Source organism: Acipenser ruthenus, chromosome 33 (assembly GCF_902713425.1).
Source record: "Acipenser ruthenus chromosome 33, fAciRut3.2 maternal haplotype, whole genome shotgun sequence".
Lineage (NCBI taxonomy): Eukaryota > Metazoa > Chordata > Actinopteri > Acipenseriformes > Acipenseridae > Acipenser > Acipenser ruthenus.
The window spans coordinates 1,341,523-1,413,611 of NC_081221.1; the positions used below are offsets into that span (position 1 = coordinate 1,341,523).

At 39.5% G+C, this 72,089-nt stretch overlaps 3 protein-coding genes across 4 annotated transcripts; 1 reads left to right on the top strand and 2 right to left on the bottom strand.

The window, feature by feature from the left end:
- Positions 1 to 8,778: 8,778 nt before the first annotated feature.
- Positions 8,779 to 23,297, top strand: LOC117433477 (polycomb group RING finger protein 2-like). 2 transcript variants are annotated; one of them, XM_034055771.3, is made up of 11 exons: positions 8,779 to 8,969; positions 15,985 to 16,068; positions 16,890 to 17,020; positions 17,346 to 17,442; positions 17,855 to 17,910; positions 18,397 to 18,447; positions 18,541 to 18,649; positions 18,856 to 18,904; positions 19,008 to 19,106; positions 20,231 to 20,311; positions 21,758 to 23,297. In XM_034055771.3, the coding sequence occupies exons 2-11, from the start codon at positions 16,025 to 16,027 to the stop codon at positions 22,130 to 22,132; spliced, it is 1,092 nt and encodes a 363-aa protein (XP_033911662.2). In that variant the 5' UTR covers positions 8,779 to 8,969; positions 15,985 to 16,024; the 3' UTR covers positions 22,133 to 23,297. The 2 variants fall into 2 exon arrangements, with proteins under 2 accessions (XP_033911662.2, XP_033911664.2); XM_034055773.3 differs by lacking the exon at positions 15,985 to 16,068 and having other exon boundaries at positions 8,780 to 8,969.
- Positions 23,298 to 24,867: 1,570 nt separating this feature from the next.
- On the bottom strand, positions 24,868 to 28,341 carry LOC117433478 (CDGSH iron-sulfur domain-containing protein 3, mitochondrial-like). Its single transcript, XM_034909396.2, has 3 exons — positions 28,109 to 28,341; positions 26,049 to 26,171; positions 24,868 to 25,480 (listed from the first exon to the last, which is right to left on the bottom strand). The coding sequence occupies exons 1-3, from the start codon at positions 28,184 to 28,186 to the stop codon at positions 25,301 to 25,303; spliced, it is 381 nt and encodes a 126-aa protein (XP_034765287.2). The 5' UTR covers positions 28,187 to 28,341; the 3' UTR covers positions 24,868 to 25,300.
- Positions 28,342 to 31,503: 3,162 nt separating this feature from the next.
- Positions 31,504 to 59,254, bottom strand: LOC117433264 (protein AF-17-like). Its single transcript, XM_034055379.3, has 20 exons — positions 58,792 to 59,254; positions 56,702 to 56,781; positions 55,755 to 55,809; positions 55,343 to 55,452; positions 54,886 to 54,989; positions 53,821 to 53,914; positions 53,418 to 53,543; positions 50,122 to 50,217; positions 47,439 to 47,586; positions 46,483 to 47,079; positions 43,059 to 43,243; positions 42,236 to 42,347; positions 41,814 to 41,877; positions 41,190 to 41,323; positions 40,558 to 40,752; positions 39,560 to 39,648; positions 38,746 to 39,074; positions 37,562 to 37,685; positions 36,193 to 36,456; positions 31,504 to 34,315 (listed from the first exon to the last, which is right to left on the bottom strand). The coding sequence occupies exons 1-20, from the start codon at positions 58,898 to 58,900 to the stop codon at positions 34,304 to 34,306; spliced, it is 3,027 nt and encodes a 1,008-aa protein (XP_033911270.3). The 5' UTR covers positions 58,901 to 59,254; the 3' UTR covers positions 31,504 to 34,303.
- Positions 59,255 to 72,089: the final 12,835 nt, after the last annotated feature.

Sequence of the window (72,089 nt, forward strand, 5' to 3'; positions counted from 1 at the left end):
TTCATAAACCAACTTGTCCCGTATTGAAACGTGTATGTCTCATGTAGGTGCACATGTGAAAACAAATGAATTAATTAAAAATGACTGAAATCACTTGAAAATATCACACAGCTTAGCCCTATTAAAAAGTACCCAAATGACATTAGCTGATAAGATCGACTTGAGGTTATTGAAGATACGCCCACTTCAAAAGAGTTCATTTCAAGTAGACTGATCCATGCAGTAGAATCAAAATAATAATAATAATAATAATAATAATAATAATAATAATAATAATAATAATAATAATAATAATAATAATAAATACCAAAAATAGAGCACTATTCTGAAGTTCAAACAGATAATATGGAATGTGCGTAAAAATGAATTTATTTGCAAAGAGACGAGAGATAACAGTTTCTAAAATATTATACCAACCAACTCTTATATTGTTTATAAACCGAATTTCTGGCCTAACCATCTGTAACACGGGACGGTTGTAACACCTTGAATTCCTCCAATCAGATGCAAGCTAGACCGTCACTCACTCTGCACATGCTCAGTTCAAGTCTCTGTCTGACTGGAAGAGGAGGGGTCTGTGCCAAAGCCCTGAGATTTTATCTACAAAAATGGATTTTTGACCTAGTAGAGGATATTTTCTCCCCAGTTTTCTTCTTGTGATATATCCCTGTGTTATCCAGTTTATGGATCCAGGCTTCTCATCCCTGATCTCTGTATTTATAATTGACACAATTGATTGCTCTTAGTTTTGTCGTTTCTTGCAGGGACATGAGGTTTAGTAATGGCTCCCTGGGTTGGGTCCAGTTGTAACACGTGCTACAATTGACCCCTTTCACCATTAGCTGAACTATATTTGGGCACGAATCTTGCACAATTGTGACTCAGAGTGACATATATTCTTGCTTGATAAGGCCTATAATTTTAGGGATGTTAAAAAGTTTTAAAAGTAGGACAACAACAAAAAAAATGGCCTTATGTGAACATTTTTATTTTTCAATAAAGATACCCAGTCTTTGAGTTAAATAAAAAACAAACATATTTGCTTCATGTGAAAATTGATCGTATTCAATAAAACATTCAATTCTCGAGTTAAATGTGTTGTTATTTATTTAATTATTCTTCACAGAATGTTACATCTGACCCCACCCCCGTTACAACTGACCCAGGCCATGGGTTCAATTGTAACATCGGACACCTTACATTTCAAGCCCTCTTGCTGTATGTATATCAGCTCTTAAAACAGGATAACCATGGGGATTGGTAGAGGACAGATGTAAGTTGTTTGTATCAAAGTCTGGTCAGACTAGTTCAAATCATTTGTGCGTGATGGAGAGAATGGCAAAAAAAATGTTACAACTGTCCCTGGTCTCCCCTACAAAAGTTAAGCAACTTTGTTTCATAGAGAGAGAGAGAGAGAGAGAGAGAGAGAGAGAGAGAGAGAGAGAGAGAGAGAGAGAGAGAGAGAGAGAGAGAGAGAGAGAGAGAGAGAGAGAGAGACCTCAACTTAGAATAATATTTTTGTCATGTCAGTTTAATGTCTATTTGTTCTACAAAGACCTGGCTATACACACGTAATATTCAGAGATAAGGGCTGATTGCTTTATGCTGGCTTACCTGTTCCATACATTAAAGCAAAGTTTAACAGAATGTCGCCAAACCTTTTAAGCTACTGCACCACTTTTTATTCTCAAGTGAATGATGTTAAGATGTTTGGTATAGTTTCTTAACTTTATCTGTCAAATGTAACCTATATGCACCTGAGCAAATATAGGTCAATATACTGTATCTTGCAAGCTATCGATCCTGAAAACACGAATGTTTTTTTTTTTTATATAGATCAACTGAATTCATCGGTAATTGCTGTTATGTTTTATAATACAACACATAACATTTACTGTTACATTCGATAGTAAATTAAAGTTCAGAAATCCAGTGCTTTTAATACATTCACATACAGGATTAAAAATAGAGATCTTCTGCCATATTCTTTATCTTTCAGATACACCGTTAGGAGGAGTCTACATTGTGTTGGTTACCAACATTAACGCTGCATATCTTGGGTACGTGGTGGTATATATTTAGCGTACAGTACTTGGTTTTTCAAAAAAGCTCTATGGGGTTTCTCATAACTTGGCATTGTTTTGCACTGCACAGGATGGCGACTACAAATCTCGCGAGTATAAAGTTGAAGAGAACACAGACTCTAGCTGGGGGAAAAAAACGCACCAAGAAGTAAGCTAAGGATTTCAGACCCCGGGAAAAGCGCATCATGACATTTTTAGGTACTGATGATTGTGTTATTATAATCAATAAGACAATAAAGAGTTTAGAGGGCAGTGCTAGAGAGAATATTTATTTATTTAGAGAATGATACATGCTGTAAGACTGATGTGTAGTATAATAATAATAATAATAATAATAATAATAATAATAATAATAATAATAATAATAATAATAATAATAATAATAATATGGAAGTCATTTTTAGTATAATATTGAAGATAGTTACGTTCTCAAGATGTCATTTTGCACAGATTCAGACAGAAATTCTTTATGAGCAAGATATTTTAACATTTTTCTATTAATAGTGTGGATCATGTTACATACCCTAATTCTAATTAAAGAATCTACCTAACATATTCTGAAACCATGCACATTTCTATAAATAAATGAAAACTGTCATCTATATGTATGCGCTGAAGTTTGTAACAATGAGGGTTTTTTTTTTTTTTTTATTTGACGCTCACTAAAACCTTTGAAGGTGTTTCTGTGACGATGTCTCTCCAGTTTGTCAAAAAAAAGACCCAAGCGTTTCTTTCGCTGAGTCGACCTGTTGGTGCCTTTAGAATTGGCTCACAAGAAATCACGCATTCCCTGGGTCTTGGGACCTATAAATAGGCTCTGTTCTCGCCCAGTGCTGACAACACTGCTCGTTTTATATTTCTCCGCAGAGACGAGTTTGTTGACCTCGCGGACTGAACCGCCAGCAAACACCATGAGTAGCCTAATCAAAGCTATTGCGTGTGGCATAAAGAAAGACCCCATGGTGCAGACATTTTTTTGCAAGTAAAAACGTTTACAAGTTGCGAATGTAAAATAGGTATATATATATATTTTTCATCCGCAACTTCGTAACCACATAGAATATAAACTGTTATCATTTTAAATGAACATTTTAAACCAGTCGGAATCCGTATCCGAAGGAGCTGAAAAGTTGGTCTACCTAAGCACGGTTTCCTAATAGTTTGTATGTATGTATGCATGTATGCATGCATGTATGTATGTATGTATGCATGTATGTATGTATGTATGTATGTATGTATGTATGTATGTATGTATGTATGTATGTATTTGTTTATTGGTTGAATTATTTATTAGTTAACGTATTTTGCGTTGACAATAACGGCTCGTCTTGTGTTCCGTTCAAGTAATGTTGCAAAACTCTGCACACGGAGCGAACGAGATACATTTCGAGTGTTTGTAAGTAGCACGGACTATGAGACGGGTTGCGGACAGATAACACGAGAAAATGCATTACCTTCTCCGGAAACCGGATGCTTAGTACAAAGACATACGCAGTATTTGGCACTTGCACTCCCACGCATGTTTTTATTTTAAATACTATTGTATAAAACACAAAGCGCTGTTTAGCACGTTGATTAGAAAGTGTAAAGGTATCAACAGACACCATCACACAACGATGACTAGAACAAATTTAGATTAAACGGGGCGGAGAGGGGTCGTGGAAAAAATAATACCTCACAGCATCAGATGCAGTCCACTTTATGAACATTCAAAACGATATTTTTGAAAATAAAATTAAAAAAAAAACTTGAAGGACAAATTCTAGAACCCACAAACATTTCAGCTTTAAAAAAAATGGATTTGGTTGCAAAGAGAGCATGCAAATGAAGTTATCAAGTTTGTACAGGAGGAGACTCTGGGGTTCTCTGGGGTTTTTGTATTTCACCAGACAGCTTACACAATGCAAGGCATTTGAAAAAGCATTAAAGTACTAGCAAGAGGTTTTTGCACGTGCACGTTGTTGCTTGCTGTCTTGAATGCTGACCAAAGACTATACAAATGACTGCCCAGACTGTGAATGTATACAAAATAGAGAAAGAAGACCACTGGCTAAAAACAGAGGCCTTGTACTACTTCTCGTTCATCATTTGCAGGGTTATGTAAATCCAGGAAAATATCCAAATGCTACTTGGAATAGATTATTATTATTTATTTCTTAGCAGACGCCCTTATCCAGGGCGACTTACAATTGTTACAAGATATCACATTATTTTTTTTACATACAATCACATTATTTTTTTTACATACAATTACCCATTTATACAGTTGGGTTTTTACTGGAGCAATCTAGGTAAAGTACCTTGCTCAAGGGTAGAGCAGCAGTGTCTCCCTACCTGGGATTGAACCCACGACCTTCCAGTCAAGAGTCCAGAGCCCTAACCGCTACTCCACTCTGCTGCCCAAATGTTTTTTTTTTTTGTTGTTTTTTTTTTATAAATGGCACTCTGCAATGCTATCTAATACAATTATTTGACTCACGGTTCGTCTATGGTCGTTCTTGATTTTTCTCATTTGATCTAAAAACCTGGGAAAATACCAGACATTTCAACAGGAGTAAAAAGCTAAGGGTTTTTTTTGTAATGATGTATTTGAAAACAGTTTATACGGGAGTACAACTTTAACTGGAATTATATTTTGTTTTGAAAATGCTACTATGTGGGACAAGTCAAAACAGTAACTTAAAAAACAAACATAAAACTGTGAGCATGTTAGGTTTTAGGTTCTGACCTTCAGGGCTTATAGTATATAGACACTATGGACGATTCTCCATCAAATGTTTGTTTTAATTGTATAGACTACATCCGAATTATCGGTGCTTTCACCATGGCCTATCAAATACAAACAGAAACAGTTTGTAGGAATTGGCGACCTTAGCAAAACTGTAAAGAGTTAGTTTATCAATGAGTTAAAAACTTGTAAGAAACTAAGTCAAGTAGACAAACGATTCGGCCATGTTAGTATTCATTTGAGTCTGTGCATACCACTACTAATATATATATATATATATATATATATATATATATATATATATATATATATATATATAGTTAATTGAGATAGACCTAACCTTTACATGGCAATAGGCTTCATGCTTATAATGCATTTTGAATAACAGCTTGATTGCTCAAGCAAGCACGTTTAAATTGCATTTTGTAAAAGTCCAAATAATGAACAACTCAGATTAATGTATATACTCAACAGTGCAGAAAATGAAGAATATAGTTTTATAATTAACAACATAAGCCAAACTCAGACTAGTTGTAAACTCTAAGTTGGCACAAACAATCATAAATATTCAGTTTGTGTTTTCACATCAGTTCACTAAAGACCAGATTGAACGTATAAAAGACTGTGTCAGAGTAATTATTTGGGGAAATGTATTTTACAGCTTTAAATACACAAATTAATACAGTATTAATATATAAAGGAAATACGCCTCTAAATATATATTCTGCACATATTTTTTATGAAAGTCAACTTCAGTGGAGAGTAGGCTGATGGATATTTATACATTTACAGTAAATGACTGATCAGCAAATTCAATGATATACAGTCATTTTCAGCACTTGTTGGTGATAGTGAACTAACTGCCTTATTACATTACAGAGCGAATAAGATCGTGTTGTTTGATCTTTGCCTCTCACAAATACATCAAATCTGTGAAATATGCGCTGCAGATTAATATACAAACACCATTACATGTATGTATTTATTGCTGCAATGGATTTGCTGTTGAACCGAGAGTCAACACACTGATTTGAAAGCCTATTTGCGTTTATTATATAAGGTGTTCTCTTTTATGACGGAGTGGTTGATTGATTGATTGATTGATTGATTGGCGGATTGTCAGCAGTGATCGATAGCTTGTCAGATAGAACTTACTCAAAACATTAAGCTGATTGTAAAATCAAGGCAAACTTTGAGAACGGCGACTGGACTGCGGAAGAATTTTCAACATTTACTGTCAATAAGCGTGCATGAATTGTCCCGACTTCACAGTCCTGAAAATGATTATTTTTGAAACTATTTATCCGAGAACCGTTTATGTACATCTCCCAGTCAAGCGACGCCTGATGTGTAAGTCTACCAACCTAATTCACTGAAAAGTGCTGACTAAAGAGAGCGCCACACAAACGAGTCGAATGTGCCTCTGACTGAATAGTCATTTCGCTGTCGATGAAGACTATGAGAAGGAAGCTTTTTATGGGGTTTTATTAACAATGCAAATATGTTTGATGTATATTATATACATATTAACAAATAACTAACACACATGTTCTGTATATTACAAAGTGAAAAGTGATTTATTTATGTATTTATTAAGTGCTACAATTAATTGGTGAGACCAGTCCTTTCTCTTCTGTTGTATACTTGTGTTTAGTAGTTCAGGTCTTTTAAGAACGCGCATGATTATAACACAACGAAAGTACTTCCAGTCTCCACAGACATTTCGAGGAAAATATAAAATCGTAGCCCACGTGTGCTTGAGAAAGCTGTTATTTCTTGTTTTGCTTTACCTGCCCGATAGCCTTGAAGTACCGTCTCGCATTTTAAAAGCGCATTGCAGAGCCGGAGGAACTGCAACGCGTTCGGAAGCCTCTTCATCATACCCCGTTACGTGCACATTCGGGCAAGTCTTTGTGTCGCGCACAGAAACGTTTTGCACTGTCAATTAAAAGAACAAAGGCGATGTAAAAACCCGGCGAATTATTTTCGCTCTAGCCCGGGGAGGCATACGAAAGTGCCGCTGCAAAAAAAAAAAAAAAAAAAAAAACATCGTATTTGCTCTTTACGCAAATGGAGATTCGGTGCATGAGAAAAACGTCAGATGCCTTCCTCCATGAATGCATTAAACTAATTTGGCATGGCTAATAATATTAGGTGATACCTTGAGCACAGTGTATAGCGACCAAGAAGCTATCGGGTGGGTATTTTCTGGAAAATATATATATAATTTGCCTATAATGCCAGAAATCTATGCAATAGAATATCATTGAGAATCTTGTTTACTATGAACTAAACGCCTAACAAAAACGCCCCCAATATCAAGGCGAATGGATGAATGAGATATTTGTTAAAAGTCGCATGCGACAGTGAATCGATAACGTATAGATATTGATACAATAGCCCAATTTATTAAAAAGTTCAACAGAACCGGCGCTCTTGTTGTGGTTTGACTAATCGACGGTATTATTACACACAAGCGAGGCTGAAAGGGAAATGTATTACTATAAGCACAGACACTTATAAGATACAAACCCTGCTGCCTGGCATCCAACTTTTACCAAGTTCTGAACTGCGTGCTTTAGAACAAATCCCGCATTGGGTAACATTGCTTTTTATTAAATGCTGCTGTGGCTTGCGTTTGAGGCTACTACAGTACAGGTCGAGGAAGCACGGAGACCCCATAAATATGATAGAGCAGTCAGAGTATTTGACATTAAAATTTAGACGCTTTACTTTTTCACTGTCCTGCATTGCGCTTATCCTGTTTTTAGTCGGAGTGTAGATTCAGACCCGTCTTAAAAAAGAAATAGGCTATAATGATAAGCGTAGGGGGTTACCGAATTGACGTAACCTAGATGTGAAACCAAGGTTACGTCCCACTTCGCTTATCGTTTCTGTTAAATACTGTTCCAAAGCCATCTTATCCGAACTTCACATGAAGACGTTTGTGACGGCTGTAATAAAGCTGAGAGAGATCGGATTGCTTCATTTTAACTACACACGTCAATAAATCCAGTACATTCAAGTATATGTAGGTCCTATAAATGAATTAAAAAAAATTGGAGAGAAAAAAGATATGACGGTACTTCATACCGAACTCCGTTTTAATTTATATATTTGTATATCTAAAAAAAAATGTTTTTTATAACTGTACTTGTATTTCATTGCAATGTCTAATGACTAACTTTGGTCTTTTTTCTCTTTTCAATTTCTGAACGTAAAAATAAACACATTTCCAGTTTGAATAGACTAGTACACATATTATACGTGGCAAAATGTGTGTGTGTATATATATATATATATATATATATATATATATATATATATATATATATATATATATATATATATATATATATAGTTCACCTGTTTCTTATAAATCCGTAGTCAGTTTTCTTTCTGAATGCCTCATGAGTAGTATTGACACTCATAATATGCATACAGCAGTATGAATTTCATGCAAAACCATTTTCACGCTTTTGACACGCGATTACAAACCTAAAGTGCGCACATTTGCGGGTTTCTGGTAATACATGCGCCTCATTATACAGTCATTGGTAAAATGTATAATTCTTTACCCGATGCGGCGAGGCTTTTTTTTTTTAAAAGGTTGTATGTTGAGCAAGCACAGATTGTTGAAGTTAGTGCGAAGAATATGGAGGGTATTTTATTGCGGGTCGAGATTAGAATTAGAATAGAATTCTTAATAAAACAATAACCCTTATCTGGCTGTGAGAAACGTTGTTGTTACGTTACATGGGAAAGCACTAGTCAATTTTGGTGCAAGTTTTTTTCTTGTGTCAGTACAATGCGTAAAGGTCTTAAAGGTCTTATTTTTGGACACTATCGATGTATTAAATTTGCGTTGGTAATAGAATCGTTATAAGTGTGAGTTGACGCACACAGACGCGTTTAAGTTATCCAGGGGTATTGGCAAAATGTTTTTAGAAGGGGTTCCTGTCTTTCATTTACGATCTTTAGTTTAGGGAGCGAGAAGGAACTGAACCACGTGACTAAAAGGGGCAGTCCATCTTCTGCTTCAGAAAAAAAAAGCCATTTTGTGTCGACTCTACTAGTACTATTCAACCTATAGCAAAAACACTCTTTATTTTCCGGATTTTCTTACGCGCAAACGGGAGTTTTTCCTGGAGAAACAGGTGGGTGTACCTTTACAAATATTTGACCTTGTCGGTTGCCGAGACTTTTACACTTCGCCATGTACGCAATTTGGATATTTTAAACGAAAATAGCTCTCCCGAGCCCCGTCTGCCAGCAATTGACCATTTGCTTTCAAGATGGCCGCTTCGGATTCAGTTTTTCTTTTCTGCGCCGGTCTTTCAGGTTTCTTTGTTTTCTCTTCATGTGTTGGCTCATCCAGTCCCCTTGTGCTTTAAAATGGTCGAAATAGCGTTTGAGTTGGGTGGCAGTGTAATATCCTTGCAGATCATAACGACCGTGCGCGCTAATTTGCTCCGAAGTAAGCGGCGGGCATCGGTTTGTTTAAACTGTGTAAGTCACTGCTGTTTAATTGTCGGGCTTTCGGTCGCATCCCAGTTTTGGTTCTGTTTTCCGAATCGTTTGGACCCAAGCCTTTAAGCCTGCCCGTTATGAAATGTATAAAATCTGGAGTTTCTGTCTTTGTCAATGTGATCTGGGTAACCTTATCAGAATTTTGACTATAACGTTTTGAAGTGTCGGGTAGCGGGTCGAGTGAGCACCGCGCAATGACTTTAGCCAGACCGAACAAAAACCAATTAAATTCAAAAGGTAATTCGTGTGCCCATAGGGTCAAATTATAGATTTCGAAACTAGAGCTAGCGTATGAGGTGTCATTAACCGCGTTTAGGACAGGTAGCCACGTATGCTTATTTTTTGAACTTATTTTGAAGCTGTACCTCCAGAACAGAGTGATACACCGAACTCCTTCTCCGGAACAGATCGCGTCTAATGAAAAAGCCGACAAATCAATATATGGATAGCACCTCGTGAAGCTTATTTATAAAAAAGGTTTTCAAATGTATTTATTTATTTAAATTAGTAGCAAAATAATTTGTTACAAATCCACGGACACATTTTGCATAGCAGGCTGCGGACGAGTGTTGTTCATAGAAATTAATTGAAACAAAACACATACGTAAATAGGCCCTTAATAAAATAGCGTATTGAATGTGGCACGAGAGTAACAAAACATGCCGGGATTTTTAATTGAAAATAATATTGCCATGCCGAAGGTAACCGCCCATATTGAAGAAGTTAAAATCGCTGTATTCTTAAACGCATGGTGTATGCTTGTTCATACATCGCAGGTCAGTAGCCTATGTATTGCGCTGTTATACCTGCAATCGTCTTGGATAAAGGCGTCTGCCAAATACATAATAATAACAGTAATGTACATAACTATTTACACTAAACGTGGCCTCATTGCTATTGTTGAACAGTGTTCACTGCGAAGTTACCCACATACCTTTATTTTTTTTATTATTTTTTTTAGTTTAAGTTTAATTATGAAAACGACCTTGTGGATTTTCTGTGTGGAGTTAATTTATGCAGTGTATTTTTTTTTTTTTGACACGTGTGGGTTTGTGTATTTGGTTTACGTGCACGACTTCAATGAGAAAGTTGCTGTAGCGCCCCCTCTGTTTATTTTTCCGTATCCCGGCATCAATGTAGATTTGTGAGCGCTGTCCTTTTTTTAAAAGAAATAAAAAATAAAGTACTGAACAGCTTTTTTTGATGTGGTGACGTTTAATGCGAACTGAAATCGTATAGACTCCGAGTTTTGGTAATGCATCATTCATGTGTGTGTGTTTTTCAGAGCGAAATAATATAGTACATAGTACGGACTGTCACGATGTTTATAATATACCTTTACTTAGAAGTCGACAGTGACTAATTGTCACATATTGGTTGGCTAATCTCCTTCATAAATATTTTTGGACCGTTTACAATCTTATGCCCATCTTGCAGTTGTGTGACGTCAATACTGTACCGTCGCGTGTACGTATTCAGAAAAGTAATCTATAAACAAAACGAGGAGCGACAACTTGTAAAAAAGCTACAGAATCGCATTCGTGGTTGGTGGAGTCAAAGGAAATTAGCAGAAGATGGGCGTCCGTGGAGGTCGACGGTTTTCAGTTCGTTTCTGTGCCTCAATAAAATAATATTTTCAGACCATAAACGGGAATGCGTGCACGGTACTCGATCCATTGATTTTTAATTCCAATATGTTTTGTTATCAGTTAAACTGGTGTGAATTCAATCTCAGAAAGAACGCTCTGAAAAGTGCTCCCATGTATACCGGCATTAAAAGCGTCCTAACTTGATGCTTTGTATTCAATAGCTTCGTTCTAATGTTGTAACATGTTTGTGCTCCACGCTTGCGCGCCGACGCTAAATTCTGCTGGTTTATATGTTTAAATCTTTAAACCCCCCCCCCCCAAATCCAGCTGCGAGCTGTTTGTGTTTCTATTTTTTGCATGGATACAGTTGCAGAGATGGGACGTGCTTTACGCAGATTGAGCAACTGTTTTAATAATGCATCACGTCGCAATCAGCCGTACTGCCACGGGTGCGTGTCTGCTCTCTCAAATGTGCACGAAATGTCTTGGATACAGACACCAGACATGTTCTGTTAAATGTCCACCAATACTGCTTGTGCTAAACGTGTTCCTTAAGATATTTAACCCCGACGCCCTTAAACACATGTGTTTATATATGTGTACAAGTCATAATATTGCATAATAGATGCATTGCTTGTCTCAGATGAATGCTATGTCGTGGTGTAATAATAAATACACCATGTTGCCATACATTCAGTTTTATAAACATGAAAAAAATAAAAAATTTTTTTTTTTTTTTTGAATGTGTAAGATCGATCCTGTGTAGAAGTCATCTGCCTAACCCTTCAATAATTGTGTAATATATTGTCCCCATTCACAGTCCAGACCTGTACGGGCTTACTTTCAACATTCAAAAGGTGTGTGCTGAAGATTTAAATGCAAAATATAATTCTGTTTAGAGACTTTTAAACGTTGACTGTTAGTGTCATAATGAATTACGCCAAAAGGGGGCGTTCGAAAACCTGTTAAAGCAACTCACCGACAGGGCCCTACAGAATATAACAAAAACGGGGTTTTAGTGTGTAAGTAAACTCATCTAATCCCATTATCCAGACAAATACTAACTTGCATCAGCTGTTGAGAACATTGTCTTTGGAACAGGATGTAAAATACTGCACGCCGCCACTTTTTCCCGATTGATCCCGAACTGCACTGCCGTTGAACCACGTCCAAGAAAGTGCCTCAATGTACAGCCTGTGTGTTGGTATGGCTTTACGCATTTGTATAACAGCGCACAACAACAGACCCCGACACCCTTGTTCTTCAAAATGCAAGATAATTATCTAGCAATGCGCCAGCCATTTAATTACGAGGGGATGCGTACAATCGGCCTACACTAATTATGAAAGAGAAAAAAAAACTATGTGTCACTATAGAATTATGCCAGTGGTCTGATTCCAATTCTAAACAAGCGAGCCCATTTGTGCAACCGGAGTTCTACAATGGTGTTCTCTCTAGATGTAGTTTATTATGAAGTTGAATACACTCCCTTATCTGTGACATAACAAAAGCAAGTTGGCCTTGGGTGTACTGAGCATGCGCCAGCTTTGGAGCGCACTCGTCTTTTGATACAGGGACAAGTGAATGCAGAAAATAATTCGTGCTGCATGGATTTGCAGCTGCTTTCCTGCAAAAAAATAAGGTCCTAGAAAAACATAATATGATCTCGTTGCACATTATTTAGTCAAACACTATTCTTCAAATAGTGTGATTTTTTAAACCATAACTAACTAGCCAGGGTCATTCATTTAGACAAGATCTCAATTTGCCTGTGATTACAAGCTGATATATTGCGTTTCATAAAGTACACGCCTACAGTTTCATTTTATTGCCGCGTGTTTTCTGACTCTTGGACCTTAATTTATAATGTTTGGTTAAGAAACCAAACACCCCGAAAGTGGAAATGGCAGAAGCAGGGGGAATATAACATTATAACACGGTCTTTCTTTATTGTAGAAGGTATTTTACCTATAATTCATTCCATATAATTACAGGAATTGCTAATTTATATATATATATATATATATAGAGAGAGAGAGAGAGAGAGAGAGAGAGAGAGAGAGAGAGAGAGAGAGAGAGAGAGAGAGAGAGAGAGAGAGAGAGAGAGAGAGAGAGAGAGAGAGAGAATAAATATGTAGATATCTATATATATAAGCTGTAACTGACGAAACATTCACGTTTGTAATAATAAAGCTTGCTGTTGAACTGCTAACAGTTACAAATGAGTCTCCGTTTTTCTTTCTTTGCTGTATCACAGAGAAGGCAGCAATTCTAAAAAACCTCTAGGCTGCCCTGAAAGACTGAGAAGTGGGTTTCTGGGTCACAAAGAGGCAAGAGCTGAGGCCACACTGCAGTCTGGTAGAGAGTAGATTTATATACTCCAGTAAAACACCCACAGACGAAGAAAGAAAAGATAGCGCTAATTATAACCGTTGCATAATACTAGAATCAATTTTTTTTTCAGCATGAATTCTATCAATTTATGGATCAATGCAGCAATGCTTTTAAAATGTTTCTGGGGCATGGACTCTAAATATCGATCTATCAATCTATCTATTTCTATCTATATCAACTGAATGGAACCATAGCTCCACTGGGACTTCCAATCCAGACCGCAGTGGCAGAAGTCAATTCAGAATACTGATTTCTGTAGCTTAGGGATACACTGTGAAAATATGTTCTAAAAACGAGTATACTTAATAGATGATCGGTGTTAATCCTATTTTTGTTTAGAGAATAAGGAATAGTGCTCTCTTTTTTTACTGTAAAAGTTACAGTTATAATTCTGTACTAAAGACTTCAGCGAAGCTTGAGTCTGCCAGTTGCTATTGTCTTTGATTAGGCAATGCTCTAATTGCTTCGCTTTGTTATGCAAATGTGCTTGTTATTAATTACTCCAGAATACATTTTTATAAGTATCCCGGATTTAACGTCAATCCACGCGTTGAAAGCGCGTTTTTGTTTTGTTTTGTTGTTGATGTTGTTTTAAATCATTTAGACATCGATTTCCACTTTAGCGTGTTTGCTAAATGGGTGTTAATTCTAAATTGGGCTGCACGGATGCTATAACCGTGATATTAATATGTGCAGTTGCTCATTTTGGTTTGTAGGGCTGTCAGATGTTCCACGGTTTATTTATTTATTAATAGCTGCTTTAGAAACATCTGTCTGGATTCAGTTGTACGTTTTAAGTGTTTCAAATCCACTCCAGTTTAATGCTGTGAAAAACGGATACGGTTACAATATCGCCCTAATCCTGGTTTTGGATTTTACATAACTCCTGTACATTTTGAAATCGGTCTGCAGTTTCGAACTTCTGGTTTTGGACAAAACGACATGCTTAAATTGTTTACAGTCCTGTGTCGTTTCTGAGAACTAGCGCTAGTATATTTTGCAGAATGCCACCCCCATAAGCCATGCAAAATTGTGTGGCCCTGTAACACTCAAAAAGGCGCCTGTTAACCTTGATATTAGCAAAACGAGTCGGCGCCCTTCTTAGAAAGTATGCTGTTGGATTGATGGCGATTCACAGGCATAAGGGTTGCATATATGTCACAGTGAACCCGAAACGAAACCCAGACCCGGGCTCCCCTTCGTGTTATGTACAGCACACTCCTGTGAGGCGCACGCAAGCGCTATCCTGCGTTGTATAGGCGAAGTTGAATAATAACAGACAGCAGTGTCTTACCTTAACAGGAAAAGTACAATTTGACCCACTGTACCGTCCCCATTTAAAAGTGACATCCTATACTATTTCAACCAGTTCCATAATGGAATCTCTATCTGTGTTTATGTATTATTTTTTTTTTTTGAATGAATGAATGAATGAACAATAGCACAATAACACATTTTTGTAATCTGTTTGGCAGAGTGCCAAATATTACTCCCGTGTCGTTATGGAAACCAGACTACGTTGAGCACGTTCATTGCGAATCTGTCGCCAGTGTTACTAGTTTTAGACTGTTGTCTGTTTTCAATCTCTGAACCGCTTTCTTTGTCTGTGGTACATATCCCGTTATTGCTTCATACCATTTTTTGTATAATTTCCATTCCCGTAGTCCTGTTTTATTCACTTACATTTTACAGGATTTACAGTAAATATAGTATGCTAATAATGCATATCATTTATAGGTCGCATAAAATATAGCCTATATAGCATATATTAACTATACTGAATGTGAAGGAGAATCGGCTCCGCGGTTGCGTACGTCAATGGATAATAACGCATATGTAAATCTAAAGTAAATAATTTAACATACCCTGCGTGTGGATTTTTAAAGGAGATTGTATATAGTCGGCATGTGATGTAGCCAGTTGTTTTAGTGTGATGTAGATTTGATGTATATAGTATTTCCATTGAGCTTCCCATACGCCTATATATGCACGCGAGTATCCTTGACTCGTGATGTTTTTGTTTGTGTGTTTATCGCATGTTTAATCCTGGAAAAATACATTTTTAGAGCAGCGGGCACCTCTCTTTCTTTCTCTCCTTTCTCTCTCTCTCTCTCTCTCTCTCTCTCTCTGACACACACACACACACAAAGAGCCGACAGCTGCCTTTGAAGCGGGCCCTATGAGTCCACGACATCAGCGCAAGTCTGCAGCCTGCGTTTAATGAATTGCATTGTAATCTCCAATTAGACCGTTTATCTGATTTGGCACGGCCCACTGCGTTTCTTTACACAGGGTGTGCGTATATATAAAAATACTCTCATTAGCCGTATATTGGGTAAAGCAGAGATACTGTACCAACACCATGCGCCGCGTTTTTTTTTTTTTTTTCATTTTAAAAAAGACACTTGTGAAAGACCCACAACCAAACGTGTCCTGCTGTTTCGCGCGAGGAGAAATAAACAGAAACCGTGCTTCAGCCTTACACGGGTTTGCCATTGCTGCTAATTTTATGTCCGTTCTGTTGTACCTTCCCCATTTTGATTGATTGTGTCATGTCTTCTCGTTAAAGCCTTTTATTTTTCGATATCTGCGTTGTGCTGTCCACCCCCCCCCCCCCCCCCCCCAGCGCACATTTCCAGAGTGTTCATTTATATTACAGGTAAAGGTTACAAGATAGAGGGTTCGTAATAATAGATGAAATGTGGGCAAATACAGGAACGGAAAACGTGGCAAATGACTTCAGGTAGATAACATTTAACTATATATTTTAAAGTGTTTCATTGTTTTTTTTTTCTTATTTTTTTTAGCACGTGTACGATTTTGTTGTGTGTGTTTTATCTGTGTTTGTGCGAGTTGATTTCTTTTATTTAAAGATGTTCATTGCTTAAATGAGTTTCTTTTGCAGGTGGGTCGGTAGATCCTAATTTATACATAAGAAATCGAATTCTCTTTGTTCGCCACGCATGAATACGCCACGCATGAATACGCCACGCTTCTCGTTTGTGCACGCGGGTGGGAGATATATTCGAAATTATTAGAGGGTGTGCCGCGAGTTAAGGCGCTCTTGCATACTTGGGTGGGTTTGTTGCCGGTTCGTCCCCTCCAATTCACACACCAACACAACAAAGCATGCTTACTAAACATATTGCAGTGCATTTTTTTGTTGAAACATTTGATTAATTTTGACATATCTTCAATCCTTATTTGTTTAGCTTCTATAAAGAAACCTATTGTATCCTGAAGAGCAAAGCTTCTGTAGTATGGGCTTCTATAATACCGTCGTGTGTGTGATGCATCGCATTATACAAACCCAGAAGAGCTACACTGTGTCGTTCAGGAGTTTTTTTATAAACCATGGAGAATAAGCACGTGTTAAGTTGTCTTGCGCAAGGGAGTTAGCCGCTTGTAAATGAATGTGTTTTTATTTATTTATTCATTTATTTATGTTTTATCCAATATTATTCCTGTCTGTAAAGCAATGCCAATTGCATACAACTAACGTATGTATATATTGTCGTGTGTGTGTGTGTGTGTTTTTGTGTTTTTTTTTTTACTTGTGTTTAGATCCGCCAAACTGGATAAAATGCACAGAACCACCCGGATTAAAATCACGGAGTTGAACCCGCATCTCATGTGTGCCCTGTGCGGAGGATACTTCATCGACGCCACGACCATCGTGGAGTGTCTTCACTCGTGTACGTGTCCGTCATATTTCTACATATGCACAGCATCGTATTTTTTCTTAGACTTGCACATAACAATGTATACATAAAAAAAAAAAAAAAAACACATGAAAACAGTGATTAGTTTAAGGCCCATACCAGTGGCGTATGTTGTAGTCGTTTTTCATATTATTATTTTTAAGGGCACCGTCAACTGTGACTGATGTGAAATTAGCGCATTGTTCTCTCAGAAGAGAAAGCAGGGGGTAGGCTTTGAATCGTTCGCTCTTATCTCGGAATGCGGGCGTCGTGTATATATATTTTTGATACTGAATTGACGCTTCCTGTTTCTTCACAGTTTGTAAAACGTGCATTGTCGGTTACCTGGAGACCAACAAATACTGCCCGATGTGCGACGTTCAACTGCACAAAACAAGACCGCTTCTCAGTATCAGGCAAGTTTAATCTGCAGCAGCAACTGGGCTTGTAAACGCTACTCCAGATGGAGACAGAACTTGTTTATTTGACCGTATGTTACTGCGCAATTTAATATAACACCTCACGCTTTTAATGCAATAATTAGCCACAATGCAAGTCCCCTAGTCCCGTGTGAGCTTTAACATGAGTGCACACTGGGTGCCTCTCTTAAGACAACCACACATTGGCAATTCATTCTATCCTAGAGGTATTTTTAGAACTGAAAACCTTATGAGATTGGCATTTCTACACGTGGATTCTGATTAGCGTTTTATGAATGCCTGTGTGCGTTTTTGTCTTTGTAAACTGCAATACTTGAACCCTTTTTTAAAATGAAAATAAAATGTCTTTTTTTTTTTTTAATTTCATTATTTTTTTTTTTTTTGACAGAGCCGATAAAACCTTGCAGGACATAGTGTACAAGCTTGTTCCAGGGCTTTTCAAAGGTAGGGTCTCTGCTATTGTTCTGTTCTGTATATGCATGCATGCATGTACGTATGCATTCATACACATACATTTCAGTGAACGTTGCACGGATATGCTCGCATTGAAATCACAATGCGCATTCAGATTCCTGGCATGTGATCTCACAGATCTGCAAACCATCTCTTTTTTAAGGAGGGGCATCCTTATCAGCCTGGTTACTGTGGTTTCAGTCGGTGTGCATCATCAGTCTATATTGCAAAAAAAAAAAAAAAAAAAAGTTCTACTCAACCAATCAGATTGGATGCAGATCTAAATAATTGTAGCACCCTAGCATGCTAAAGACCGGGTCCTATTGTATTTAGACAGCAGTGTTATTTTTAGACCAACTGGATAGTGACCCTTTAAAGGCGCTAGAAATCCAGGTTAAAATGACATCCTTAACACTGGCACACTGAGCAGAGAGCAGATCTCTGACTGTTTTCTCTCTTCAACTCCCTTGTCTGCAGATGAGATGAAGAGGAGGAGAGACTTCTATGCAGCTAACCCCACAGCAGATAGTAGGTGGCATGTTGTTGTTTCCTTTTTCCTTCTCTCTTTCTCTGAACTCGTATCTAATCTCTCGCTCCTCTCCTCTTTTTTTTTCCCCTCAGCTGCCAACGGTTCGAATGAAGACCGAGGGGAAGTCCAGGAGGAAGAGAAGAGAATCATCACGGACGACGAGATCATCAGCCTGTCCATAGAGTTTCATGAAGGCAAAACGTAAGTCAAAGCAGAATTAATACAAGTCTGTTGTGATGACACTTGGTACGGGCACTCCCTTGCAGGGGATGTAAATAAGACTCCCATGGCGCAGCAGTTTGATCCACCAGGGGGTTTTACTATAAGAAATGATTTGATATAATATCCAGAAAGCGTTAATTTTCGAAACACCTTTTTTTATATATATATTTTTTCTTTCTTTTAAGAAATGAAAAGAAGGTTGTGATGGAAACACGAGAGGCAGAAAAAGAAAAGGTAAGACTGACGGGCCATCCTGACACACATGCATGCCGTTTTTATAAAGAAAGGTATTTCGGTGTTACAATGACGTTTTCGATTCCGGTCTCGATCCCTCCAGGCGAACAGCAAGCGATTTCTGTGCTGCCCGGCTGCCATGACAGTGATGCACCTCTCCAAGTTCCTGCGCAGCAAGATGGATATTCCCAGCAATTACAGAGTAAGACTAATACCAGGGGCTAGAACACGAACCTATCGTCCGTGCCATATTCCAGCACAATAGGCATAGTTTTATTGCAGACCTTGGTTCGCATTCTATCTTTTTCGGTCGTCATTAAAAAAAATTCTGTTATAGGAACGAATGTGCACATCGTCACTTTTGCACAATATATTTCCACCTTTGTTTAGATATTAGTAATAACACATACTAATAATACCAGGGATGGGTTTTACCATGATTTTGATTAGTGATAGTTAACAAGCTCAGGTGTGTGTTGTTGAACTCATAATGAAACGAGGAATGGGAGTCTTATTTTATTATTATTATTTGTTTATTTAGCAGACGCCTTTATCCAAGGCGACTTACAGAGACTAGGGTGTGTGAGCTATGCATCAGCTGCAGAGTCACTTACAACATCTCACCTGAAAGACGGAGCACAAGGAGGTTAAGTGACTTGCTCAGGGTCACACAGTGAGTCAGTGAGTGAGCTGGGATTTGAACCGGGGACCTCCTGGTAACAAGCCCTTTTCTTTAACCACTGGACCACACAGCCTCCCTGTTGCATAGAAACAAATACTGTAAAGAACGATTTTACTGTACCCTGACTAAAGGGATTATTATTAAATTACCAGTATATAAAAAAAAAAAAGCCAACTTTCAAGTTAGAAAAATTAACCTGAAAAAAATAAAATAAAGGGTATCTCAATAGCACTCGAAGATATCAACTTGAATTTTTTTTTTTTTTTACTGGGCATAAACAAATAAGAAAATAATACATATACAAAATAAATTCAGTTTATTAATTATTTAAAAACTTGCCAACCTGGACTTTATTTTTTTCTTTTAACAATCAAAGGGTGACGGTCTTTAGATCTGTCGTTCTTCAGAACATTCCAATAGTTTCCCGTCTTGAGTTCTCTTTTTCCTTCAGATGCCCAGGCAGTGTGGGCAGGTGGCACCTCTCCTCACTGCTTCCCTGGGCTTCACACCTGATGCTCAGTCACTGTGGGACCACACGCTGTCTCTTAGTGTCAGATCTGCTTTGGCATCAGCGAATGCATTTCTATTGCACAGGATACCATGTGGAATAGGATTGTGCTCATGTGAATGTTTTCCTCTTGCAGATCGAGGTATTGTATGAAGACGAGCCTTTGAAAGACTACTACACCCTTATGGACATTGCATATATTTACACATGGAGACGGGTAAGGGAGCCTGATGCAGCTAATAATAAGACAAACAGGACCTGGCTTGGAGTAGAATGCAGCAAGTCAAACAGGAATCCCACTGCTATGTGGTTGCTTCTGCAATGGTGATAAGGTGCACTTGCAGTTCAACACAGCCACCCTGTGCCATGTGCACAAGTACATTGAACACTTGGTTGTAGCAAAGTCCGTGCCAATGCTGTTTCTGTTTATTCATCACAGCGGTTAAATGCATTCCACATTGGCGTGTTTAATCGCACGGAGCTGTCGAGCTGTTTATGGTGCAAAATAGTTTCACTGGCTTATGTTATGAAATGGCGAGGATTGGGGAAAACAGTAAAATTATACTTCAAACAAATGCCTCCAGCAATAGCGTATTGTATCTGTGAAATATTATTGTAGCCGTCCACTTCACGGGATTGCTTTCATTCATCTTAGAGGTTGTTGGAAAAGGATTTTAATTGGAAACACATGTGCAGCAGCTCAGACTGCACTGAGGGAAGGGGGGGATGGGAGGCTGGCTCACTTTCCCTTTTAATGAATGGGACGGTGCTTTTCCCAGTATCATATTTATATACTGTGCGTTGTGAGTGATTAGCAGAGACCAGCCCCAGACAGGCCAGAGCGAGACTCCCACCTTTTAACTCGTTTTCAATTCCTCATCATTTCTGCTTTTCATTAATCTGAATTCTCTATATCCTAGAAAAAACAAACTAACCACATTTACTGTGCAATTATCATTTTCCATACATTTTTTTTTAAACTAGAATGAAATGAAGGAGGTCCCCAGTTTTGCAATAAGTGTGTCCAAAAGCTCCAAGCTTGGGAATAAGACTGCTATTGCAAAGAGTATAAGCCAATTCTGTCTAATTAACTACATTTTATACATGAATTACCCAAGGGTCTGCAAATGTGTTCCATTAGCTGGTGTCAAATGTGCAGTTTCGAAAGATATTTATACAGTACTTGAAAAGGCAATGTTTTATTACATTTATGAATTGATACCATCTATACTTAATTTTAATATCGCTGGATTGATTGGGGTATGTGCTGCCCTGAATATTTGGGAATCATTTTGAAAGTAGAATTTTAAGTAAGGTAACATTTAAAATGTGTGTGTATATGTATATGTATATGTAGTATGCATGTTTTCATATATTTGTATAGTATTTTAACAGCATTGTTTGCATCCATTATGATGAAAATATGAATTGCTTATTTTCAATGATCTTATCGTTAACTAATTGAGATCGGGTGTAAATGTGTTTAAGGGGGGGGGGGGGGGGTGGCTGTGTCTATTCACTACAGCCTTTGCTTTGTTTTTTTTTTAAATAATCAATAATAAAGAATAGTGCATCTCCTGTTATTGATTTTGTGATCAGTTTTGAGAGAAACACTTTGTCATGAAGCCTGCTCCTCACTGCTCTCCTCTTGTCTTGTGTGCAGAACGGCCCTCTTCCTCTCAAGTACAGAGTGCAGCCCACCTGCAAGAGGATAAAGCTGTCCCAGCAGCAGCCGGCCAGCAACTCTGACGGCATGAACACCAGCGGCAACTCGGAGAGCGACTCCGTCAGCGACAAAGCCAACAGCCCGGCCACCGTGCCCTCCACCTCCTCTCCTCTGCCCAGCCCCGGGGCGCACAGCAACCGGACCTCCCCCAGCCCCTCCGGAGCCACCCCCACGCCCCCCGCCAGCAGCTCCGCCCCTCCCACGCTCCTCAACGGAACCTCCAACTGCCGGCAGCTCTCTCCCTCGGCAGAGCACGGCCGCAAAGTGACTGTCAACGGGGTGGGAACAGAAACAACGTCGCCCCTAACCTAAAACTCCATCGTCGCCATCAACGACAACCAACCACAAAGAGAGGACCGAGGGACTGGACTCTGGATATTGTTCTGATTTTATTTTGTTGCCCCCATTTCTTCTCCTCCACCTCCTTCTGCTTTTTTTTTAAATTTAACGGCACTGTGATAAAGAGCAGAAGAAACATGCTGTGTTTTGTTGTTTTTTTTTGTATTTCTTGGTAAGAGGAGGGTTGGTAGTGATGACTTCTTTTTGTAATTTTGCATGCAGTCCAATCCTCTGTAATTTTAAAGGCTGCACATCTATCATTGTTTTTTTTAAATGCTGCAACCTAGTTTAATTCCAGTTCAGAAGGTGTTGTATCTCTTTTACACATATCCCCCCCCCACCCCCAACAGATGCACAAAAACTTGATTTTTTTTTTTTTTTTAGTGCTTATGTACGTAAGCCGCCAATTTTTTATTTTTGTTTGAACAATTGGGAGGTTTCCTTGTGCTGCGATCTCAATTCCTGGTGGAGGAAAATTGAGCTGTTAAGGCAACACTTCTCAATGGACAGTTCTAGTTTTGACACTAATAACAGCAGTTTGAGCCAGTCCAGGCGGTGTGGATAATTACTCTCTTGCCCTGGAGATCACATGTAGCTCATAGTGTGTATGTATGTATGTATGTATGTATGTATATATATTTTTTAAACATCCGTTATATTTGTTGCCCCTGTGCAGTGGTAATACCACGGTAACAAATTGGTAATAACCTTTCGTAACCTATTACCTGAATCCAGCTCACGTCAAACATCAATTTCTCTTCTGTTTCTGAATAGTAGAAAACAAAACAAACAAACAAACAAAAAAAAAACAGTTTTTGGCAATACTCTAGAATTTAATACAGTATTTAAAGGGTACACGAGGACCTTTTTATTTTATGTTCCCATGTGTTGCTAGAACTGTTTACGTAAGGTGTGCGTGTTTATTTTATTTTTACATTTTGACCACTTTTTTTAAACTTTGAAATTGCATTCCCTGCCTCACGATGGCTTCCCATGTACCTGCATGGCCCGCTCAGAACCACCCTTCTGCTAACTGACCTCTCAGAACTACATTTCCCATCATGATATGGGAAATGTAATTCTGAGCGGGCCATGCAAATTTAAAAAGTAGTAAAAAAAAAAAAAAACATTAAAACAATACACACACCTTACATAAACAGTTCTAGCAACACATAGGAACATGTAACACAATAAAATAAAAAGGTCCTTATATACCCTTTAACATTTCATTTTGGTTACTGGGAAGCACAAAAAAATGTAATTTATTGTTGTACTTGTGCTGACAGCTATTGGTATTGTTCAATGTTTCGTCTTTGCTCCAGTCTTTTTGGATAAACACACCAGTTAAGGCACACTTCTTTACTATTTAGTTTTGCTCTTTTTTTTAAGTTTCAGAACTTAACACACAGGGTTCCGTTTTGTACTGCAGCTGAAACTTGTGTTATGTACACCGAGGGTAGACGCCTTGCTGTAAACTGGAAATGTGCTTATTAAGTTTGAAAAAGATATGATCAGGCAAACTGTAGCATGGAGGGGGGTGGATGTAAACCAATGGGACTCTGCCACAACATTGAAGTAGAACTGATTTATGGAATTGGCCTCATCTTTCAGTGGTAATCCACCCGACTTCCTTTTAACCCGTATGTAGCTTTAATATTTACATATTCCTTCCTTGGGTACTTGGTGTGCCTTTTTAAATAAATAAAAAAAAAGAAATCCCAAAAAAATCCCCCAAAAAGTTTAAAAGTATTTTTGTAGTTGCGTCACGTCGTTTACAAAACTATCCAAACAATATCAGACTAAATATTTTAGGACCTTTTACCAGATTAACTTGTAAATGTGTTTTATTTTTGTTTGCTTGGGAAGGACAGCCGTTTTCAGCTGTGTATAGCGTTTTTAACAAGTTGGTATGAAAAAAAACTGGGAGTCCCACAGTGTTGGTAAAGTCCTGACAGCTGTATGGTAGCATTTGATATTTCAGCATCATTTTGCTGTGGCTATCCTGTTACTTTAGATCACAGGTTCAAAACCGTGCAATTGAAATCCATGTGATCAAATGCATCTGCAAGAGGCTTTCAGCGATCAAATTCTTAAACGAATCACACTAAAAATGAGCAGGCGAATAACCTGTTTGAAAAGACTGCTTTTTTATATATATATATATATATATACAGGTACAAACTGTACAAACAAAAGGTACAAACAAAATATTTGTTGCTGCATCCTGTATGATGTTAAATGTAGTGTAATATTATGTTTAGCTTATATTCATTATTGTAAAAAAATATATACTGATTTGTAAATGTAATAAAAGATGATTTTTTTTTTCTTGTGATGAAAGTATGAAATACTTTTTTTTTTTTTTTTTTTTTTGTATACCTAAAATAAAAACATCATTGTGGGTTTTTCTTTTGATCTGTGCTTCAAATCTGTAAAATATTTGAAAGGAAATATTACAAAAATTCCTCCAGCCTCTTTTTTTAAGCTAATAGGCGTATTTATTTTAAAGAACAAGTCATGTCAGACGCAGGGTGTTCAGGCATCGCTGGCAATAATATATGTTATGCCAATTTGAATATTAACTGTTGCTAGGGCAGCTGCGTCACACACCAAATTGGTTAAAGGCTTTTCACACCTGAGAGATTTAGAGGCAAACAATATTACCAAGGATGCCAAAAATTCCTTAACAATGGCACACACCGATAGGGAACTATGTTCTTAGTGTTTTATTTGAATTTTGGCATTATTTTTATTTATTTTTGTATTTTTACCAAACCACTGTTACCAGTAATACATTCACACAATGAAAAAAAAAAAAAAAAGAGTTTGATAAAGGTCACCAATAACATCTGAACAAAACCAGACAACTTTTAGAAACGTTTGGCACCATTCAACTTGATTGGGAGGGAAACACTCACAAGTTATTAAAACTAAATAAAAAAAATAATAATCAAACCGACAATACATGACGTTATATTTAATCTCTTTTTACAGATCCTGTTGTGCTTCAAACGCTTTGTCATGGAGTGTGACATCTACACTCTCAGCGATACTGTTAGTGTAGTTGCTGCTAACAGGTTCCAATAAGGGATATGACTTACAATTCAATATATATAATATGTTCAATTGTTTAGGTGCTTGTTATTGCTGTGCTGGGACCTCTGCTTCCTGTACAAAGTCCTGCTTGTGTGTGCCGTCACAGTACGGAGGGTTAAGAGTCTGCTTGCACCCACACAGCCAGACAGTCTTGGCTTCTTCAAGTGTGAACCTGAGCGGAGACAAACCTGGAGCGCTCTTCTTGTGTGAACCATCGCAGAACGGCTCGGAAAACAAGACAGAAGAAGATACTTGTTTATTTACCCCCCTCATCAAATACCAAATTCATTTTTCTTTGGATGAAAATCAGGACAGGAGCTGTATTTCTGTAATTTGAAACCTCCAAAATCAACATGCTACCGTTGTGAAAGTTTTCAGCGGTTGAGAAGTGTAAAATGAAAGACGAATCTATACACAAACCCCCAGTTAGAAGTTAGACGCGCTTGTAATCACAGCAGTGAAATTTCATGCCGGCTATGAAGCGCAACACATAGAAAATGGAGTTAATCGTCACCAAGAAATGGATCATTTTTAGGCTTCATTTTCTTATTTTATATTGAGACGTCATAAAAGGATCTGAAGGGCTGTATTTGCAAAATTAATAAGTTACATTTAGACTTGTGCGGTTAACAAAATTAGAGTAACTTCTGATAACAATATAGTTAAAAGACGATATTTAAATAACAGCTAGATGCCAGTTAAAATGCTCCACAAATGTTTATAAAATAGCCTGTCCTCAAATTAGGTTAAACACACTTTTTATTTAAACAGTCCTTTAGGGTGTAACTAGTACCTGTTTTTTGCTGTATCCACAAGCGCACCACGGGTATCGCTTTCCACCCTCCAGGTCCACTTTGAAAGGGTGTTTTGCTGCGATCTTGGGCTCAGTGGTGGAACTGCTGTAGCAACTCTGTACCTGAAACAAGGAAAAAAGGAAAATCTTAAAATTTAAAATGCCTGTATCAGAGCGGAATTCCTATATTAAAACATTAAAAAGGGATGGGTCTGAATGGAATGCTGGTCTTGTAAATAAAATGTAAAGGAGAGTCCAGCACCTTTCTACATCAGCAAAACATTTGCTCCTGTTTTTAAACTATTTTACTAGTGTGTTTTTTTCTGTGAAATTAAAAAGGTACCCCCCGGGCACCAGTGTAAAAAAAGACGAAAGCGGGTGGCTTTTTTGGGAAGGTAGTGTATCTGTAAGTTAAAGAGTAAGTAGTGGGGTTCCGAAAAATATACCGTGATACGTCCCCACGTGTTGCTACAACTGTTTAAATAATGTACCTGTCATTTTTCTTTTCATTCTTAACATCCTGACAACTTTTTACACTTATAACTTTAAAGTCTGTTTCAAAGCTCTTTTCAAAATGGCCACTCTAGTGCACTGGGTTGTGAGATCTTTCCTCTAAATCACTGGAGAGTGATTTTTAAAAAGAATACAACAAGTGTTCTGGCTTTTGTGTTCCGTACCACATCATGGCTCATTATTGCTGTGTTACCTGTTTGACAATGTGGGCAATAATCCTTACACTATCAGTGCACTAGAGCGGACATTTTGAAAAGAGCTTTGAAACAGACTTTAAAGTTATAAGTGTAAAAGGCTGTCAGGAAGTCAACAATGAAAAGAACAATGACAGGTACATTATTTAAACAGTTGTAGCAACACGCAGGGGATGTGGAATGCGATATTTTTCAGAACCCCCCTACTTACTCTTAAAGTCTGTTCTTTAAATTATTTTGTGAGGGCACTGGGTGTGCGTGTAGCATATGCAGAACTGTGGAAATCATAACAAAGCTGTTTTGACAGGCTGTTATGGCGATGCCAGTTTACTAAGTATTAAGGAAGGGTTACGTGCATGTGGTTAGATTGTGTTGTGACATCCTGAGGACGTTTTGAAGTGGTTGTGGATTGCCACACAGTGCCAGTACAACACAGTATAGTACAGTAGTGCCAACTTTAAAAACTGGAAACAGAGTAGTGTTAGAAAGTGGTGCATCCACAGAATGTGGTACGCAGACCAAATCTTCACCTGTGTAACATCAGGAAGTGGTATGCTGTCAGATTTTGGTACAGGTGCCATCAATTGCGATCTGATGGGTTTTTTTTCTCTATTGTCAAAAAGAGGTACACTTACCATTATACTTTTTTTTTTTTGCAAACAAACTGGAAATTATTCTAAAAAACAAAACACATGCACAAGACCCAATGTATTGCATACGATAAATATTTGTATATTATTTTCTTAATCGTGGAAAATATGATAAATTTAATTTAAAAGATGTAAGAGACCCAAAACAGCATAATGTACCAGATTTGAGTTGCTAGCGGAAGTTATTTTAGGGATACGCAGTGCGCTGTGTAGCACTTTTTTGACCACATATCTGAAAATGACACTGCACGGACAGGTAGGTCGTGACCTGTAAGCGTGTACAGGTAATGTTAAGAACGCACACGGTGTGGTTTAGGTGTGTTTAGGTAACGAAAAATAAATAAATAAATAAATATACACACACACACAAAATGCAAACATTTTTAGTTTTTTTTTTTTTATATATAATTTCTAAATTTCCAAAGCAGACATTGTATTTGTGGGTGTACGACAATCGCTACACAACGCTCGTGTTTTAGTTCAGGTATTATATTTGCAAATTTGTGTTTAAAAACGTCGTTTTAAATATAAAAAAAATATTAGCCAACTACAATGCAATACTGTTTTTCTTTTCTTTAACCAACAGCCTATTTAAAACCACTAATATATATATATATATATATATATATATATATATATATATATATATATATATTACCTACTACAGAATGTTTAGGGGTGCAGATTTGAATTATCGATTTACCCGAAAAGCTCTCGCTAGGATGCAGCTGTTTCGCTTCAAGACCGCAGTTCCGGCTCTGTATAACAGTTGTGTAATCATTTCTAGTTATTAAAAATATATTATAATAATAATAATAATAATACAACAACACTGCGACGGGTCAACCTTCAAAAAGTCCCTGTCTAGCAACTGGAGCTGAATTATGTGTTACAGAGTAGCAGCTTCTGGGAGAAACGAGACTCGCGATTTAAGGTTCCTCCTAGACGCAGTGCACGTATCATTCAAATAAAAGACTGTCACGACGGAATTCGATTCAAAGAATGATAATTCTGTGAAAGCAATTAGATTTAGCAATTAATTAATTAAAGCAATTAATTTACGGCAATGAAAGATACGCGATTCTGAGAAGGACAAGGTCGATATATAGTGATTTTTTTTTTTGCACCCAGAAACGTCAGCTACGTACGCTAACCTTTATTAAAACGGTGCTTCAAAAACACAATCTTTGTTTCACGTTTAATTATCTCTTCCCGACCCCCTATGCGCTTTGTGTTTGTCAATTTTCCATTTCAAATAAAATCATAATTAACGGTTATACTGTATAATTTCAGTACAGTTATTATGGCAAATATATTTGTTAAAATGAGTTATAAGTGGAAAGGCAGCTGCCCACTAACATGACAGAGGTAAGAAGGGATGTATAGAGCTTCAACGTACCAAAAAAGAAAAAAAAAAAACACAATACACGCCATCGAGAGAGACCCCGCCCCTTTACAGGTACAACAGGTAAACGTGAGAAGATGGCGGCAAATCGACTTTGTTCCAGACTTTTGTTTTTTGTTTATTTTATTTTATCTATTTTTTTTTTGTTACACTCTTAAAAAACATGCATGTCGTCTGTTCTCCCACCGGATATTAATTCCTCTGTCAGAAACGTAAGTTTGGTTTAATTAAAAAAAATACATAAATCAATTTTCTGTATGTTATTAATTGTTTTTTGTATATGAAAACGCGAGAATGACCGTTTATTGGTTGTAATTTTGCTTTTTTTGGGAGGCTAAAAGTCTATATTATTATTATTATTATTATTATTATTATTATTATTATTACTATTATTATTATTATTATCATATATTTTGTTTTAGGTTTACACTGTAGTAATTTGAATATGTGAAACGCGTATGCTATCTGAATACGCAAAGCGAATAAGCCTTTAAAATCTATTGCAAGGTTTTGATTGTGTTCAATATACATTTTGCAAATGTAGTGTAGTGACCAATAGACACCAGCAGACGTCACTGTTGATCTACTCAGCATTCGGTCAAGTTGTTCGATAAAAATGGCTTTGTTTATTAAGGTTACCCCCTCAAAAAACTATAAATAAATAATTGAATAAATAATAAAATAACACGCTGAAAATTATGCTGTCAAAATCTTATTATAATGCAGCATTCTTCGGAGTAGTTTCCAGACTTTTCACTTCCGCTGTAAATGTATTTCTCCGGGGATCTCACCACTTTTGTAAACGTCTGAATAATGTTTGAATATTTCAAAATATCCTAATAGAAAAAGGGATCTACACAATGTTATCTCATTCAACGACTCCCCTTTCTCTAAAAATAAAAAAAAACTGGCAAATGATCTGCCAATCATCGTAAAGTTATTAAATATAAGTATACTCTTCCCATTTTCTAAGTTTAAATGGGATATATTTAACGTATGACCAATCACTAGAGTTCCGGGGAAGGAAATAAGACTCCCATTGCAGATGTTGGTTTTACTATGAGTTTAATAATCAGACACGCTTGAGCTTGTAACCGTACCTACACACTGTGGCTGATCACGCTCATAGTAAAACCTGGAATGGGTGAAGCTGCTATGCAACAGGAGTCTTATTCCCATCCCTGAAATATCTTCCCAAATGTTTTCTCTGTACTTCTTAGGTACTAAGAGTACTTTGTACTCTTCAAAAGGTACTCTTATTTATTTATTTATTTATAAAATTAATAATAGATTTTAATCTTCTAATTAAAATTTTAATTAAAAAGGTCTAATTAAGCAAATTATTATGTCAATTAAGGGTCTAGTTAAGTAATTGAGAGCTCTTTTGGAATGAAAACCAGCAGGCACACAGGGGTTAGGAAGCGCTGGTCTAAATTTAAAAGTAGGCTAGGTTAATCGTTTTAATATAACCCGCTTAGAAAGGCGTTGCTGTGACGAACACAAAACACGGTTATCGATTCACGCAGTTCGATTGTTTTGTGAAAACCAGTACGTACCTTTCTGTTAGAATCGTGTTATTTATTTAAACATTTGTTGGTTAACAATTTTAATTGAGTGTCGCAGGTTTTTTTTTTTTTTTTTTTTTAATGATGATGATTATTATTATTAATTTAAGGGATTATCAAGAAAATTACTTCCCAGAAAAAAAAAAATCCCGGTAAAAATTATCCTATAAATAGTAACAGTGAATATTTGAATACTTGCTTCATAGATTATTGTTATTATATAAAATATTTATTCAGGCTATAGAATTGAGATTACAACAGAAATCTGCAAACAAACGATATACATTTCTTAAACAAATTAATAATAATAATAATAATAATAATAATAATAATAATACATTATTGTAACCAATACTGCTAAAAATCAACAGAAAACCAATTGCCGCAGTTTATCTGGGATTTCTGGAATGCAATAATTCGATTTTAGTCTTCTGTCCCTTTAAATCAACAATCCCCCCTGGCCCCGCCCCCGTGTCAACTCCTCTTCAGAGAGATGGGATCGTAGGTCATGACGTCACCGTCCCGAATCCACGCCAAAGGCATTCACACATGACTGAAACGCTGAATTAGGCGCGCTCTTTGCCCTTTGGTCTTTAAAGGGAGTTTTTGTTTTGAAAATATGGGGCGTACTTTCTTAACCCTTGAAGTGCTAGAATTGTTTCTACAGCACAGGAACTATTGATCCGCTAGCACTCTGTTTGTTACTGGTAATAAACACTCTATACTGTACAGAACAGTATTGCCGTGCTCTTAGTAGTTCATTTGATTCGGGACTGGATTTATTTTGAGTGTCATTTGGAATTACACTTGTTCTCCAGCTAATTCGTGGATGGATATACAGCTCTTGTTGCATAGCAGTTTCACCCCTTCCATGCTTGATTAGCTACAGTGTGTAGGTTAACAAGCTCAGGTGTGTCTTAAACTCGCAGTAAAACCAGGCATGGATCAGACTGCAATGCAATAGGAGTCTTATTAACATTCCCACATTTACTGACAAGACCATTAATTTGTACTTGAAGATCTTTGATCGCAAGTATGTGTGATATATATATATATATATATATATATATTATAATTTTAAACAAAATGATTGATCAAATAATATACAATAATAAAAAGAAATCCAACTAAATGTAAAAATTCTGCAAAATACATTTATTGACAATAAAAGACGTTACGATACTAAGTATCATCTGGACAGTTTTTTTTCTTTCATAAAAATATTAAAATACTTTACAGATGTTTTTTTTTTTTTTCTCAGCAAATTTGGAGAAGATAATTTGTTTTAAACAATAAATCATATAATAGCAAGAGCTACAGGCTGTTTTGAACAGGAGTGATTGTGGACTTTAATTCTCCAAGCTGCTAAAGTACACAACAAAGTTACATTATGCATAGTCTAAACTTGGTATACTGAGCAACTGATATTTATAAAATAATCTTTAATAGGTTAGCATCCTATACAATATACACAACAGCTTAGTTGTACCTAAAGAAACTCAATTTAAAAGCATTTGTTATTACAAAGTTGTTTTAACAGTAGGACGACATATATTATTAGCTATGTTCGCTTAATAACAGCAATAAAACATACAAAAATGTAAAAAAAAAAACCAAAATAAATAAGACCATTTAAATATCATTATCAGCATTAACAAACCACTTCCATTAAAACAGGCAAAGTGCCCAAGTGCATCGTAACAAAGTCAATTCATTCCTTCAATGCGATGTTCATTTCTTCAAACAGTACCACTCCACTATGCAAAGTCAGCTTGATAGATCTCTGTGATTATTATTATTATTAGTTTATTTAGCAGATGCCTTTATCCAAGGCGACTTACAGAGACTAGGGTGTGTGAACTATGCATCAGCTGCAGAGACACTTACAACAACATCTCACCCGAAAGACGGAGCACAAGGAGGTGAAGTGACTTGCTCAGGGTCACACAGTGAGTCAGAGCCGGGATTTGAAGCGGAGACCTTCTGGTTCCAAGCCCTTTTCATTAACCTCTGATGCATTAGTTCTATTAACCTTCTGCTGTTGTACATATAAACAGTTCCTAAAAATACTATGGTACTGATGTCAATCTCCAGCATACTGCAGTGCCTGAAGAATCTGTTCTTGAATATCTGAATATTTGTACACCCGGAAACAAATCTTCAGTGAATATTTGTACCCCTAGGGGAACCAATATTTATTCCCACCAGTGAACATTTGTTCTTCAATACTTGCGTGTTTGTTATTTTTCCTATTTGTTTGTAAATGATGCGAGTGAATGGGAGCTATGTTTGCAGGCTGTTCTCATGTATTATTGTAGGTGAGACTGATATGCAAAGAAAGATGACTGTTACTAAAAAATAAGGTGGTACAAATATTCGGAAGGGGAACCAATATTCCCGAATATGGGGGGGGGGGGGGGCAAGATTTGTCCAGATTTGTGAATCCCTATCCTAAACGGTGACACTAGGAGAAAAAAAATAAAAAACAAAGAGAGAGAGGAGATCCATTAAAACTGACCTTCAAGAGTCACAATGGAAATTCAAGACGAAAAGGCGCCTTTTAACTTTTTACTGAACCAATCCAATCAAAAAGCCACTGATCTACACACTGTACCAATTTAAACTGATGCAGCAACTTTCCAGCATCAGTGCGCACACGACTTCTTAAGTGCTCCAATAAAAAAAAAAAAAATCAAATAAATAAAACACAAACATGACAAATAAATTGGACAGATCCGATATGATCCTGTTACCCTCCAGGAGGTAAAGGGTTAACACAAACAAGCTGAGAATTCATGAATGAATGGATGATGGTAATTCTAGTTAGCAAATGCAGTCAGGTTTAATTAGTATCACACTTGGTTGCTGTATTTGCCATCTGTTTCAAGGCAGGCAGATCTGCATCAATACAACATTGACCCTTCTCTTCCCTTTGATATTGCAGGTTATTTGCAATTGTGTTGAGTATGTGCGTGTGTGGCAAAGGCAGTAAAGAAAATGGACTCGATTTGTGCTAGGAAGCATTGGTGGTCAAAATACAGAAGAGCAACAGCCCTCAGTAACTGAAATGCAAATCCAACATACTTCATAAATGAATGGCGGCACGCTAAATCAAATGCCAATTCAAGAGGAATTAAAGGCCCACAAGCATTGAATGCTCTAGAGAAGATGCTGGATCGCAACCTAGCTGCCTTGCAATTGATGACATGTAAAAATGTGGCCAGACAGTTGGGATCCTATTCACAAAGCTAAGGAGGTATTTCAAAGAATGTTTTAAGATTGCGAAACGTTATTAATGTCCTCAGCTGTGGGGGAATTTGATACAGGTGTTTGTATCTACAGTAGTTTGTCCAATAGTGGTTAAAATGTCTTTAACACAAGCTACTAAGTGCACAAATGTTATACTTTCATTTTTGAAGATGCACACTCTAGATGCAGGTTATCTAACTTTGTGTTTACATTCGTGGCTGTCCTCAACTTTGTTAAATAATAAAAAATAAAAAAAATAAAAACTCCAAAAAGCTTTGTGAATGAGGCCCTGCATTCCAGATAATTCCAGAAAAATAATATTGAACCCAAAGCGGCAGCCCTAGTGAATTCATACAGAGCATTTTGAAGTCCTTACTTTTTATTATCTGTCTATATTACTAACATCAGACCTTCATGTCATCACAAACTCCCATCTTAACCTCTTTGGGGATGCACCACAGCCTACAGTATTTAATCCCGCTGGTTTGAGAGCAGTCCCAGCACAACTGGACATACTGGTGACAGCATCCCAAAGACTGTTCATGTCACACACACACACACACACACACACACACACTTGTTTAGTCTCTTTTAAAGCCTTTTTCAGGGCTACTGATCTTCACGTGGCGCTCCAGCCTGTAAACTTTCACCCCTGGCCTATGACCTCTTGACGTCCATGTCAGCCCTTCTCCTGAAAGACAAAAATAAATTAAAATCCGGTCTGCGGTTGCACCCAAAACAGGGTTTCAGTTCCACCTAAACCAGGGGTGTCCAATCAATCCCGATCCTGGAGGGCTATTCCACTCCAGGTTTAACAGATGATGAACAACTTCAGGGTCTGGATGGAGGTATAATTGGTTCAGTTAAACAATTTAGAACAGGGTTGGAACGAAGACCAGGAGTGGAGGAGTCAGCTTTGGTCACCCCTGCACTAAACTGTGTACCTGTGGGTCAGACATCCATCCCTGTGAAAGAGAGATACAGCATCTCAATCCAGCTTGCTGGACTAAACTCAAACCAGCAGGAGAGATTGTACTCTTAATGCCTGGTCACAGGGGCGACTTTTGTTGACGGCAACAGGGGGACAACAGAAGATAATAATAATAATAATAATAATAATAATAATAACAACAACTTTATTTTCATATTAGCGCCTTTCATAGTGGACCATCATCACAAAGCGCTTTACAGAGGCAGGCTGTGAACTGTGCGTTATAAGCAGAGTCACTTACAATAGGACATTGATTTAACATCTCATCCGCAGGACGGAGCACAAGGAGGTGAAGTGACTTGCTCAGGGTCACACACAGTGAGTCAGTCAGTGGTAGGAGGTGGGATTTGAACCGGTGACCTTCTGCTTACAAGCCCTGGACTTTAACCACTGGACCGCACTGCCTCCTTAATATTGCCAGCTTCTCCTCATGTGATTCCTACGTTAACCCCCAATCATAACACCTTTCATTTTAACATTAAACAAAGTGAAAAAAAATAAAATCCTTGCTCTCGAAAGCCTAGAATTAAAAGTATTGAAAACATTGTTTAGGACAATGAGTACTGATATATTTGGCATATTAAATATGTAGACCTACTAACTAAATAAATCTGCTAATGTACACCTTTATTTAAATTAAGAAGGAACTACAGGTTTGCAAGGCAACAGGCAACAAATGTGCTGCTCTTGTTGCCATCGACACCAGAGAGACGCCCGCATAGAAAAGCCCATTGTCAGTACTATACAAGCTCAACTGAAATATCCTTCACATTGACGTGAAGATTAACCTGTCAAAAATACTTTAAAAAGGTCCTGGCGATTAAGCTTCATTTCAGTAACCTGTGCCTACAGGGCTTCTTCAAGCTGGTTTGTGATACGGTAGAGCACTGCACCAGCACAAGGTCTCCTTTCAGACTTTTTGGTTACCCGAAACCCAGCAGGGTATGAGAAAGCCACTAATTGATGTCCGTCTGAGTGTAATACACTTTGTTCTGGTGGCGGGGTACACAGAGGAAAGCATTGCAATTTCCTCCCCATTGTTCCTGAACAAAAGGGAGTTATACAAAGTTACAGCTGGGTGTAACTTCAGACTGGTCTGTCTTCTTGCTGCTGTGCAGCCTGAGAGACTCGGGTGTCAGGCTCAGTTATCATGGATTACTCCATGCCCTTGGGAGTCATGCCTCTTAATGCATGCAAGCCCCAGGCTCTGCCCAGTCTAAATCCTTGAGTGTCGAACAAACAGATCCACATAGGGTTTGGTGTTTATCTAACAGGTTGGCCATGCCTAATCTAAGCTGTAGATGTAGTTGGTGACATGTCAGGTCAGTGTGCTCTAGCGTAAAGTGTTTGAACTTCTTTTGAAATTCTGCATTCTCAGGAGATGGGACAGGTGAACAAATTTTCACTGAAAGCAACGTTGGCCAGCACTGCTGTGCATTTGGGGGGGTGGGGAGGGGGCTGACCAAGGGTGGGGTAAATTCCTGGTTTTCAATTCACATTTTTTTTCAATTCCAATACGAATTCCTACTGTTTTTAAAAACAGAAAGGAAGCCCGGTCATTTCCAGCGCTTTCTCACCCCACTTTTCTGCAGGCTCCCATCTTGGTGCAGGCCCAGGAAGGGGTTTCCCTGGCCGCTGTGCAGGGGTGAGGCCGTCGCCGGGGTCAGCAGGCTGTTGGGTGATGATGTCACTAGCCTGCCGCCGAGCGGGGAGTTCCCTGCCAGAAGGGGGGGCGGGGCTGGGGATGATGTCATCACGGCAGTGCTGAGGGGGAGGTGCAGTCTGTGGAGCTCCCGTTGGCGCTGCTGCTGCAGCATCTGAAACACAACTACCTGCTGCTCCTGGAGAGAGAGGAGAGAGGAGAGAACGCATCAGCACACTGCACTCCACTCACATGGAGCTCTATACACTCATTGATCACCTAATACAGGGAGGGCAACAAGACTTCCATTGTGTAGCAGTTCAATCCATTCCATGCTTTACTGTGGGGATATTTATACACAGCTTGTAACCTAAACAACGTGTCTTGAGCTATGGCCAAAAGTTTTGCATCACCTAGAAAAAACTATACCAACAAAAATAGGTAAATCAAAGAAACTACAAAATGATTTCGCAAAAGTCTACCGGAAGCCACAACAGTAGTACAGTATTTCATGTTAGATTCTGAAATGTCGCTACAGAGCGTTATGTAATTCAATATGTGAATGTAACATTATTCAGCAGGTTTCATTCGTCTTTATGAAGCAAAATGAGTTCATTCTATTCGGTGATGCAAAACTTTTGGCCATAGCTGCAATTAGTATCTAATAATTATAATAATTACATTAAAATCTGGAATGGATTATACTGCTATGCAATGGGAGTCTTATTCCATGCCGCATGCATAGCAGTTTGACCCATTCCAGGTTTGACAAACCTGAGCTTGTTGCCTGTACATGGGACTGATCAAGCCCACAATGGGCGTCTCACTGCCTTCCCTGTAATATCAGGCTGGCCCACCTTTTGCCACAACAACAACAGCTATGTAAAGGTGTGCAGTACGGCTCTGGACATGTGGTATACAAGAATTTAAAAGTATTATTGTAATGAAACACATTGTGTTTGCGCTTTCAAACCAAGACCAGTAAGACACTGAAGAGGTGACACTGTTTACTGTTCATCAGTTATTTGACATTTCAAATAAAAATACTTTGTTTTGGGGGATGGAAACAAGACTCCCATTACAGAGCTGTTTGATTCATTCCCAGTTGTACTATGCCTTTAATAAGACGCACCTGAGCTTGTTACCTATACACTGCGGCTATTCAAGTATGTATTATGAAACCTGGAATGGGTGAAGCTGCTGTGCAATAGGAGTCTTATTTCCACCACCTGGGTTTACTTGGTGTCCTCGAAGCCTATTCCTCTCGGTGCTTTGACGGCACAGTTTAGAGTGGAAGGGTTTACCGGAGTGAAGTTCTGGGAGGCGAGGAGCTGGTGTAGCTGCTGCTGCTGCTGCTGCTGCTGCTGCTGCTGCTGCTGGAGGAGGAACTGTCTCTGCTGGTCTGTGAGAAGGCTGGCCCCCTGGACACTGCAACACACATAGCACTCACAATCAGAGACCCCTTCACTGAGAAGCACCGCACCCAATCAGAACCCCCCCTTCACTGAGACACACCGCACCCAATCAGAGCCCCGTCCCCTTCACTGAGACACACCGCACCCAATCAGAGCCCCGCCCCCTTCACGGAAACACACCGCACCCAATCAGAGCCCCGCCCCCTTCACGGAAACACACCGCACCCAATCAGAGCCCCGCCCCCTTCACGGAAACACACCGCACCCAATCAGAGCCCCGCCCCCTTCACTGAGACACACCGCACCCAATCAGAGCCCCGCCCCCTTCACGGAAACACACCGCACCCAATCAGAGCCCCGCCCCCTTCACGGAAACACACCGCACCCAATCAGAGCCCCGCCCCCTTCACGGAAACACACCGCACCCAATCAGAGCCCCGCCCCCTTCACTGAGACACACCGCACCCAATCAGAGCCCCGCCCCCTTCACTGAGACACACCGCACCCAATCAGAGCCCCGCCCCCTTCACGGAAACACACCGCACACCCCGTCAGAGCCCCGCAGCATGTGATAACGCAAGTGGCACATTAACCCTTTCATGCATGGTAACCTCATATAAGGGATGGAGAACAAAAAAAACACTTCTAAAACTTTATATGGGAACGCAAATGCCCAATTATTTTATCCTGGATTTTCTCCCCAATTTAGAATGCCCAATTATTTTTTTCTCCTGAGCACGGCAATTCCCCCACACAGCTGCTCAGGAGATCTGAATGTTCAGCGGGCGTCTTCTGATCCCACGACTACACCCAGGAACACCCAGGAACTCGAGAGTGGATGTCAGCGAGCTACAAGCCTCTGGAGGACAAAAGCCAGCCCTGCAGGTGTCCGCTCTGAGCTCTCTAGGAACCTGGCCAGTAGGGTCCACTGTAGCGTGATGAGGAAAAACATCCCCAGCAAAAGTTGTATTAATTTTGCAGTTACAATTCCATTATTCAAACTGGTCCCAATCATTCTGGATAAGAGATTTTACTGTACACAGTTACCCCGCACTGTACCCCAGTCCCCTGACCTGTTAAGGCTGTTGGCTAGCTGCATGCCCTGCTGTGCCAGGCTGTGGGTCTGTGGCACGGTGGCTGACGTCTGGATGACCCCGTTCAGATTTCCCATAATCCCGTTCATGGACATCTGCGGACTGCCGCTCAGGTTCCCCATCAGCCCCCCCACCATGGACAGGGCGGGGTTAGCTGACTGAGCCCCTCCCCCCAGAGCCCCACTCATCACCCTCCCCATGCCGTTGAGCAATGGCTGCGACAGGGAGGCGGGGCTCTGCTGAGGGGGCGGGGTGCTCTGGAATGAGAGGGAGGAGCTACTGCGACTGGGGCAGCCGGAATGCATCTCCTGCAAAAGGGGAGGTTAAAAAAAAAACACACCCCCACTATTAAAACAGAGAGGACAGGAATTGCAAAAATAAAAAAAAATGCTGAACAAACAGGTTTCTAGTCTACGAATAGATCTGAATGCATTCTAAAGAACAGGCTGCATTCACACAGAGACTAGGGTGTGTGAGCTATGCATATAAATCATATATCTCTTTGTTCCACCATGCTAAAAACAAACCAATAAATAACTCATTTTAGATCCCCGACACTTCGCGGTTTCTTGCTAGTTCTGTTTAACCCTACCAGTTTTTAATTTTACAAAGAACGGCTGCAAACCTAGCGGTAGACGGCAGATGCTTTATGTTTATGGCCCATTAACTTTTCAGTCAGCAAGACTTCCTCAGGCGGTGGCCATACTTTGGGTGGGAGAATATATTAAACCAAAGGCAAACAATAACACCAGGAAGTGGAGAGTGATTTAAACTACAGTCTTGTGTTATTCACCTCAGAGGAGCCAGACAGGGAGTTCTCCATCAGGAAGTTTGTCTTGGTGGGGGGGCTTTTACTGATGTTGAAGGGGTCCGGGCTGCAGGCTATCAGAAACACAAGACAGATAAGGTGCTGAACCGTGACTGTTTCAATAAAGCATTAAGGATGCATGAGTTAGTAAAGAAAAAAACAAAAAAACAAAACACAAATCAAGATATAATTAATATAATTACGATGCATCTACAGTACCAGGCAGCTTAACCCTTTCAATCCTGAATAAATGGGAATTATTATATATTTGAGCTCAAAGAGCCAGCTGCCCAGCGTTTCGATATGTTGTACATATCTTTCTCAAGGGAACCTGTGTTTGAATCAAAACATTGGAGGTATTTATAGGTTTTTGACGGCATGACGACTTGTTATTGTTTATATTCAAATCCATGATTTATTCTTGCATGATGTAATGGTGTTCTATATATTGTGACATCATTTTTACTTCTATCTTTGAATCTGTATTAATTCTGATTAACATTATTTTACATAAACTTCTATTTATATTATCATGCAATGCTGGCTCTGAAGATCAGCAGTGATTTGACCTCCCCAGCGCAATTAAATAATAATAATAATAATAATAATAATAATAATAATAATAATAACAGCAATAACAACAACAACTGTGTCTGCTAAGAAATAAATAATAATAATAATAATAATAAATAATAACTGGGTGAAAACGTGCTTAATGCTGGTAGGATATCAATAAACCACTCGGCTCAGAATATAGATTTTGTAACAAAAATGTACACCGATTTTAATTTTTAAAAAATATACAAAAAGAAAACACATTCGCGGCCCCCCACTTAAAACGTCGTCTGAAAGAACAGCCGTTAACAGCCTCGCTTCGGAATTAAGAGCGAGAGAACCGTCCCTCTCACTGCGGACTGGTGCGGTCTCCAGTGCTTCACACTCCTGCCGCTCTTCAAAAGCAACGCAAGAGCTTGTGCTCTTACCACTGTGCCCGTGCAGGAAGTGCAGCTGGGAGGAGGGCAGGGGGCGCAGGCTGGAGGGCACGGGAGGGAAGGGCACAGCCAGCTGCACATTCAGGACCTGCAGACTCTCCTTCTTCGCAGTCAGGTTGACAATCTGGTCTTGCAGCCGCTGGTTCTCCTGCTGCAAGGAGTGCAGGGACTTGAGCATCTCCACAACTGCAAGGAGAGAGTGAATTGAGATTACACAGACACCAGGGATGGAATTCAGGCTCCTGTTGCATAGCAGTTTCACCCATTCCAGGTTTTACTGCAAGCTTGATTAGCCACAGTGTGTATAGGCAACAGGCTTAAAGTGTGTCTTATTAAACTTGTAGTAAAACCAGGAATGGATCAACCTGCTATGCAATGGGAGTCTTATTTCCACCTTTGGAGTAGAGAAATCGTGCAATTCCCTTTAATGTGTTATACCCAAACCATTTATTTTAAACTTTTTTGGTATGAGAAATTCTCTTTAGGGATCCATCATATAATAGTTATTTGGTGAAGTTTAAGGAAAAAAAAAAACCTAAAAACTGATTATTTTCAGGATAGCCAATCTGAAAATTTCTGCTCCACCTGATGGTCAAACGAATCCACGGCCACGAAATACTCACTGTTGACCCCCGTCTGGCCGCTGCTGTGCTTGTGGAGCAGCTGCTCGATTTGGGAGCTGGCGGGGGGTACATTCCCCCGACACCCCGCATCTTCCCGTTGATCAAACAGGAGGGGCAGGCTGCTCATGGGAGACCTGCACCCACAAACAAGCAAATGTATTACAAACATCCATGCATGCCTGGAAAGCACTTTCACCCATTCCAGGTTTCACTACAACCTTGATTAGCCACAGCTTTAGGTGTGTTCTATTAAACTCATAGCAAAACCAGGAATGGATGAAACTGCTATGCAACAGGATTCTTTCCATCTCTAGATTACATTTTTAAAAATCTGAAAAGCTGGGATTTTTTTTTTATTTCTTGACCTGCTTGGTACAGTCTGCAATATATCCCTGCACACAGATATTTTATGTAAAGTAAATCATTAAAAATGATTCACAAGACTTCTCAGCGATGCGTTATTGCAATCCTGTTGCGGACGCAATAAATGCGATTTTTCATCCTATCAAACATGCATTCAAAATCAGTAATGAAAATACTGTATAATTTAAACTGGCTTTTCAAAAGAGTAGACCGCCCCTTCCACCCCCCATCGCCCCATCGCCCGTCCTGCAGTATAATTACGGTGAGAAGCTGTCCCGCGGGGAGCTGTCTCTACAAGGGAAGCGGCAGTCCTCCAAATCAGGCTCTGCAAGACACAGAGAGAGGGGTTAGTGCCACGGACACAGGGATAGGGATAGCTAATCAGATAGTTTCACAGCCCTGTACTGAAAAACAAATACAAATTTTGCACATTGTATTCAAGTCAGTGCCTTTGTAATTATCAATATATATATATATTTTTTTTAAATCAAACGGGTATGTCCTGTGTATGGTTGGTACTCACTGCAATCCAGTAGTTTGTAATTGAAATTATTTCACGTTAATTAGCTGAACTGTTTATTTATTCCTGCTTAACTTAGTATCTATCTATATTAGAAAAGTTTATTGGTCTGGAGTGTCATGTATTTTTATAAGGCAAAACTTAATTTAGTAGGTTGGTCTACCTGGCAGGCTGCTTTGGCTGATGAGCGGGTTGATGGACAGACCAGAGGCTAATGGACTTCCAAAGATGCGGGCGGAAGTGAGGCTGTAGGAGGAGCCGGGTAAAGAGAACACCTGTGAGAGAGGAGGACAAAACCAAACAGCAAAATTTAAACTCCTTCCTTTTTTTGGGGGGGGGGGGGGGAGAGAGAAGCGAGTTAGAGAGTGGAGTACGTTATTTATTTAATGTCTTAAAAACCAATTAGAAGATGATCTTCGAAAGTGCGGTTCTGGATTGTAAGTTATGCCTAAAATGACCAGGAGATGGCGCACTACCATTGCTGAAGCAACCTCAGCTGATCAGATCGCCACTTTAACACTGGCCATCAATGGTATCTATTGATAAATCTGTTTATTATATATAAGGACAGATCAGCAGAGAGATATCTGTTGCCTTCTCAGGGATTCAATAGCCCAGAAGAAAATCAGCTGACTGAAATGCATTTAATTAGCCCAACAAGAGTTAATTCAGGGATGGAAATAAGACTCCTATTGCATAGCAGTTTCACCCATTCCAGGTTCTACTACAAGCTTGATTAGCCACAGTGTGTACAGGTAACAAGCTCAGGTGTCTTATTAAACTCATAGTGAAACCAGGAATGGATCAAACTGCTATGCAATAGGAGTACATCCCTGTGCAAAACTATGAACCCAATTCCGTCAAGAATACGTGCTAAGGAATGCCCGTACCAAGTTCCATCAGTACTGGATGAGCGCTTTCCTATAGATAGGCAAGTGTGAGCTAGCTAGTGGCGCCGCCCTGGTGGAGGGGCAGTGCCCTCTTACCTGTGTGGCAGAGACCATGGCGGGGGTGGGGGTGGGGATGGTGCCCGGCAGGGAGGAGCGGCTGAGCTGGGGCAGCGACGGAGCCCCCTGGTTGCCCAGGAGGCTGGAGGACAGGGGGGTGCTGCAAACCGCCCCCAAACCCCCCCCACCCAGGGAGATGGGGTCCTTGTTACTTGTGTAGATACCTGGGGGGGGGACATTAAAGAGCAGATACATCTTAGAAGAATATTCAGCTGAGCTCCACAGACAAGAGCATCTTTAGTGTTATTTATATTTGGCATGCAATAACACCTACTGAATTTACTATGAATACATCTAATAAAAATATATCAGATTACAGCAATTATAATTATAACATCTATTCGTAATAAATAAAACACACATTTTAAATATATAAGTATATTGCAAATACGTATTTGTATGGGATTGGGGGTCTTACCATAAGACTCCACGTACACCAGGACAGTTTGGGACAGTTTTTTCAGCTCCTAACCCTATGCAACATTTGGCCTGTCTCGGGTAACAAGCGCAGGACTACACTTACCAGAATGCACTGCGGTGCAAGATGAACTGTCCCAAACTGCCCAAGTGTCCATGGAGTCATATGTTAACCCTATCCCTTCACCACCCCATGCAAACGAACCCCTGTGCTCACACAACCCTACTGCGTTAATAAAGCAAACCAGAAAGCCAGCTACAGTGGAGAGCTCAGTTAAACATGTAAAAACTACATGGTTAAGTGCTGAACTACAGTACTGGCAAAGGGACAGGAAAATGGGATTTTGTTGTACGTTTAGCAGAAGAAAACTGAATTCAAACGCTGTCGAACAAGTCCTGGCTATAGGTAAGTAAACAGAACGACCGTGTTAAAGGCTACTGCTATCCAACATCCACTCGTGAAGTCCCACACACAGAATGCATCTGCAGTTGAGGCAGAACAGACACACACAGTCCATTAACCCAGTGACCCCCAGCTCTCACTGACACAGTTGTATATCCAAAACCGAGCAACGACAATTCAAAGTAATTACTCTGGACAGCTTCCAGCATCTGATATCCCTTCCACTAAACAGACGATGCAGTTCAGACACTAGAGGCATCGGAAATGGATGCCCAAGCTAAAAGATTAACAACGCGAAACAAAAGTATTTTGAGAAAAATAAAACAGAGAAATCCTTTTTTAAACCTCTTAACACTGTGGTTGTGAAATGTCCTTCAACAGCTGCCGTCCCTCTCAACAGGGCCGGCTGGAGAGAGTGACCACGTCACAATGGACTGGGCTTCCTGCTCATTGGCTGGTCTCGATTCCCCTGGTAACGGAAGGTGTCTGGAAGTGGGCGGTAACTAACTGATAAGAAACCTTACTGGCTACTTTAATCTCACGGACTGCAGCAAGACTCCTGTTGCACAGCAGGCCCCTGGTGTGTCATGTTAAACTCATAGGAAAAACAGGAAAGGATCAAACTGCTATGCAATGGGAGTGCTATTGCCATCCTTGTACAGCAGGGTGTCTCAAACTTGGTTCTGGGGACCCCGTGTCTGCTGGTTTTTATTCCAGCTGAGTTTTCAATTACTGAACTAGACCCTTCATTGAACTGATAATTTGCTTAGACCTTTTTACTTGTTTTCAGCTCTTAAACAGTTGCAGATTTCAAGCTAGCTGTAACATTTTACAAGTAACTTGAAATCTGCAACTGTTTAAGAGTGGAAAAAACAATTTAAAAGGTCTAATTAAAGCTAATTATTAGTTCACTTAGGGGTTTAGTTAAGTGACAGAGCTCCGTCTGAGACACCCTGCTGTACAGGGTCTTCAAGTGTATTATTGAAAAGATCAGGTGTAAGCCCCCTGGTGAATCTGAACTCAGTCATCACACACAAGTCTTTTCAAATCTAGTAGTTTTGAAACCCAGGACAGGTTCAGGGCTAGTGTTCAAGTCCGCATGTTGGCAACTCTGGGTCTCATTAGCATATTAAAGTCCACCCCCTCTGGTGCCAGGCCACGGTCGTCACGGTAACCTGTGTGTATTTCTGTGTCACGTGCCTCCAAGCCCAGCTCTCTCATACACACACACACACGCACCGGCCAGCCTGCCTTTGTTTTCAGACACTCGACACTTTCCATTAGTTTCACTTCTTACTAAGAGTAAACAAAGGGCTTTGCTTCCGTGACCGAGTCCAGCAACAGCATTCGCATGTCCGCAACAGCGTATAATTAAAAAAAAAAAATAATAATTCATTCTCTGCTAAAAGGTTTGGAGGTCTAAGCTTTTAAACGCTTGTTTTGTTTGAAATTCTACAACACTGTTGCAGGTAAGACATTACATTTAATTTCCAACGCTATGGTTTTTGTACCAGATCCAAGTTCATGTTTAGTTTATACGTTTCATTTTTTAATAATGAAAAATTCTAGGAACTTGCATTTCAGGCCATTTAAAGATACTCATTTTAAAGTGAACAGCACAGTGTTAAGATATCCTCCAGAACCAGTGGATCAGTGACAGTCCGTGTACAGGGTGAACAAAATGAAATCAGTGGCTCACTAAGCACTTGGCAACCAGCTGAACCTCGTGCTCCACTCTCCGGGCTCCGGGCAGGAAAGGGTTAAGGCTCAGCGAGCCACAGCCACTTCCTGTTCCTGCACCCTGTTCTGAATCTGACCTACTTCAAGCAGCAGCCTGTGAAAAACATCAACCCTGACTAGAGAGCCGTGCAAGGGAACACCCTAGAGCTGCAACCGCAGGGCTGGAGGCGAGGGAGGGAGGAGAGAAAGAGAAAGAAACAAATTCTTGAGAAACAGCAGCCTTTAGACCACAAGAACACACTGCAGTACTGCTAAGTTTTAACACAATTCAGCACAATGCTGAGTAGGTATGATGGGATAGCCCCCACCCCACCACCACCTGGAGCAGAATCTAAATCTGCTAAAAACCATCCAAGAGGTGCTTTGTAGCTGTGCAGCGACAGCAGCGAAGATCAAATCAAAGCATCAGATAAGACAAGTCTTTCAGATGCAGACACAAGCACACTCCCACCCCCACCTTCCCTAACTGAGGCACTGAGACACTGCACGGGGGCAAAGGGAAGCGCTGAGCCTAGACCAAGCAATTTCTAACTCGTTATACCGCCTCAATGTATAACAACGTTTCATCATGAGCTCAATCATTGATTTGTTTTAAAAAAAGGTTAAACTGGTAGTAAGACCTCACCTAGAATATTGTGTTCAGCTCTGGTCACCTCGTTACAAAAAGGATATTGCTGCTCTAGAAAGAGTGCAAAGAAGAGCAACCAGAATTATCCTGGGTTTAAAAGGCATGTCGTATGCAGACAGGCTAAAAGAATTGAATCTATTCAGTCTTGAACAAAGAAGACTACGCGGTGATCTGATTTAAGCATGCTGTGCAAAAATCTAGTAGCGCTCACTTACCAGACCCCAGCAGTGGGGAGTCAGTGCTGAGGCTGTAGGCGCGGGAGGAGCTGGGGTAACTGCTGCTGGACAGAGCCGCCCTGGGGAGGGGAGGGGGTCCCAGGGCCGAGGTGGTGGAGAGAGGGGGGCCATGGTAGCCGCTGTCCTTGTTCTTGCTGCCCCGGGGCCGGCCGGGGCCGTGCTTGCTCCTTTTATTGCCCCGGTGCTTCTTCTCCTTCACAGCGGGCTCCCGGGGGCCCTCCTCGGGGGGCTGCCTCTTACACTCCCCTTGGGGGGCGTCGCGGGGCCGCGTGGGGCCCGATGAGGTGGTGAAGCGCATGATGGAGCCGAAGGTGGAGATGGTGACCTTGGGTTCGAAGCTGTTGCCGCTCGGGTGGGACTCGTAGAGCGGGGAGTCCTGGGGCGACTCGGGGGGCGGAGTAGGGGAAGGGGGAGGGAGAGCGGGCTGCGGGGGCAAGGTTGGGGGTTTCAGGTACTTTTTCTCTTCTTTCTCCCTGTCGTCCTCCTCCTCCTCCTCCTCTTCCTCCTCCTCTACCTCTTCCCCGTGATGTTCTAGTTTGGAGGAGAAGGGCAAGTAGTCCTGCAGTACAGAGGTGCCTGGAAGAGAGAAATCAACAACAGGAATCAAATCTTTGCAGAACCTTCAGGGCAGTTTTATCCATCCAGAATTAAGTCTTTGCTTATTGCCGACTATTTTGCCGTTCAAGAATATTTATTCGGTCTCCTTTCCAGTGCAGCCACACCAATTGGAATCTCTGGTTCTCCTGTTAATATTGTCTGCCTCTTCTGCTCACAAAACTATCTGGAAGCATCTGCAGAAACACGAATAACAAAGTCCCACTTTAATTAATAGTGGGCTGGAAACGGTTTAGATAAGGGAATGTTTTTTGGCTGTACATTCCTAACGGCTCTGCTGGTTCCCCCCTCACTGGTGACACTGGTTCCCAGTGCGGTACCTTGTTGGAACGGACTGGTGGAGCTCCTCCCACTGCCCAGTTTCCTGCTGCGGTGCCCAATAGCATGACTCAGGGTCTTCTTCCCCTTGACCTCTGACCTGCTGACCTCCACACACTCCTTGGGGCTCCCATGGTGGCTGGAGGCGACCTGGAAACAATTGGGAAAGGTCAGAGGTTTTCTTTTTCATCCGAATTTTGAGGGCGAGATTCTGCCTTATCTGGCAACGCTTTATTTTGTGCGTCACAGATAAGTATTTAATGAATACGCAATTATCCGTTTGCTGAAGTTCAGTTACATGTTAATAAACACAGTCAATAGATATGCCATGCATGTGTTTGTCTAGCATTAGACTGCTGTTTGAGCTCCTATTTCATATGTATGCAGAGTACCTTTAAGGCTTAATAGTTTCCTGCTCCAGACATACAAAGACTGCTATGTAACCCTACCAATACCCTATTCACGCAATCATCGCAATTTGAAAACGTGATTGCGAATGCAATCATGTGGTTTAAATGCACATTATTTAGGTCGTGTGGATAGCTTACAGAATACTATCAGTAACACTACATACTAGTCCCTGGATGTCTTTTTTTGACTGGAGCAGGAAACTACCAAGTCTCAAAAAACATTACTCTGCATACATATGAAATAGGAGCTCAAACAGCAGTCTAATGCTAGACACACACAAGCATGGCACGTCTAATGACTGTTTATTAACATGTAACTAAAAACGTTGGCAAATGGTTCGTTGCCTACTAATTGCATACCTATTTACGTCACTCAAAATAAAGCACTAGCTCTTATCTGATGGTTTTTTGTTTTAGTTGAAAGCGAGAACGCCCAGGGGTCTCTCAGTGCCACAGGGGGTCCCGACAGCTGTGTCCGAAACACGATCCAGATGTGCACAGCTGCACAGACTCAATTCTATCAGGCCCAGTTCCTAAGCAGAGTGAGGCAACTTTGATTTATGATGAGCCAAGAAATTTGTTGGGTGTTTGAAAAAGGGGGAGGGGGTTGCTCCAACTGTTTAAATAACGTACCTGTCATTTCTCTTTTTGTTGTTAAAATCCTGACAGCTTTTTACACTTATAAATTTTAAAGTCTGTTTCAAAGCTCTTTTCAAAATGTCCGCTCTAGTGCACTGATAGTGTAAGGATTATTGCCCACATTGTCAAACAGGTAACACAGCAATAATGAGCCATGATGTGGTACGGAACAGAAAAGCCAGAGCACTTGTTGTATTTTTTTTTAAAAATCACTCTCCAGTGATTTAGAGGACAGATCTCACAACCCAGTGCACTACAGTGGCCATTTTGAAAAGAGCTTTGAAACAGACTTTAAAGTTATAAGTGTAAAAAGCTGTCAGGATGATAACAATGAAAATAAAAAATGACAGGTACGTTATTTACCAGTTGTAGAAACATGTGGGGACGTGTAAGTTTCGCTAACTCTGGGCACTCTGAGTTGAGAAGGTTCCATATAACTGTCTGGACAAAAGTGTTGCATCACCCTCTAGAATGAACTCATGCTTCGTAAAGTCGAATTAAACCTACTGAATAATGTTACGTTGACATATTGAATTATGTACCGCTGTGTAGTTTTCCATATACTTAACGAAAAACTGACAAATTGACATTTCAAAATCTAACATGAAATACCTACCCAGCTTAGCCCCGATGTAAAACCAGTGCATGCATGTACAGACCCAACTACCCAAACTGACTTTATTCCCAGTATCAGGGCTACCCAGGACTAGTAAGAAGGCAAACACAATGTACCTGCAACTATGAGGCATTTCAACCAGAATACAATGGCATGCATCTTATTCATGAGTTTCAATAAAGAACGGCTACAAATTATAATAATAATAATAATAATAATAATAATAATAATAATAATAATAATTAGAAAGGTCATTGGCAGATTAAAAACTACCTGTGCTCTTGTTAACCTGCAGTAGCTGGGACCACTGCAATGGCTTGTCTGTGTGCCACAGAATTAACAAAAAGACAGAAAGAAAGAAAGAAAGAAAGAAAAAAAGAAAGAAAGAAAAGCAGCTGGAAAAACCCAATAACAAATTTCATGAGGCCGTGGTCTGACCAATAAAAACCTGTAACCTTGGAAACAAGAAGTCACCGTGGGGGGGGGGGGGGGGGGGGGGGCTCTTGCGGTTTCCCCGGGAGACCGCGGAGAGGCAGTGGTGGGGATGGATGGAGGCAGGCAGGCAAGCAGGCTTTGTCATTGCAGGCTGGAGATCCACAATGGCATTGTCTGCTTGCTCACAGCTCTCCTTTTCCGAAGCCTTGCTCAGAAAAGAGCCCCCACTCCCCGGCCCCACTAAAAGTGCTTAGTAGCATTACTATTTCAACGGCTGTCTGGTTTCCTGCCTTTTTGCCTGATCGCTTGCACCTAACCCTCACACCTTATCATTGCATGAACACCTCCTGCTAATAAACCTACAGACTCATTCACGCTGTGGTAAGAGGGAGCAGTTCAAAGTGGAATAACCAGGGGTCTGACCTACACTCCATTTGTAAAGTGAAAATAACGCAAAAGTAAAAAGAGCAAAGCATGAACAAATTAGGAAGTCATTTAGTTGCTTTGTAACAATTTTCCTTTTCTCAATTTTTAACAGCAGCAGATCATCCCCAGCCTAAAGTCAGCAGCCATGCCCGACTTTACCTTGTCGGTGCTGCTGGAGATGGAGGGTACCAGGGCGGGCTGACCCTCTGGGAGTTTCTTGTGCTTCTCTTTCTGCCGGGCCTTGTCTTTGTGGCTCTGTAGAGGACAAGCGTTCAGTGAGGATCATTTTAAAGTTACAGACAGACCCTAAGAAACCCAAGCATCAGTCTGGCTTCAGTTACGTAACTTGTGATTCTTGCTTAGTTGGCTCTGCTAGGAGGGGTTCAAGGGGTACAGGAAGCAAAGCAGTCAAATAAACAGAGTAAAACAATGCATTCCTGTCAGGGAACCCCTGAGAATGGAGACAGGAAGACTTGTGTTCCTCAGCAGTCTCACGGTTTGCAGTGTAAGATTGTGAATGTATCCCAAGTCGAATTTCAAAAAGCAAAACTGACTTACAAGAACGCATTTATATCCCCTTCAGTGACTGCACGCGCAGTTGTACCATGTTACATTTCCTATCTATGTATGCATTTAATTTTATAGGGCATATATGGTTTTTTTTCCCCCAAAATCATAGCAGGGCAACTTCTCGAACTCCATGGAGTCCACACAAACTGTTTTAAAAATGTCTTTAAACAAATTCATGCCCGTAGGCGATATAACACCATATGATTAATACTTTCAGCTTGTCGAAATACAATGCAAAAAAATATATATTTTGCTTCTAAAATGACAAAGAATATCCTTTAAAAAAAAACAAGCATTAAGTTTTTTTTTGCCATCAGGGTCCCATAAATGCTCCACTATCTTCAGTTCTTACAAACCCACCAGCCTTGACTTTGTACAAACAGCAACACACACCACAGACATACAGATTCGTCCACACGGAATAAACGCATTCAGTAAGAGCCCATTCTGCAAAAAAACCTTGCCTAGATGCTAATTAAATCACAAGCACTGTGGGTCTTAGGCTTAAAAATAAGAGTTTCTCCCTTGCAAGGCAGAGGTCCCTGCTCTGGCCTCTCAGTCTTCACAGAGAGCATCAAGGACTAAAGCAACCACACACACACAGAGAAACGAGATTTAATTAGCACAGCGAGGGGCCTTAACAATCAAAAGACTTGCAGAAAGACTCCACCAGAGCCTGAAGATGGGGTGACTTACCTTGGGCTGTTGACACTGAAGAGCTAGCCCATCTCCCAGACAGCTAGCCCAGCTACTGGATTCACCCAAAAGACTTTTAAACCAGGTCCCAATATGTTTTTACTGTGCTTTTCCCTTTAACAATCACACGCTCTAAAAATGAGCTTCACACCCCCATGCTAACAAACCCTCCCAAACTCAGGGGGAGGAGTGATGTCACAGAGACATGAGAAGTGGCTGTAAAAACCCAGAAAGGAAGTGGCTTGGTTGACTTGAAAAGGGAACATAAAAATTTATAAAATCACCATAAAAATGTAAATTGACTACCCCCCCTCCTCCCCCTCCCTCCCTCCCTCCTTTAGGATTATAAAACCCCGACAAGCACATTCAATTCTTGTTACTGTAAATGTAATATAACCAATAAACCAGAACACCTGTGGATATGTGGTAAACTGCTTCATAAAGTTTCAATATGCAATACGATAGGAGATGTTCAGGCGGTAAGTCATTAAAAGTTTAATCAAAGGTGTAAGGAGTCTGTGTGTCTGTGAGGGGGCCTTTGAAGTAGAGAAGAGCCACAGGCTTTGCGCTTGATGAAGCCTTGTAATTGGATTGTAACCTTATGTTCAGACCAAGCACTTGCAGGTCAACCCTATTATATTGTAATTGGGCACATAGTGAGACAGCTTTACTGCCCAATCCCCAGCAGCTGCCAGGACGTTTCCTTTGCGGGAGGGGGTCCTGAGCATAGATCTCAGAGCAATACTTGATGCAAGAGCCTGGCAAGCAGCTACAGACAGACAGACAAGTTTGTTTATAGTGTTTATGTGGACTTAGCACCGACTCCCATACACTGGAGGAGATCTCTTCTGTTAAAGTCTAGAGGGGTCTGGGGAGGTGGGATCAACATATTAATACGAAAATAAAAGTTATACCAGCTAAAGGAAATGCTGCTACATTTGTATGTTTGACATGTCTGTTTAAACATTTCAGGTCCTGTTTTTCTATCTTGTGGGGACTTTTGATCCCATAAGCACTATGAAAACAAGCCCAGCTATCTACACACACACACACACCCTCTCTCCTGCACACTTATCAACATCAGTATTCAACACAAGTTTTGACAGCTTTCCTTTCCCCCACAACCCTATTTTAGAAATTCCTCTGCCTTTCTTTTATTTTTATTGTAGCCATGTTTTTAACAGCGATTAAACAGAAATCGTGGAATTAACAGATTAACAGCATGCACATAACGCTGTCAATAACTATACGCCCCAGGCCTGCTTTTAGTAAACCTCTCCTGATCCAATCCATCTAACAGACCTGATACTAGGGGGGGGAGGGGGTGGGGTGGAGTTTGCTCCCTGTTTTATCTCATGCGAGGGGGTGGGGGGGTGACAGATTACCCTTCAACAGTGTGACTAACTGGATCTCCTAGAAGAAAGAACAGGGAGGACAATTGAAAACACAAGCCCTACACAGGTGTGGATTACTGCGACAGTTCAAATAGCGAGAATACAATGAGGAGGAGGCTGCGATTCTTCCTGTGTCTCCTGCATACCCTGCTTATTCAGTAAAACCTGTATGCACAGGCATCTGCTCCTGCAAGCCAGGAACACCCTTCTCCAGTACAAACAAACTAATCTGGGAATGAACGTGAAGCCATCTGTACTGGGAAGCAAACAACGCCCAGTCCCTCCCGGCAGGCTAGTTAGTAATTTAACTTTTAATTTTACCAGCACTTGACATCACTTCTGCAAGCGAGACCTAGCCAAAGAGGCAGTAAATGCCTGCCGCAAATTATAAATTATGACACCATCAAAACCACTTATCAAGCAAAAAAGTCACAAAGCCATAAACAGCACAATGTAAAACAGGAACAGCTTTTTGTTACATAACCATCCATTACAATATGCTTACATGCATGCAGAATTACTACAAACCAGCTGAATCCTGAATCACACACTAGACAAGCAAGGCTGCACTTTTACTATTTATTACACAGTAAATAGACGCATGCAATCACGCAGAAATGGAGAAGTAAACCCATGCAAACCAGTCTAGCCTGCTGGGAGAGGTGCCAAAGACAATTTGGAGTACATTTGGATTCAGTTTTACTGCCCTTCGACAAACTGTAGCAGACTGCATTTTGGTGCGAATGATAATTCTGGCCTCTATAGCCTCCTACTCCCATGGTCACGATGCCCTACCTTTCTGGGCTTGTCCTGGTGGGAGCTGTGCTTTTCGTGGGTTGGGGAGGTGGAGCAGCTCCTCCTCGTGTGGCAGAAAGAACCCCCGCTGGGGCCACTGCCCCCCCCAGATGGGCGGGGCTTCTTCTGCAGGGAAAACACAGGGAGCCCAAAACATCATTATTCTGTACAAATCTTCTGCACCTACTCCTGGAGTCTTACTGCTAATAAGACTCCCATTGCATTGCAGTTTGGCCAGGCTTTACCAGGAGTTTACTATGACACACCTGAGTTTGTTACCTACACACTGTGGCTAATCAAGCTTGTAGTAAAACCTGGAATGGGTGAAACTGCTGTGCAATAGGAGTCTTATTGCCATCCCTGTAATTCTTCGCTTATTTCAAAAGGAACTGATTGTCCTTACCATTTTACTATAGTGGTATTTGCAGTATCCACAGTATTTGACGTTGTCGGCATCTAGGCCCTCCTCCTCGCAGAGCAAGCCAGCCATCTGCGCGCTGAAACAGAACCCAGGGGTGAGACATGCTGCACTATTCATGGCACAGGCACAGAACCAGACAGATTCTTCCCAGTTTCATTGTTAAACTACAAAGCAGTATGCAATTCAATAATAATAATAACAATAACAATAATAATAATAATACTTTATTTTGTATAGCGCCCTTAAAAGCAATCATCTCAGAGCGCTTCACAATTCATTGTACAGAAATGAAATAAAAAGATTATACATAAAGCACAAGGAAATAAAACAAATCATAAAAACGCCAAGTCCCTGATCTCTAGTGGAATTGAGTTCCATAATTTGGGGGCATAACAACAGAAGGCCTTGTCACCCATAGAGCGCAGGCGAGCAGGTGGGACACACGGCAGTCTGAGATCAATTCAATATGTTAAAGTAACATTATTTCAACAGGTTTCATTTGACTTTATAAAGCACAATTCATTAATTTTATAGGGAGATGCAACACTTTTGGCCATAGCTGTAAAGTACAACCTGTCCTACCCCATCCTGCAAGATCCGATCCCCTCTATTAACCCATGGACCTCTGGCATGTGCCATTCACACGTGTCGCTACCAACTGAACACTACTGAAGGAAAACTGATCAATGCACATTTTATTATGGGGTCCAAACCAGTAAATTCAGCTCTTAGTGGGACGGACTGATGTACCTGACATCGTTCATTTATAATGACCCGATGTCAAGACAGCAACTACAACGTAGTATAGCGCCCCCCTCTGAGATGGGATATTTTTACATCCCCGATAGACCGCTGGAACCAATTAAATCGGATATGACAGGTTCTGTTGTAGTCAGGGCAACTCAAGTCATGTTCGATGGGCAGGCAGAAATGACGGGCTTTAGAAAATGCTTTAAGACATTTTTCTCCCATTATTTTCCCACTCTGCCGAGTACCTTTTGGGTTGGACACACAAATTTGAATGGAATAAGAGTCAATGCCACTAACCACGTGACGTGGAAGGCTTGTCGACAGCCCTGGCGGTTACATGTCATACAGGCCCCCGACGCAGCCCTGCTCTCTCGACCGTGGTCCTCACAGATGTAACATGTCTAGAAAACAACAACAATACCGGGTCACGGGACTCAGAGAACGAGCTCTGAAGCACAGTAAAACACAGCTGGTGAAGATTGAGAAAGAGCCTTCAAAAGAATTTCAAAGTACGGTTTTCCCACAGTTTTCTAATGGCTTATTTAAATAATAATAATATATATATTTTTTTAAATCACCATTAATAGAATATTTGTTAAAAATCAGCATTGTCACATTCCAAAATTGTAACCCTAGATTTATTATACCACAAATGTTTCTAATGATTTAAATGCTTGCCTGATGAACAGTACATACGAATTTGCAGAATATTACGTTTTTTTATGGCCACCTTTTCAGATAGTGTGACAGGTACCTTGTTATAGCGATCATGGGGGACGTACTGGAGGACTATGGGCTCCATGGTCAGCACATTGGCAAACTGGACCTCGGGGATGTAAAGGGCACAAACCACATGGGCCCATCCTGCAGAGGAATACAGAAGAGAAGGGGTCAATACACTGAGAACAGTGAACTGCCTGTACTCAATGACAGACCCTGTATGCTAAGGGTATGAAGCCATCGCTGTGCCCAAATCATATCCTGCATGATCAATTCCTTGCATAAAATCCGACTAACAGCGATGGGAATAAGGCTCTGTCTTCTATAGGGAAGGGACACATCTATGGCAGCCCTCTGTCTGGGCTAATGGGGAGGGATGCTGGGACAGGGAAGCCTTCCATCTGCGGTCCCACTGTTCTCTAATGCTGTGCTACACTGACAGTTACCTCCATTATCTGTCCTCTTCAGAGCGCCATCTTTGTGAGGGCACAGCTCACATCTCTAAAAATGAAAAAACAAAAAGATCAAAACAATGATAAATTAGGGTGATGTACAGGGCAGACTGCAAATGCCTGGTACAAGGAAGCGAGCAATTATTGTACTTTTTTGAGATATGTCATGCATGAACAAAGTTATGCATTTAAAGAAACGCCTAGATGTTATCAACATCCTTTCTGTAACTTTCTTAGCCTGCAGTCTTCACCTCCTGCCTTTACAGCAACACCCGTAACCCTCCCTACTTTGTTGTGAGCACAGTTGGAGATACTGCTACAACTGAAGTCGCACGCTGCTTGTGGGAGGAAGCAGATTTTAAAATGGAACAAGTATAAGCATATCTAGTCGGAGCATTTTTTTTTTTTTGTCCAGGCTTTAAAATAGTAGACTTTATCAAGTACATGCACCTAAGGCTCAAATTATGAGTAATAATAATGTATGCATGTTTGTCATTTTGGTATTCAAAACCCAATGACCTCTTTTCCACTGTACAACCGGGCCCAAACCATGCAGCTGACGTGACACGCAATGAACACGCCGAGTCGCACGTAGATGATGTGGTATTAAGAGCCGCCGTGCTTTGAGTTGAGAATGGCGGATCCAGAGGCTATGCCTGTGTTTTTCATATATTACTGAATACAAGCGAAATGTACTGGCTTCTCCTCCGACTCGTCGTTCGTCTGCCTCAAGTGTAATGACGAAAATCATTAACTCTGCCCCTGGCTCTGCTCGGCTCCCAGCCAGATTCAGATGCGTTGCGAGGCCAGAGTTTCACGGTTTTGTTCTCGCTCAGCTCGACAGTGGAAAAGAGGTAAACATTCCTGGTACAAACATGCTAGTACACTGGATGCATTAAGCCTGGTGCGTCGCTATGGAAAGCTCTTGCAGTATTACTCACCACCCTGGCAGCTCTCTCTTGGGATTCACATTTCCTGCAGAACCAAGGTCCGGTGGGGACTTGGACAATCCCATAGCAGGCTGTGGAGGGAAATGAGACACCAGCGCGGTCAACAGCTGTCCCGGGAGGCTCCTGTTTTTTCCATTTTTATTAAAACTGTGTGATCCCCTTATAAAAGTTGACTGCAGTATTTTTGTGCGGTATCTTTCGACTTTTGCCACGTTCACTGATCAAAATCATAATGAGCAGCATTCTGTTAAAACGAGCTTCTCAAAACTGGGGCAACAAATAACTTGCATTGAAGTCACTGTTTAATCAATCAATTAAACTGGCTTCAAAACATCAAAACAATTATTATGCTGGCTCTAAAAATATCCAATTCCTTTTGAAGTTTGAAGGAACTGGAATTTTATTTATTGATTTTAAAAAAGGAATTGGATTTGAAAAACAACAATATCTGCAGCCCCAGATATACCCATCGGAGCTCTCTCCTCACAGTGCCAACCAGCGCCAGCTCTGTGCGGCTTCTCCTATTAGGAGCCTGAAACCCCTGCTCCCACCCCCCCACACAAAAACAAACCACAAACCCCAACAAGTGCTTACTGCACAGCGATGTTAACTCACTGAGGCCCTGGACTGTGAAAACAACCCACCGAGCAAGCACTTACAGAAAACATAAGCAAAGTCGTGCACCAAAACCAAGTTTGACATGAGAATGAGCTGTTTTGTTTTAAAATCAATGACTTTAAAAAAAACATAAATAAATACAAAATAGAATATTCTACAATACTAAGTACCAGTAATATAGTTGTCCTTGTTTTTCTTATTAGATGATGTACATATAGATTATTAGCAGCCAATAAATCCCCAAAACATGACTTAGTGTACACTATTGCTAACAAGTGGGGAACTGTTTATCAAGAACTATTAAAACAAATACTAAAACAAGCTTATTAAATGAAATGACGTCAGTCAGTCAGTCATTGAACCGCTGTATTTCTACAGGTAGATTGTAAAGCGCCAGTGTATTTATCCTATTCAGGTTGCTTGTGCGCTTTTACGGTACTGACTTTGAACTGTACTGTACTATTATATTCACATGCATCACTAACCCGAGGTGACTTGACACACACCGACACACACACACACTGACACACACACACAAAATACGGTGTGTGTTATTTAAACAGTGGAGACGTCATTACGCATGCGCGCACACACAGTAAACTTGTACTAAGCAAAACCAATGTCGGTAAACTGGTGTTTTCCGGGTAACATTAATTTAAGAAGTAAACTAATCGTTTCCCTTTCCCCACCGGACGGCGTAATCAAACACAGAATCGATTCAATAGAAATACAAAAAAAAAACAAAAAAAAAAACAAAAAAAAAAACCAAACAAACAAACAAACAAACTCACTCACTCACTGGCCAGTCGTCATTAATTAAAGCTAATTACACGCTACGGGGTTAATTTAAAAAGTGTTAGCCGACACAAACTACATGAACGCCACATAAAGGGAATGTATATTGTCTCACCTCAGCAGCATTCTGTAAAACAAAAAAAAAACACCGACGAAGTAGCCTATGTAGAGAATTACCTAAAGATAAAATGCCGAACAGTTTGCCGAGTTTCAGTCTGAATGCCCTGCTAATTGAAACACCCCGCTTTAAAACAGAAACAGTAAAAACACACACAAGTCGTGTTGTTGACAATGGATGGAGAATAACAACATTTTCACGGGGAGGCTGGGGTATTTATTATTATTATTATTATTATTATTATTATTATTATTATTATTTAATCGCCACCCGATAGAGCTCACCAAAGGAAAATACAATAATACGTTTTCGTCTTTGCTGTCTGTACAGTGCAAAGCACCAAAAAAATGACAACAGTGCAAAAATAATACGAATATTTCTATTATGCTGACAGCACAACAACAGTATAAATTGCTCTTAAATCTGGATGTTAAGTACAGCCCCCTTACCCAGCGCCTTGACCAGCAAAACGGCTTTTATTCATAACTGCTGATAATTCTCTCCCGGCCACCCCCTTGTATACCCCTAAAACAGTAAGGCTTTTTTTTACCTTGGTGCACAGCGACGTTGCAGCCGTGTCCGTCACAGTACACTAACGGGTTCTCTGCCCATCCTCTCTCATCAGAACAAACGCAACAGCCACCCACCATCTCCCTCATGCTGTTTCCATACGGTATTTCCAGACGGATCTCAGTTCTTCTAGAACTGGAACGAGCACGAGCAGGGATCGTTCCAGTCCCTTATTACACGCGCCCGCAGGCGCATTGTTCGCTTGCTTTCGTGGTCGGCGACTCACTGCAGACCCAAAAAAAAAAAAAGAAAAACAAACACACACAAAAACAAGACGGTAAAGAAATAGGCAGGCAGACGGAGTTTGGTTTCAATGTTAAAAATGGTCTTCTCTCTGTGCACTAGCGGAGCAGTGCGCAGGCTCCCGTGAAGCAGCAATCGCATTCAAACGCCATCCTACGCTGAGATGACAGGAGCTGCTTGCTGGAGGCTAACAGCGTGTACTGCTAAATCTGTAGGTTCGTGGTTTTTTTTTTTAAGTATTTAATTATTTGGTCGGGTGTTGTTTGAGTTTTTTTAGATAGCGCCCCCTACTGATTTGTAGAATGAGAAACCTTCAATAAATGGTAACAGTTAATAATATATTATAATATATATATATAATATATATATTATAATTTTAAAAAGAAAATGAGCATGAAACAATTGTTTTCAAATGATGATTATTTTTAAAAAATGCTTTAAAAAAAGTGGTAGGAAACTAAGCTATACAATATATAACAATATACAAAACAAAAGTGAATTGTCATAGGGTTATAGATACATTGTTCACGGTGTAGTGATGAAACGTATCAGCTTTTCATTAGGAGCGCCCCTTAGCTACATGCAACAAGCTCCCAAGGGAAACCATTTGAATCGGTTCTTAAGCAGATCAAAGAGAGGATCCTTTCTTTTTATGAAAGTCGACTTATTATAAAACTGGAGCGGGCGAGCTCCGTGAAACAAAGTGTGTCGTCGCTGTTTCAATGATATGCGGTTGAGATTAAAAAAAAAAAAATGACAGAGGCGGCTGGTAAGAGTGAGTCCTCATAACCGGAAACAGTTTGTTTTCTCTCATAGCTGATGACACGGTGCGAGCTTGCGGCGCTTATGTTCTCTAAAGGAAAATAAAATAAACTTTCTTTGAAATATATACTTTGTATTTCGAAATATTAATATAGTATAAAAAGCTCCCTCTATATATAGAACCGGGGATACCGTTAGGCCGCTAAAACCGAAAGTCGAGTTTAAAAGAAAAAAAAAAAGTGTTTGTTTTTGAGTCCTAAATGGAAACAATAACGCGTTTCATGGAACTTTTTTTTTAAAATCACTTAAAACGTGTTTACTATGCTGTTATGTCTGATTGAAATTGGCCTAATCAATAGAAACAAAACATTTATTCCTTTCTTTCTTAAACTTGTAAATGGCAATTGTTGCATTTGAGCTCTTCGTGAATTTGTTTGATACTGAGGGGGGTTTATAAGGCCATGTGGAGTATTTCAAGTAGGGTCTTTTCTGTTTTGACAACAGCCAACCAGTTTATATCAAAGTGTTGTGCTAATCTTGTGCAGGGGCTGAAATTCTGAACAAAAAAGTGAAAGTACTCGTATGCGCAACCGGGCATAAAAAGGGGACAATTTGCGTGTAAATGAATTAATAATTTTAAAATGTGTACACATCGCTACATTGCATTTATGAATACAAAACAAGCCTTAAAAATAACTGATAAAGTATAGTGTATCACCAAATACTGACAGCATTGTACCGTCTGCTGGTATCAGTCAGTCATGTACTGTTAAGTTAAAAATGAAATGACAAGCATTACGAAATATTACACTACGCAGTGTAGAGAGAGTTTTTATACTATATTTTTTAGAAATGGTATGAATAAAGTGCTGTGAAAAAATGATACAAAAGGTCTAAAACCATGCACAATAAGGGCTAAACTACCCCTGTAATTGTGCACCAGGCACTACGCATTTGAGAAACGTTTGTAATACTTTATAATACTATAATACTTTAACGCTCTGAGTACGTCTGCAGGTTTGTTTTTGTTTCTGTAAATCTCCTCTGCCTCTGAATGCATTTACACACCCACTTAGAGCATTTACTGTACGGCCGTGGGAATTTTTAATCGTAACAATTTGATTAATTTTCTAGCGCCTTGTTAAAAAAAAATGTACAGTTTTTTTTTATGAGAACAGATTGCGGCACGAAAATAATAATAAAAAAAAAACAGGTACAATAATATCATGACAAACCAAAGCGCTTTGGAACGCCTTGTCGTGAAAGGCGCTATACAAAATAAGAAAGCCAATGGAATGTGTCCCTCAATACATCAATGATGCATGCATTCTGCTCAAGACAAGCACGTTAGGCTGGATCGTGTTCTATACCGGCTGATAAAATCAATAGGCAGGGCAGCGATTGTTATGAAATCAAACCACTTTAACTGGAAATGCTTGTCAAATTTAACTGATGACTGTAATAGGCCGCAGGTGCAATTAGTGAGAAAAGGAACACATGGCCGAAAATGGTAACAGGAGACTTTTCAGAAGTTATTCAAATGCCTAATTAAAGCACAAAGTGGTCTAACATTTTCACAAACGGGCGCCTATTGTTTCCATATCACTGATTACTGGCCGGTAATTGAAATTCTAACACCCAGAGGTTTTCATGCATCATAAGTAAATAAAGGATATAAATGATAAGTCTTGGGGTGTTCTAATACATTTGCACACGGCTCTAGTCTTTATGTTCCCACCCCAGAAAAAAAAATACAATGCAAACAAACTGGACAGTCAACAGGTTTGAGCAGACAGCTAAAAGCAGTAATTATTATTATTATTATTATTATTATTATTATTATTATTATTATTATTATTATTATTAACCGTGTATTCCGATCTGCATATACATAATTATACTGATGGAATGAAGCAATAAAAAGGGCCGGTTTGTTCCCCTCGAGAAGCTTTCATCTCTAATGCTTTGAAATGTATCCGTCCACGGTTTATTAATTTGTAGTGACTGATCTCTCTGAGCTGGGGTCGCCATGCAGCTAAGTGTAGCCGCAGAACAAATGCAAATGTATTACGATTCAGACTCAAAGAAGGGCATTAATGCGAGTGATCGTGAGTTTGGTTCGTGTGTTTAAATGGGGCGGCATGTTAAATCTCTGCTTTAGTCATGTGCCTGAGTATATTTCAATATCTATTTTTTTTTTTTAAACTAATACAAATAAAAGACATTTTTTGAAAGCTCGTGAAAACTGGCATACATATAGTTTTTGTTTGTTTGTTTGTTTGTTTGTTTGTTTTGGATTGTCTTTATTTGTACTTTAGACACACGCAGCAATGTTAGGTGTAGAGAGACAGGTCACTGTATTCCGTTTGCAGCGCGCAGGTGTAAAGGCGGCTTAGTTGTTGGGGTTTAGACTTTAGACATTGACTCCTGGTTTAATTACAAGTTACATTGGAAGGGGGGGGGGGGGTACCTTGTTCTTTTGTGAGCTGTGATCTGCTGAGATAAATCGGCACCGCAATCTATGCACAATTGACAGTCTTTTCTTTAAAAGGGGGGGGGGGGGGGGTCTCGTCTAAACCGGCTGAGCATGAAAAATGAAAGAGACTGGAAACCACGACTCCCGTTCTCTGGTCTCAAAAAACGTTGGGACAATTGGGGCTAAAAAAAAAAAAGTGGCCAAGCTACCGACAGGTGGCGCCAACAGTCTGTTGTAATAGGTGCACATAGGATCTGGCTTTATCGCACACAAGGTAAAATGACCGACCAACCAATTTGCAATTGTGTGAGTGGCTGGGATATATACACACATCGTTAACTACGATTTAGTTATACAGTAGTGTTCAAAAGTTTCGAAACTACGCATGATTCACAGCAAGGCTAGAGGTGGAGATTGTACTGCCCATGTCTCGTCAGTCAGACCCCTTACTAAACACCCGAGTATCTCTGAATAGATAATCGTCTCCTCTTTAAAGATATACTCAATATTTTAATGAGCAAGACGAAAGGTCCCCCGAAATGTTCTCCTTTTTCTAGGAAAGCAGCACCGCTGGTGTCCCTGAATAGATAATCGTTATCTTTAAACACTATAATCATATAGTTAAGTTATTCACTATAACACAAAGTTAATTTGTATTTTAGATTATCTTTTTTTATTGTTTTTTTTTTTTTTTAATACTACCCCCATTAGGTTGTTGATTATGTTCTACGTTCGTTTTTGAAAATATTATAGTTTTAATGCAGCTATGAGTAGTGTGATCTATGGGTAAATCTATGCACTGATCATTATCAAAGCTTGCCGGAAGATTTTGGTCACGTGTGTGTTTCTTTTCCTTAAATAGTTTTTAAAATAAACATGTGTCAAAAGTTTTCTAATAACTCATGGTGGATTATTATCTCCAAACCAGATGATCTTGTTCTGTGCGTAAACGTTTTACTGTGTTTCTTATGAGTCTAATTAACAGACAGGAAGGAAACAGCGGTGAGGAGAATGTGCCCCCAGTCAACAGCGTGGCGGTGTCCTCTGTCGGCGTAGAGTTACAATTATCAGTTCCTCGCGTTGTCATCCTTTACGTCACTAAACGCGGCGTCTGCAAGTAATTGTCTTATAGTTTTGAGACACGCGGAGCTATTGCGCTCCCTTCGGATCTGCATCACATTTTGATCACCTATTCCCCCTATTTTCCATACTGAGAGACATCCAGCTATTTATTCAGGGGCCGCCCACTGGCCACCAGGGGTTTCTGCGCTCTAATTTCAATACAGGTTGCAACTGTATGACATTCATGTATTATTATTATTATTATTATTATTTAATTCTTAGCAGACGCCCTTATCCAATCATAAGCAAAAACATTTCAAGCGTTACAATACAAGTAATACAATAAGAGCAAGAAATACAATAACTTTTGTTCAAGTAAAGTACAAGTTTGACAAACCACAATTCAATAATACAGCAGGTAATAGTGAAAGTTACATCAGGATATGATTAAATAGTGATAGTTACATCAGGATGTGATTAAATACAAAGTACTACAGGTTAAAAACTTGGCAGATTACAGTATTCTGAAGTACAGGATTAAATGCAGTAAAATAGGGGCTGATAAGAGCAAAATAAAGCACATTTACATGAAGGGTGATAGTGTCCCAGGATACAAACAGAGGAGTTCTACAGGTGCTCTTTGAAGAGGTGAGTCTTAAATAGTGACTTTAAACGTGTTTTAAACTTGAAGAAGTATTACTGGTAACACTCGTATGCGTTGCGCCTGCAGGATACTCTTGTTAATGAGATGTTTTACTTGTAGAATTAGAAGGATTCATATCTGAGGTTGCTTTTAGCCGTATGTGTGCCAATTTATTAGAACACCTCCAGATTTGTCATTTATATCCTTTACATACCTGCCTGCATGAAAACCTCCGGGTGTGAGAAATTCAATTTCCGGTCAGTAATCAGCGCTATAGAAAAAACAGGCTCCCGTGTGTGAACATGTTAGGCCACTTTGTGCTTTAATTAGACATCTTAAACAACTTCTCCTGCGTTTTATCACGTGTGACTGTGTGCTCCTTTTCTCTTGCTAATTTAAATGAATTGCATGTGTGGCCAATTAAAGTCGTTAATTAAATGGCTCTTGTTTTACATATCTTACGGGACAAATAAACAGTAAGACTCGGGCGATTCCCATCTTTAGAATTGCAGATTTGCAAATGAATGTTTTTTTTTTTCCTCTGTCTTTTATTTTCTAAATAATACCCCCCCCCCCCAAGCTTTGCAGCAGCACACATCTTAATGAGAGCACTTTTCATTTTAATGAGGTGGCAGTATTTAACCCCCTCCCCCTCCCCCAGGGGTGAGAGACACCGTTGGGTATCGGTTCACTTCGCTATCTCCTCTAAAAATCTCCAAAGTTTGAACTTTTGTGAACTCTTACCCCACATTCTAGCAGCTGTGTTTAGAAAATACACCCCCCCCCCCAAAACCCCCCAACCCAGCAAACCTGAACCATCCAGCTGTGAAGTGGAATAAGATCCCTTTCAATTGGTAATGTCGCTCGCTATCTCCCCTCCCAACTCCTCGGGGACCGCTGATCAGATTTATCATTCTTTGATAACCACCGCATGCATATTCATCTTAAGTAGCTTCCCCTCCCAGTTTACCCCTGCCAAAATTAATGATCAGCCTCTGCGTGGTGCGTTTTTGACTCCGCACTGTCGGGCAATGCCACTCTTTGTCAGATCATCTCAGCGGTTAAAGGGTTAAAGAGACTACCTGGCGTGAAATCCCTTTTTTAGGGGGCTTAAATAATATACATATTCTAATTGCATGCAGTATGCAGTTATTTTAATCTCCCAGCAGCTGAAAGCAATAGAAGGCATCCCGTTAATATATTTAGGCTAGCGCCTTTATTCTTTAATGAAATGTGTGTTTTATGAAAAAAAATAGCCCGTATTAAAATAAACAGATAAATAACAAGACCATTCCAGTCCGCAAATATTTCATAATTCTTTATATCTACCTTTGATTTTAAGACATTGTCAGGGTTTTCAGTAGTGGGGTCGAGGCTGGTTTCACAAAGCATTAGCTGTCTGCATCTTATAGAAATTACTTAGACATCTCCAACAACCGTTTAACTCTTTCTAGTTTCCCATTTTTTTTTATTTATTTAGAGAACAGCTTGGGGTAATTGTAATATTGGTATCTTAACAAGCTCAAGTTACGTATAGGCTTCACCGACAATTAGAACATAAGAACATAAGAAAGTTTACAAACGAGAGGAGGCCATTCGGCCCATCTTGCTCGTTTGGTTGTTAGTAGCTTATTGATCCCAGAATCTCGTCGAGCAGCTTCTTGAAGGATCCAAAATATATATCGAGAAAAAATAACTGCTCAAGAATCAAACACATTCTTATGCAACGGATTTGAAACTAATCTAATTTAATGGTTGAGAATGAATAAAAAAAAAAAAAACACAAGTGACGGGTCCTTTTGTTTGAAGAATGTTCATGTTCTACGTCATTATGAGGAAGTCGTATTCTTTTAACTTGAGAATACAAATAAAAAGGTAGTATTTAAAACAAGGTTTGTTATCGCGTTTTTGTATTTGAAAATCGCAATAAAAGCGTTTACAAAAAATCCTAAAAGTCGTTTTGCGTTAGCGCACGCTCAATACATTAATGAACAGAATCCAATAATTGAAACACAATGTCTCAAAATTTAAACCAACTGCATTACACATAAGTGAAATTCAAAGACATCTAATTTATTATGTGAACATGCAATACGAACCTGGAAACCTAAGAAGAAGCGACTTATGATTACAGAACGTTTCATTATAACGTCTGAATTTGACCTTATTAAATGAATGAAACGGAAACAGCGCCCGATGAGGTTAAAGAACCACAATTAATCCCATACAATTAACAGCATCACATAAATTAATACACATGCAATAGAAGGTGTATACAACATTGTGGATAACTTTGAAGCTCGCAGAGGTAAATATTTCTATAGAAAAAAAGAAATTATCTTCCAAAGAGAATATGTTCATTTTTGTGTATAGGACATTGCTTATAGTCCCTATTTTTAATGTATTTTCTTGTCGAATCCCTATTATTATCACAATTCCTCAGTTAATTTATTGTTACAGTTTTTGTTTCAATCAAGTAATCGATGACTCGCTTGTGTATGAATTGCTGCGCTACAAAATACAAACAATGAATGTCTATAAATGTACAGACAAAATAAACACATCTAGAACACGTGTGAACAAACCTATACATCTGTTAACCTTCACTGTTTCCAATTTTAATGGATCTGTACGTTTTATGACGGTTACGTTTTTATTTGTAACATATAGTTACAATATAATTACACTTTTTTTTTCAAATGCTATTTAAAATATGAATGTGCGGACAACTTGTTATATATATTGGAAGTGTTTAATTGGTCCAGCTTTCTGTATACAGTAATGGTTTTGTCACCTTCCCTTATTCTCTCTCGCGTATTATGCAGCCAAAGGTTACATTTGCGGCATAGGCATTAATGGTTTCTTCATAGATGTATGCACCATTTACTGCGTGTCAGTTTTTTTACTCGTGAAATTTGGTAAAGGTGAAGCAGACATGAATGGGGGTGTATGTCATTTCCTGGACCGTGATACTGATCTGGAATGAGCGGAGTAAAGAAACGAAACCGCGCGGTCTGTACTGCTGGGTCACGGAGCGTAAGATTACAACACGCGCTGACCTTATTTATTTATAGTTTTTTTTAATGTAAATACAAGTGAAACATTGAGATAATTGTATATAATGCTGCAGTTGCTAAAAAAAATAAAAAAAAACTAAAGTTTTGCATGTCATATAGCTAACACTAAGAAACCAGCGAAACAGTTAATTCAGATCGACACAGGTTAAATTACTATAATGACACTGTTTATGTTAGATGGCCGTAATTTGAACATTTTGGGTGCTTTAGACACTAACTAAACTACTCAAGTAAAATAAATGCAGTATTCAATGTCTCTCAAAACACGATCGTGTTCTTTACGTCTCAGTTTAATACGAGTTCGTCGTTATATGACAAGGTTCGTCTTCAGTGTCGCTTGCAATGTATTCCAGTCTACAAACACGACAGTCACAATTTAAAACGCCCCCCTTACTACTCAAATCTGCCTAAATCTTGCTTTTTTTTTTTAAATGCAGCTTCATAATATTACTATTAGTATTCTGTTACGTGGTCTCTGTGTAGCTCACAATAAGTCGCCATGTTGTCTCTCGGTCTCTTCAGTCCCTTTGCTTTCAGACAGCAGAAAAAAATAAACATGCTTCACACGATTACTCTATTATATATCTGTTAGTGCTTCGGGGCGCATATCATTATAATTATAGCTGCATTAAATGCACCTATGTCCGCCCTCTAAAGCGGTCGTTAGCTTGCTAAAAGGTAAAGAGAAAGACAAAAGGTTTTGTTTTACACAATGCGGTGTTTGAACAACAGCGTCACAGTTCTGTCTGTATCGGATTTTTAGATACACCCGTCTACACCAATCGATGAAACCCTTACAGTCAGTACAGATCCGCTAAATAAAGAAAAAAAAGTACTAAGCAAAGAACAGGAGCGGACTTACATAGGGTAAACACGTCTGCCTGTAAATAAACCTATTTCAACATAACAGCCCCCTTAGCAACACTTCCACGTTTATGTGTGTGTGTGTGTGTATATATATATATATATATATATATATATATATATATATATATATATATATATATAACCCACCGAAGGAGAATGGACATATATAACTGTCACAATATAATTAGCCTACCGGAAGGAACACACTAATTAAAGCAATGTAGCAATAATAATAATAATAATAATAATAATAATAATAATAATAATACATATGACAATGTCAGTAATGATTGTGTTTGCAAGTGGCATTTACCACCTATCTGTGCAGGCAACATTAACATTAATTTATCACAGTATTCAAAACCTGCAGAGATTTAATCCAGTCTATAGACGGGTTTCTCCTGTATGATCTCGGACGTACAGAGGTCTATATTAAGCATGATATTGACAATATGTAGGATTGTGTTTTTTTCTGGGATTGTTTTCGCTAGCTGGAGGGTTTAACAGTAGTTTTGCATTCATCGCCAACTTTGTTTTATTTAACCGATAAAAAAAAAAACTGTTCGCAATATAATTTGCAGAAGTATATCAATCTCATAATCTTCCATATTACAAGTTATTCAATACAAGTACAATTGAAATTTATTTTAATGCAGGAAAAAAACAGTTTCTCCATTTAACGTTTCTCAACCAAATCAATATGTGACGTTGATAGAGGAATATGGTGCCCGATTATCCTAAAACACAGTTTCGAAAATAAAATGTTACTTCTACACAACACTTTTAAACACTTATATTTACCGTGTTAGATTATGTATGTGCCTTGCATAATCTGGTCATTAATTGATAAGTAACACATGCTCACATCACATTTAGAATATGTGCAAGTCTCTTTACAGCAACATGCTTCTCTGACACATGACAAAGTTGTATACAAATGAGAATATTTCTTTTTAACGTTAAGACGTATATAGACACACTGCAAGATCTTGGTGGATATAGAACTGCAGTTCACGGGTTTAACAGCGTGTGTACATTTGAAACATCTCGCTTCTGTGTTGTGTCTGTTTACCCGACCTCTTGGTAGCCCTGTTACAAAAACATTGCAAGAACGCGAGTCGATTTAAGTCAATAAGTAATAAACTTGGCTGAGTGCTGCTGCATTGCAAATAGATCAAACCACAAGTCAAACACAACGAAACGTATCATTTATAGGGCACCGTGGCGGTTTAGTTATCACGCACATAGTTGCAAATTTCGCACCTTGTTGTAAAAAAAATAAAAAAAAATAAATCTTTTTTCATATGCTGTGATGTAATATAGAAAGAAAGAAAGAAAGAAAGAACGAAAGAAAGAAAGAAAGAAAGAAAGAAAGAAAGAAAGAAAGAAAGAAAGAAAGAAAGAAAGAAAGAAAGAACTGTCTGATTCGGCCCATTTCAATCGGAGTTCAACAGTATATTAAACTAATATTAAGTAAATACATGTATTAAGTTATTAAAAATATATAGCATAAAGTTGTTAATATTATTGTTTTTATTTATTAAACGTGTTGGGTTATATTTCATTCACCACCATGCTACGTTATTATTATTATTATTATTATTATTATTATTATTATTATTATTATTATTATTATTATTATTATTATTATTATTATTATTATAACTTAAAATAACTTACACGGTTAATTCAATAGCCCCTTCCTGTAATTTTTAAGTTTCTCTGAACAGTTTATTTTTCATTGGGTTACTTGTCCCAGTGGCAATTTACATCAAGAATAGTCAACTATATGATGCTATAACATCAAGAAAATGCCATTTGAAAACACACATAAAATAAAGTGCTATGCTTTGCATTGGATCGCTTAGTAGGCCTAACGATGGGTCATTGTGTTGGCTATGTTTTGTGGGTTTTTTTGGTTCTCTTTTGGTTACCTATGGAGCTCCATTGTTTCATTATGCTAAATAAGAAATCATTAAAAAATGCGTCTTGAGGCAAGGTAATTATCCGCGCAACCCCTTTAAAAAACACCTAATCCTAAACCACCGCCCCCCCCCCCCCCCAGAATCATCTGGCCCTGCCTGGAGATGCATGTCTCATTGTTTCTCACAGACCGCTGTTGCCCAGTGTCCCTCCTCTGCATTATAATCTATCACTAACACCCTGACACTAAACTAAATAAACGGAGCCTTCCCACCCTCTCTGACGGGCATCGATCTCCGCTCGCGGTTTTACACTCATAGTGTGCATGGACCCTGACTTGAAAAAAAAAAAAAAAAACGCCAGTCCTATCATTTCAAAGGAAAAAAATGGGGGGGGGGGGGGGGGGGGGGGGAATGTTAGACCACCAGGGAGGGATATGCTCATTTTTCATCTGGGGCTAAAAAAAAATATGTTCGGTATTAAATCACATACCTCCCATTATCCTGGAGTGCGGGGCATTCTTAAGAACGTTGTATTAGTAAATGCTCTCGACGCGTAATGTTGCCATTATCACTCCATGCAACCCGCATTTATGTCACCGCCAAATAGGAATTCAACAATCTATATGCTACATTTGTATGCGAGACATTATAATTACTTATGCTTAAAAAAAAACAAAATAAAAACCAGCATAAATAAAGATTGATACGCGTCTAAATGGACGTTTCTCTAGTCTGAGGGGGAAATGGTTCTGTAAAAAGTAAAATAGACACGTGTTTGTTTTGGGTTTTTTTTTTTTTTTGTAAAATGTTTACAAATGAAGTGCCAATTTATGCCTTGCCAGCAGAGTTTAAATAAGTGAAACATGAAGAGCTTCGACCTCCTCTCAATTCGCATATTCATGTATTAATTGTATCTTATGTATCTTATAACTATAGAGACTTGTTGCGCAGACCAGATGTTAGTATGACACATTTTTTTTTTTTTTTAAAAACTGTACTCGGGTTTATATATATATATATATATATATATATATATATATATATATATATATATATATCTATCTATCTATCTATCTATCTATCTATCTATCTATCTATCTATCTATCTATCTATCTATACAATCCATGTAATACCGATTCATACATTTTAAAACACGTGTGTTTTTTGCTTATTAAACACAACACGCCACGTGTAAGTTGGTAAAAGCAGGATGCAATAACATTAGACTTACACACCCATTGCACGCAGGTCTTTTAGAGTCTAACACGGGGAAATTATTCCTTTATACACAGGCTTTGAAGTTTTATCACATTTTATTACTATTACGTATTTGTTTTATTTACGTTCTGAGACATTTTTCCTTCGTATTAGCTTCCACTAGAACACTTCAATCACACGAACTGATCTGGTCTCACTTTGTTATTTTGACAACAAATTGGACCATATACGTGTTCTTTAAGCCCCATACAAACCTATAGTTTAACAAAAAAAAAACATATACATTGCTAATATAGAGACTATACTACCCCCAACCCACACCACCATTTTCCACGCCGAAAAACATCTGTTTGAGTGTCAAAGGCACACTCGTTTGCAACCGATCTTGCAGTTTATTTGAATTGTTTGAGAATATATCCTATTTCAGACGCTATTCCAAAATAAACGTGACAGAGCGACGCTTATGAAAACTCACAGTCGGTGTTAAAAAATCGGTTGCATATGATTTTATTGTTAAACATTTTCAGAACACACACACACACACACACACACACACACACTTTTTCTCTCTTCTCCGGTTTGATCAGTAAAGTCTGTCAGGATGTAGCCACCCATCTTCCTGCAGGGACTGAGTGATTTACATAAAAACGGAAAGGCTCACCGCGTTTCTCTCCAAATACCCTCCATCCAATTATGGAGCAAAGGCCAAGTCTCCAGAGAGGAGGGGAGGGTCGCATCGCAAAAACAACGGCGACGCTTTTGTGGACAGGACCGTCTGCAGAGGTGCAGCAGGATTTAGTTTGGACAGACCCTTGAGCAGAATCGGCTAACAATATATACGTTCCATTTGATTTGGTTCTTTGTTGAAGACCAGAATATAGGCCCTACTTTATATCATGGCCTACAAGATAAACCCGGTAAAAACAAACATTTAAGAATGAATGACTCGTACAGTACAGATTCAAAACACATTTTGTGTGTGTGTATGTGTGTGTGTGTTTCTT

What these genes read in the sequence shown, in the direction of transcription:
- LOC117433478 (XM_034909396.2), bottom strand. Translation starts at nt 28,186, where the DNA reads ATGATTACACAACTGTTATACAGAGCCGGAACTGCGGTCTTGAAGCGA. An exon ending in TCCTAGCGAGAGCTTTTCGG is followed by an intron (nt 26,172 to 28,108) that starts GTAAATCGATAA and finishes TCCTTGTTTCAG; the next exon opens with GTACAGAGTTGCTACAGCAG. An exon ending in GTGGATACAGCAAAAAACAG is followed by an intron (nt 25,481 to 26,048) that starts GTACTAGTTACA and finishes TTGTTTTCCGAG; the next exon opens with CCGTTCTGCGATGGTTCACA.
- LOC117433264 (XM_034055379.3), bottom strand. Translation starts at nt 58,900, where the DNA reads ATGAGGGAGATGGTGGGTGGCTGTTGCGTTTGTTCTGATGAGAGAGGA. An exon ending in CAACGTCGCTGTGCACCAAG is followed by an intron (nt 56,782 to 58,791) that starts GTAAAAAAAAGC and finishes TTCCCTCCACAG; the next exon opens with CCTGCTATGGGATTGTCCAA. An exon ending in CACCAGTCCGTTCCAACAAG is followed by an intron (nt 47,080 to 47,438) that starts GTACCGCACTGG and finishes TCTCTCTTCCAG; the next exon opens with GCACCTCTGTACTGCAGGAC.
- LOC117433477 (XM_034055771.3), top strand. Translation starts at nt 16,025, where the DNA reads ATGTGGGCAAATACAGGAACGGAAAACGTGGCAAATGACTTCAG. An exon ending in AGACCGCTTCTCAGTATCAG is followed by an intron (nt 17,443 to 17,854) that starts GCAAGTTTAATC and finishes TTTTTTTGACAG; the next exon opens with AGCCGATAAAACCTTGCAGG. An exon ending in AGCTAACCCCACAGCAGATA is followed by an intron (nt 18,448 to 18,540) that starts GTAGGTGGCATG and finishes TTTTCCCCTCAG; the next exon opens with CTGCCAACGGTTCGAATGAA.